The sequence below is a fragment of the Hirundo rustica genome, chromosome 3 (assembly GCF_015227805.2).
Source record: "Hirundo rustica isolate bHirRus1 chromosome 3, bHirRus1.pri.v3, whole genome shotgun sequence".
Taxonomy (NCBI): domain Eukaryota; kingdom Metazoa; phylum Chordata; class Aves; order Passeriformes; family Hirundinidae; genus Hirundo; species Hirundo rustica.
In genome coordinates this window covers 111,234,622-111,293,187 of record NC_053452.1, presented here as the reverse complement: position 1 = coordinate 111,293,187, position 58,566 = coordinate 111,234,622, and the positions used below count along the sequence as shown (strand labels likewise).

The 58,566-nt window shown below is 49.4% G+C and overlaps 1 protein-coding gene across 3 annotated transcripts; it reads right to left on the bottom strand.

The window, feature by feature from the left end:
• Window positions 1–8,695: 8,695 nt before the first annotated feature.
• Window positions 8,696–44,077, bottom strand: TNFRSF21 (TNF receptor superfamily member 21). 3 transcript variants are annotated; one of them, XM_040058446.1, is made up of 7 exons: window positions 43,995–44,077; window positions 37,675–38,329; window positions 35,497–35,994; window positions 20,439–20,704; window positions 13,817–13,873; window positions 11,047–11,260; window positions 8,696–10,149 (listed from the first exon to the last, which is right to left on the bottom strand). In XM_040058446.1, the coding sequence occupies exons 1-7, from the start codon at window positions 44,046–44,048 to the stop codon at window positions 9,920–9,922; spliced, it is 1,974 nt and encodes a 657-aa protein (XP_039914380.1). In that variant the 5' UTR covers window positions 44,049–44,077; the 3' UTR covers window positions 8,696–9,919. The 3 variants fall into 3 exon arrangements, with proteins under 3 accessions (XP_039914380.1, XP_039914379.1, XP_039914381.1); XM_040058445.1 differs by lacking the exon at window positions 43,995–44,077 and adding an exon at window positions 43,411–43,497; XM_040058447.2 differs by lacking the exon at window positions 43,995–44,077 and adding an exon at window positions 42,982–43,277.
• Between the last annotated feature and the right edge of the window lie 14,489 nt (window positions 44,078–58,566).

The following is a 58,566-nucleotide window of genomic DNA, read 5'->3' as shown; positions in this document are numbered from 1 at the left end:
CCAGCCTCCGCCTGACTGCAGAAGCAAGTTAAATATCAAACTCTTCAGGAGAACCCATTAACCAGCTCCATCATTGCCAAGAGCCACTGGGAAGCAGTGGAAAGGGATGTGGTGATGTGGTGATGTGCTGGGCATTGAGCTCCTTTGAAATGCTCAGCAAAACCCTGTGGGGACCCAGGTCTCAAGCTGGAGGAGGCTGGGGAGCCTGCTCACTGCAGCAATGGGGATGGATCTCCTCCAAACGCCGCGTGTCCCATGTGGGGCTTGATGGGACTCCCCCTGCACCATCACCCCAGCTGACAGCGGGTGCAGGTCCTTGGCGTGGAACTTGAGCACTACATCCCCCAAGGAGATCCTGCAAGCCCCACTCAGCACTTTCAGAGATCACAAAATCATAGAATGGTTTGGACTGGAGGGGGCATTTAAAGGTCATCTAGTCCAACTCCCTGAGCAGGACCTTCAACAAGACCAGGTTGCTCAAAGTCCCACCCAATAAGGCCCTGAAGGTTTTCCAGGGATGGGGCACCCACCATCTCTCTGGTCAACCTATTCCAGTGTTTAACCACCCTCATGGTAAAAAGAGAATGGTCTAAATCTACCCTCTTTTAGTTTTAAAACGTTACCCTTTTTTCTATGACAACAGGACCTTCTAAACAGGACCACGTAACCCTCACAGACTCCAGATGGGAGCTGATGCCCAGGCTGGTAGTGTTGGGAGTGTGTTGGGCACATGGCAGTGTTGGGCATGTGTTGGGACATAGGGACTGTCCCTGGCCTTTAATGAGGAATTTCAGGTGCTTTAGTGTCCCTGGCCATGCAGGTTTTCTAGAGCCTGAGGATGGGGAATCTGCAGAGCAACTTTAATGTGGTAACACCAGCTTCTCAGATGCTCCAAAAAACCAAGAAGTGCAGGAAGATAACTGCTCACTCTGGTCAAAATACACATTTCTCTCTATTTTCAGAAAAAACAAGTCTCCTCTGGAAGGACATGCCTGCACATTTAGAGATGGCAGGTGTATGATGCAGTGCTGAAAATAACACCTTCTACTGTTTATCTGGGCCTCAGGAAAAAAAGTGAGTTAATGACACAGAGGATGGGTGCTGCAAACTTTGTCACACTGTCACCCCTTCCCTCCCTCCTGCTAGAGCTGCTCTCAGCTGGGGAGCATCTGGCCTTCCTCCAAAAACCACCTGCAATTTATTGCTCCAGCATTAAAGGCTGGATTGTGAGCCCAAACATCACCCTTGGAGCACCGGGGTGTAAATCCGTGCTCCGACCACGGGATGACCACGGTGGTGGGCATCTCTTGATGGCATCCTGCTGTCACCTCCAGCCTGGAGGAGGTCTGGGAGAGCCCAGCAGTTCTCATGCCTCACCTAAGAGATGTTAATTGTGCTGTGCTTGGTTGAGCCCCAGCTCTATAATTAACAGTGCTGCATCAGCAGGTGCTGACAGTGCAGTGACGATCCTGCAGCTCATTTTCCAGGAGGTGCTGGGACTCCAGACAAATGAGGGGTTATTTCAGGTGACGTGCCTGTCATGGAGTGTCCCTGCGTCTGTCCATCCCCTCTGAGTGCAGTTTTACCATGTAGCATCAGTGGTGGATTTTTTTTATGGCAACTAGTCTGATTGGGAAATGCTCCTAGGGTTTGAAACACGGTCCTGTGGGTTTTATATGGAGACCCCAGTGGGTGACACTTGAGAAGAGAGATGGGACCTGGGGACACAACACCAGGGCAGCACTGAGTACAGAATCACAGAATTGTCCGGGTTGGGATGGCCCACTGAGGATCACCCAGTCCAACCCCCTGCCAAGGCAGGGTCACCTGGAGCAGGTGACACAGGAATGCATCCGGGATTGGAATTTGTGCGTTTGGAATGTCTCCGGAGAGGGAGATGCCATGACCTCCCTGGGCAGTTCTGGGGCAGTGTTAGAGGTGCCAACCCCAAAGGGAGGGTTTGCTGCCTTAGGGGAGATGTTTTTACATCTTCAAACACCCAGAACCCAAACAGGAGGGTTGAGTCCCCTGTGGCTTTTGTACATTGGGACAAGTGTGCCAGAAGAAGTGGAGAGCTCTTTTAGGATGCACGCTAGATGCTGTATCACTTCCACTGATACACATCTATTAATTTAAAATCTGACATGCCATCCTAGTTTGGTTCCTTCAGAAGGGTCTGGAATGGGACAGAACACCCATGGGTCAGGGTATCAGGTTCAGTCCAAGACCCGCATGGCCATCCATGGCAGCAAAGCACTGCTGGCATCATTCACCCATGGGGATTGTGTACAGGAGTGCATCACCCTGGGGGTGGATGCAGGAAAACATCTCCCTCCAGCCCTTCCCACCCCTATCCTTCCACTCTGAGGTCCTCAGGGATGCAGCTGTAGGACACAGAGCAGGGGAAAGCAGAGCAAGACAAAGGGAGTGGGAAATAAACATAATGACTTGAGGGTCTTTCAGTACGTTGTACACAAACCCCAGGTTACTTTTAATTTTCCCATCAAAACAGCTTTTCTTAACCCCAGCAAGGAATTGCTCAGGTGTCCTAAGGACAGACTAAGCTTCTACCACAGCACATGCCCATGCTCATGAGTACAAAGGTTGCTTCTGCCAGGGACCTGCAGAATTTGGTTCTTGCCAGACCAGCTTTTACTTCCCTGCCAGATCCAGAAAATCTCACTGATTCAACTCTTTGGCTCTTGGCATGACCGAGTAGCTGCATTTGCCGAGCAAGTGTCACCCCCAATTTGTGTCACTGCAGGAGGGAGAAGAGCCAGGGCTATTACATGTTTATTATATTAATGTCCCTATTTCTAGGCTAACAGCAAGCCCAAGGGGTATTTTGCAGAAGCCTATGCACTTTATACCAGGCAACAAATCCCAATTCAGCCTGTTACATAAATTATTTATCACAATCAGAGAAAGTTAGAGGAGGGGAAGGCTGGATTAGTCCAGACAGGGCGGTTGATGGAGGCGCAGTGAAAGCAAACCCACAGTGAGGAAGGCTCCTGATTTCTAAAGGGCAAAGCTCACAAACTCAGCATCACCAGAGCCTGGCTGCAAATGCCACCAGTGTGAGGACAATCAGGGCCTTCTCAGCCTGGAGAAGAGAAGGCTCCAGGGAAACCTCACTGTGGCCTTTTATGTTTAAAGGGGCTTTATAATAAAGAGGGAGAGTGACTTTTTACAGCAGCAGATAATGATCTGACAAAGGACCTTGGTTTTAAACTAAATTAGTTTAAACTAGATTAGTTATTAAGAAGAAGTTTTATGCTGTGAGGGTGGTGAGGCCCTGGCACAGGTTGCCCAGAGAAGCTGTGGCTGCCCCATGCCTGGAATAGTTCAAGGCCAGGTTGGATGGGGCTTGAAGCCACCTGGGATAGCAGGAGGTGTCCCTGTCCATGGCAGGGGGTTGGGATGAGATGAGCTTTAATGACCCTTCCAACCCAAACCATTCTGTGATTCTGATTCTGCAAGGTCCAAGGTTACTGCAGAGGGGGATGTTATTTCAGCTCCTATCAGTGGCATGTGCTGATGGCATGTGGCTGTCTCCATGCACTGCATGGACCCAGGAGGACTGAGATACACAGCAGCAGCAGCAAAATGGGAACCTCTTAAGTGCCCAGGGCATGACACAAAACCCTGAGAAAACTGGACCTGAGCACAGAAAAATTAAAAACAAAACCTAGGGAATGGGATCACAGTCTTCAAATACCTCCAGGAAGGAGTCAAGGGGCAGCCAGGAGAGGATAAATATCAGGCAGGGAAAATATTTAGTTTAACTAAAGGACCATATTGACACTTGAGCAAAACAGGATTATCTGTCTACAGATACATTTAATTAGAAGAAATTTCCCATGTATTCAAGCAGAAGAAAGCAGAGGTGAGAGGAAAAAAAGAAAAAGGGGGAAAAAAAACCCCAACAACATTTTCAAGTTTAAATGGCATTTTTTAAAAAGGAAATTTTATAAAATGGAAACAACAGGGGTAGGGAAAAGGGTTGATGTCCCATTCTTGCACCTCCTTAGGGGGTGTGACTAATGTGGATGGGTTAATACATTTTTACTGTCCAGACTGTTGGATTTTTGGGTGGTTCCCAAGCCTGATTTTAGCTCAGAACAACTCACAGGCTGCCAGCCTGCTTGCAGGGCCCATCCAGGGAGCAGAGGGCAAGTGGGTGCTCCCTGCCCACAATTTGGAGTTGCCACCTGTTCTGGAAGTTGGCAGAGCATCGGGGCATCCTCTTCCCATCAGTGCCAATCCCTGCTCCACCATCCTCCTGCCACAGAAATATTGGCCAGGTGCAGGGGAAGGTCTTTGGGAAAGGAAGAGAAGGAGAAAAAACACAAAAGGAGGAAAAAAATTGGTTTTCACCACTTGTGGACAGCTGTGATTTTCAGGTGAGTTCCCTGGCCCCATGGAGTTGCTTTGCTTTATAAAGTCATATTGCTCCATGCCCCAATTTTGTCTTTCTTCCATCAGTGTTAAGCCATGTCCTTTGCACAGGGCAGAGAGAAGGAGCACCCCCGCTCTGGGGAGATAGGATAGGCTGGGGGAAAAGGCAGAAGTGAGAGGTTTTCTTTGGGAGAGACAGGGGCCAAGATAGAGGACTGTTGTCTCAGCTCTGGAGCTGGACCTTCCTCCCAGCTGCACTTGCTGAAATGAGGCAGAAGGAAGGCAGAAGATCTAACCACAGAGCCAGCATGGCCATAGATTTATTCCCAGCTCAAAAATCTCATTTAAAGGGCAAATTAATTAATGGAAAGCATGGTTTGGGAACATTGCCTCCATCTTTCCCCTTCTGCTGGGGCTCATTACGCCCCAAATCTCACCCATACATTCCTCGAGTCAGGATGGTATGGGAGCTGTTGGGGCCAGACTTTTCTCTGAATTTCACCCTGAATTTTTTTCTGATTAGCTTGCTTGTGGGGAGTTTGATCTCTGTCCTTCAAGTTTCCCCACGTGCAAAATGACAGTAACACTGTGAGCCTCCATAGAAGGACACCTGGGGCTCTACTCACCAGAGAGTGGTAAGACAGCTTGTTATTCTTAAAATAAATTATCAGTAAGAGAAGAAGCCACAAAACACATCCCTCAGCTATTGAAGGACACTGGAAGATCAATGGTTTAGTTAATATCATTCTTGCCAAGTATTAGCCTGGAAAGATCAGAGCTGCCAGAAACAGTCAGGCAGATTAATGCCCTGCCCCAGTCCCAGTTTCCAGCTGAGCCTGACAGGTCCTGGCAAAAGCTCCTGTGCCCAGAAATGTATTTTGAGACCAGCATGCTTATAGACTATTCCCTTCAAATGAAATCCAGGCAAAATTAACTTCATCCATGGAGGGCAGAGAGCAGACAGGTGAAGCTGGTGCAGCAGTCAAGGGGCTCCCCTGAGGGGATTGGAGCAGGAATTGGGGAGCAGGAGCAGAGACTCCAGTGTGCATTGGCTACAAGGGCTTGGGGCACAGTGCAACAACTCTGAGCTGCCAGAAACACCCACAGCTTCCACAACAGGCAGGTCCTCCATTATCCACCCAGGTGCCTCCACCCCAGAAAGTAAGGAAAATTAAATTAGAGTATCCCCAAAGAAACGATAAAGCTCATGGATGCTCACACAGAGAAGCAACAGCCGCATCTTAAATGGTGTGATAAACACTTCAGGGGTTGCCATCAGGCAAGTACTTAATGAGTACACAAATCACAGTTCTTCTTATTTCTCCTCCATCTTCCCATTTCCTACCAGTTGCCCTGGAAACTTCCCTCTCGAGGCACTCACAGGGGCAAAGTCCAAGAGGAGAAAAAGCCAGCTGCAAACCCTTTGTGGTGTAAAGCTTGTAGTCAAGCAATGCCAGGGAAGGATTTTGGGGTGAGCTGTGCCTGTACCAACGTGCCTCCCTCCCACACACTGCTCAGCTCAGCCCTGTGGCCCCAGTGATGGGCACAAATATCCCCCACATCCCACAGTACCCCCACACCGAGCCCACAGGACACCCTCAGCATCTCCTCCCACCTCCCCACAAGTTGTTCACACAAAGGCTGTGCAGACCATCCCTCCTACAGACACCGCTGCAATCCACAGGGAACTGGCTGATACACAGGGAGCCAGAGGGGTGAATGACATCCCAGAAGACCCGAGGTGCTTTTCCAACTGGGACGTAAGCAGCCACACCCAGAGGGTTGCAATTAATTCCCCATTAGGATAAAGTCCAATTTGGCTAAGGTAGGAGGAAAGTGAACAAGATGTCTTGTTCTTCTGCAGAGAGCACCTGCAATTCATGGGGGGGGGAGTGGGAGGAAGAAAAAAAAGGAGAATTAAAAAATAAAATTCCAATGGCTCATTTGCACTGGAGGAATTCGAAGACCCTGGATCAGCAGAGCCAGCCCATCCTGAGGATGCCAGGCCATGCTGGAGGCATCTCTGGAGGGCTTTGTCCCAGCAAACACTGTCACCCTAAGGGTAAATGTGATGTCCACACCCGATATCCCAGCCTCAGCAAGCAGGGCTGGGGCAGCAAACCTTTTGTGCAACCCACAACAGAAATTTCAGTCTCTGCTCTGAAGCAAGATGCCCACAGCAGGCAGAGGAGGCTGTGTCCTCATCATGCTTCCTTGTGCCCTCTGATTTCACAGGCTCTACCACCCAGGACTGCCACCCCAGTACCCAAATCCCACCCCTCAAACACCACGGTTGAGCAAGGCCAGGCAAGGGGCAAACCCCACCTATCACCTACAATGCACTCCCAAGTACATTTTCAATGCAGATTTTTTATAAAATGCAGTTTTATGCATATTACATATATTTATAAAGACCTTTATATTCACACGTTTACCTTTTAAGCCAAAGACTTCACCCATTTGAGCTGTACATCCCAGTTTGTGCATTGCCCATGATGCCTCAAGTAAGACAAAGATAAAAACAAGGAAAATCTCTGCTCCCATGGAGTTATGCCTCCAGGTCATGAACCCACTGATCCCACCTGCCTAATCTATTTACTTAAGGCTTAAGAGAGCTGGCTCAGAGGAAGGGTGGGGGCATGGGGCTTGTGGCTCCTCACACCACCCACGCTGCCAGGAAATACCCTGCCTGTACATGGGGATCAGCTGCTCTCAGATATTTTTCCCTTCACACCCCCAGAGACAGAAAATATTTATATACTATATATCTATAAAAATATATAGTAATAATATAGGAAAATATGTAAATATAGAAATAGCACAATATATTAAAGTATGTAGAATATCTAAATATATCATGTATAGATACATAATAAATAAATATATTGTACACATGTATACATATGCATACAACAAAAAGTTGGAAATCTGAAATGACAGAGCCAGGGAAAAAGTCGATGTCCAGGTGCAATCAAAGAAAGGAACCATGCTGGAAGTGTGCACAGCACAGACAGAGCCAAGGATTACCCAGGTCTTGGCCTGTTCCATGACCTGCCACCAAGATGAATTAAATGCTTCCTAACAACCCAGGAACCCAGCTGCCTCCTCAGCAGCTCCAGGCCAAGGCACCTCCACAACATGCCTGCTTTGTGGTGTCTCTTTAGCTGGCTAAATCCTCTTCCCAGGACTGTTTTTCTTTTTGCTTTACCTTCAAAGCCCATCAGAAAATGTGAGTGGCTGTCAGGACAGGAAGTGCAGCTGCAGGGTGGGGTTGGTGGTTCCCTGGGAGGGTGGCATGATGGCTATAGTGCTTCCAACTCACACCTTTCCCTGCGAGAACATGGAGCATGAGAAAAGGACATTTATCTTCCCAGCTGGACTTGTTCCAAGAACCTGCTAAGGATAATTTAAAGCCAACTGTTGATTGAGCCCAGAATTGCACATCTGCCCTCCCCTTACCAATTCTTGCCCAGGTGGATAAACCACGACCGGTCCCGACACCTCTTGCCAATAGGCTGATACTGGGTTCCACTTCAGAACTGCAGGCACCAAGAGCTAAATGTTTTACTGCCACCAAAGGAAAACTCCACCCCAGAGCTCCCAATAAAGGCTCTTGCTATTTGACACTGTATTTCATCTGTGCATTGTTGAAAAGTTTTAATTGTGTACCCATGTATAGTCCTGCACCAGCAATTTCCGGTGCCAGCCAGAAGGAAAACACAACACCCTCGGTAACAGAAATCACTCTGGAGCCAAGTAAACAAAATGACAGTCTTATAAACTAGGAGCATTTGTCCCATTAAGGATGCAATCTGTAGACAGAATAACAAGGGATGAGTTATTTGGAAGTGTAGACTTTAAGGACATGGGTAATGTAACAGCGACAGAAATGCTGTGACTGCAAGACCTTCGCTCAGGAGTGACTCAGCACAGCAGCTGCTTCCTGGAAAATTAATACTTCAGCCTCCCCAAAATGCCTGCAAAGCCTTTGAGAGCTTGCAAAACCCGGCCCTGAGAGCCCCATCAGCCATCTGATCTGTCACTGCTATGGGGATTAGCACATGTCCCCCACCCCAGCACAGAGTGGGGACCCGCAGGGAGCTCTAGCACTGACCACGGGGACTCAAGGCAATGCTGCCAACAGAAAGAAATCACATTTTGGCCTCAAAGCTACCTCCTCATGAGCCCAAAACTCCAAAATCCCCCTCATCACTGTGGGCACCCCAAAGAAGCTCCTGTCCCAACTCAGGTGTGCCCGAGCAGAGGCAGCTGTTAAGGAGGTTAACGCAGAATCGTGTCAAGTAACAAACACCTAGTATTTATTAATAAATTAGTACACCGGAAGGCAATTTTTCAATTCATTCCCCTCTTCCCCCACTCCCACCCCTTCCCACGGGGCAGCTCGGGCCACCCTCATGCCATTATTTCTTCAAATTGAGCGTAGTACAGACTGTTCGTTACGGGAGCATAATAATTGCAAATATAATCAGACAGACTTCTTACGATGCAGCTTTTTGTCCCCCACACCCCCCACCCCCGACCTTGTTTAATAAAAAGTGAAGTGTGATTTGAAGAGACTATTGAGACCACATAAGGTCTTTGTAGAACTTAGCGGCCACGTCTGTATAAAAAACAAGAGACACGAGTGTAAAAGCATAGCTTGGTTTAAGTCTTACAGCACGAGGAGACGGGACCACCGGCAGCTTTCGCCTCCCCACGTCCAGCACCGGCTCCCTTTGGGGCCCCACCATTCCCACACATGGCAAGGCAGGATAACTCCTTACATTCGACTGGAGGCAAAGGATCTTTCCACTGCCTTGAAGGATGGTGGAGCTTGACCCTTCTCCTTGTGGTTTAAGCGCTTGTGCTGTAGCGTATTAGGAGAGCGATGCATTGTCCAGGTGAAAACCATACAATAAATAACCGTGCTAGTAAAATCTCAGCAATGGATATGAGCCAAACAAGAGTACATTAAAAAAATTAAAAAAACGTCAGCTCAGGTGGGAAGCTTAGCTGCGTTAAGAGACAGTAACCAGCAACAACTGGGGTGGGATTTTTGTGTGTTTTTGCCATTTACTGCCCCGAGGAGAAGGGAGGTGGTGGGAGACAGTCACTCTGAGCGACAGCTTTGACAGAGGAAGGGGGTTACAGAGCAATCCCCAATTTGATGTGTTAGATTACACTAGACTCGTGGTCTTTCAGTTCATTAACTGCAGTTTTGGATGTTTTTGTTTGTTTGCCTTTTTTTTTAAAGTGCATCGGCTGTTCTGATTGGAATGAGAACAAGGACAAGAGAGGTTTGGGGAGAGGGCAGAGGGTGCAAAGAGTTGGACTGAGCGATAGAGTTACGGTGGAGGGGTGCAACGCTGGCAAACTGCACCCCCTCCAAAAACCAAGGACACCTCAAAGAAAATACTGGCCGTGTATTCTACAACAAATCCCGCCTGCGTATTGTTGGTCATCTTAACGAGTGCCAAGCTAGCTCTAGCAGATATTCGGAGAGCGTGCGGTGACCCAGTGCCTACAGTAAATCGGGAAGGTGGCTATAGACAGAGTCCAGGAGGGTCTGGCTGGCTTCCTGGCTCTTGACTCCAGCGATCTCAAATAGCCTGTCCAGCTTGTCTTCGGCCTGCGGGATCTCCTCGATCACATGGAGCTCCTCGGGGTTGAGGATGTGCAGCATGTCGTCAAAGATGGGCTGCAGGTCGCACGGGTCCAAGCGCACCTGGCGCAGGACGGTGTCCTTCTTTTCTGTAGGAGGAAAGGGGATTGGTCAAGAAACTCCTCAAGAAACCTCTGCTAAGCAGGGCTTGTTCTCCTCAGTCCATCCCCTGGTGCCACCTCTGGAGAGGGACACGCCACAAGGAGAACCGTGGGAAAAGGTGGAGGGTGACAAGTGATGGGGAGGAGAGAAGGTGAAGCAGGCAGTGCTACTGAGGCACCTCAGTCAGGATCCTGCAAGAGCAAACGCAGCATTTGTAAATGCTGAATGGCCAGTTCGGAAAAGTGAGGGCAGAAGAGGAGCCAAAAAAGCTGAATTCTGCTCTTTCAAGTTGTTTTCGTTGGGTAAGCTTTATTTTCACACCCAAGTATAAATTTGGTAGATTGAATGAACTCAGCATTTCACCTTCATCAGAAGTTAGAAGATGATTAAATGCAGCAAGTTAAATAGAGGAAATTAAAGCCTCTGAAATAAAGGGTACTTTGGTACTTAAACTAGTGGTAGTTTATGTCTGCAGCAAAGAGGAACGAGAGTGAAAAAAAATTTAAAAACCTGAAACAAAAATCAATCTGGAAATTACATTCTCTGGTTTCATCTTATGCAGAAATGCACAGGCCAGTGCAAGAGCCAAAGTCAGGAGAAATACCCCTCAAACACCTAGGGATGCTCCAACTTCCCTGGTTGAACTGCAAAGAGTTAAAAGCCTTTAAAGACGTTTTTCTGTCAGAAATCTGTATCGTCTTTGTTAACAGGATATTCTGATCGGGAATGAGGACGTGATAAACGTATCCTGGAGAGCCAGTTTTCCCAGTTATTTACTTTAATGATACCATGTGTTGGGCAGCTCTACCATGTGTGCTGACCACATGGGACGAGCCATGGTGTCCCCTCTGTCTTCTCCCTCTGCCCTGGGTTGCTTTTGGTACCTTTGGTAATAAAAGAGCCCGTCCGGCTGAGCGCGGAGGAGCCGCTGGAGGTGGAGTCACAGCGCAGGAGAGGCTCAGCTTCGTCGACAAAGAAGCATTTCTTCTCTGAAGGAGAGGGCTCCACGGTGAGCACGGCCGCCTCGGGGGGCTTGGGGCTGGGCGTGGGGCTCACCGGGCTGGGGCTCACCGGCAGCGCCAGCTTGTCACCTTCCAGCTTTGGGGGGAGGAAAGAGAGGGAAAATTACGCAACGGGCAACACCCAAACCCGCCTGCACCCCGGCTTTCAAAACATTCCAGCCCACCCTCAGCAAGGGGGGACCTGTTCTGCTGGCCCACAACAGGCACAGGAAATGACCAGGGCTGGACATCAGCACTGGCATTTGGTACATCAGGCAGGAGAGGGAACACAACCCACACCCTTGGGACACCTGGTAGGAGTGACCACTGTACCACGATGGCACGTGCAACCTCAGCAGAGCATTTTATCCGGGTTTTCCTTCTCAAACTCAGTTTATTAAAGCCTAAAACACAGCCCTTGGGGGCAAGAGGTGATGATGCCCAAAACCTGCTCCTCGCCTGTTGTCTGCTAAAAGCAAAGCACAGCCTGGCTCCACAGCTCCAACCAGTGCCAAGGCAGCAGGGCGAGGGCTGTGAGACCTTTCAGGGATCTCCAGTGCAGCACATGGCTCTGACCAGCTCCTCTGACCAGCTCCACATCAAATTAATGGTTTGTCTGCCCCATCTCACCATTGCTCTTGTGAGCATCCCATTAAAGCCTGATGGAAAAGTTCATCCTACCAGACTCCAAGTTCAGAGCAAGGAAGGACAGGCAAGAGCTGGCACTGACCACAATGTCACCCAAGTGCCTTTGCTTTTTCCTGTCCTGAGAGAAGCCAAAGGCAAACATTCAACTCCACAGTTCCGAAGACATCAGGAGCAGCAAGCACTGCTGGGAAACACTGCACTGGAAAGCAGCACCATTTGACAAGTGATGGGTGACAAGTGACAGGACAAGATGAAATGGCCTCAAGTTGTGCCAGGGGAGGTTTAAATTGAGTGTTAGAAAAAATTTATTCACCGAAAGAGTGGTCAGGAATTGTAATAGGCTGTCCAGGGAAGTGGTGAAATCACCATCCCTGGAGACATTAAACAAAACACATGGATGTGGCAGCTGGGGACATGCTTTAGCAGTGGACTTGGCAGTGTTGGGTTCAGGGTTGGACTCGATGATCTCAAATGTTATTTCCAACCTTAACTATTCTATGATTCTGTGAATTTGGGTGCTAGTGTGAACCTGCTTCCTAATTTGACTGTGCCCTGCATGTTTCTTCTTTGAAACTCCTTCCTATCTCCAAGACAGCAGCCAGCATTATCTATTCTCCTCTGTCTCTCAACATCCCCTCAGGGTGCAAATCTCAAGCAGAGCATTTCTAGTTTGCACTACCTGCAGGGATGAGATGCCTGGGCCAGCATCCTCATATCCCTGGCTGCCAGCTTGGACACTTCTGCAGGTCACCAGGTCCCTCTAAACAGGTTATTTTAAGGGCCATCCACTATTTAACCTTTTCCCCCAACCTTGTGTCCCTGCTTGACCTGCCAGGGAAAAGAATTGCAAGCCCTGTCCCCATGCAATTCCCTTTCCCAACAGCATTTCACAACCCTGTTTTGTCCTACAGAGGGAAGATCAAGCTATTCCAGCTAACAGGCTTTTGCCTACAACCCAGGCATAAAATGCAAAATTGGGATTAAAGGCTGTGGGAAAGGGCGCTGCTGAGCCACCTCCGCGCCGGCATGGATGTGCCTGAACATTCCTCATCCGTGTCGAGGAATTTGCCACCCACAAATCACATGTCTGCTGGGACGCCCATTAGTTCACATTAAATTAACATTGAAGCCTGTTCCTGGTAGAATAAAAGGGGTTTTTTTCTCCCCTCATTGAAAATAAACAGGGGAGGATTTGTTCTAGCTCAGCTCATTATGCAATAGGCATGTTAAAAATAAAAGCCAGCTTTAATTTTTAATTAAAAGAATCTGCTTTCTCCTCTGGAACTCCCGTTCCAGTACAGCTCATCATGGAGAATCAGCTATGGCCATTAAGGGGGAATATCAAGGGAAGGACCAGGACAGCAGCTGGCCACTTTCCAAACTCTAACGTGCTCTGATACCCCCTTTAAAAATAACACGTGCCTTGGGGGTTAGTTTTTCCTTATGCAGCTCATCTATCTAATATCCAACCACAAACCTACCTACCAATTCCCAAAAAAGAGCCCAGTGACTGAGCAACAATTGGCCAAGGGAGGGCAGGGAACAGACAGCTGCCCCAGCTCTGTCTTCCCAGAACCAACTCATTTGGAATTTAATTAAACAGCTGCTAAAACACGCCAGGAAAGACAAAATCACCCGAGGTTATTTGACTATAGCCCTTCTGAGTGCTCAAAGCTTTCCAAATAGCTGAAGGTTGCAAGTTTGAGGCAAAGCAAACAGGATGCTTGGATGTGTGTTAATGTTTAAACCACAGAAAGAAAGCAACTGGGAATGAGGGCTTTGAAAGACCAGGGAATGCAAAAGGCTGCTGCGAGGTGAAGCCTGTGGAATAGGTGTAAAAACACACTATTCATAGCCTGTGACTCACTGCATTGAAACCATCCTGGCCATTCCTATTTTTATGAACGGCAGTGATTGAGTGAAACCAAGCTCTGGCTGGGAAAAAAAACCCACAAAAAACCCTCTTGCAACCTTTTTGCCTTTCCAGAGCCATGGAATTTCTCACCTTTACGTCCTCGTTGACGGGCTCCTGCGCCTGCCACTGGGGCTGCTGCATCTGCACCTGCAAAAAGAGACACTGTTAGATGCACAGTCCAACAAGGAAACCAAAAGCACTGCAGTGGCTTTGTCACGTCAGCAGCCTCTTACAACCCATCAGAGGTGCTCTGCCAGGTATCTTTTTTAGTTTTTTTTTTTTAATTTTTTTGAGCACAGCACAAAGAGATTTTCAATGTCAAAAAATATTAATAAACAAAATCCTAAAAGCTCCGGTGTACTTGTAGCCCTTTAGACTGCAGTTCAAGCACCAGCATCCTCTTGGATCCCAGTGCAGCTGGCAGGGTGCTCTAAGCAGCTCAGGGTGTCTGAGGGCCCTTCCTAAAAGGAAGAAAAGAGGACAGAAGGAGATAGGGGCAGGAGAAGACATAGACTTGGCTTTGTTTTCTTTCACAGCTGCTCTCACCAGCTCTGTTTGAACGGGCTGGTCCCATTTGCTGCCTCCGTTTTACAGTACTGCAATAAAAGCTTAGCTCAGACAAACAGAAACTGCAGCTGCTGTGCTAATATTAGGAAGGAGCAGCAGCAGGCACTAAAAAACACCCTTCCCTCAGGCGACGCTTCCCAGCAATTCCTCCTGCCGCAACCAGGCGGGAACAAAAGCGGGTGGCAGGCTGGCTGCTGCTGAGGGTGGCTGTGCACCCTCCAGGATGTGGGGGGATAAATTTAGCACCGCTTCCCAGATTCCCTGCCAGAAGATGACACCCGACTGACACCAGCCCTTATTCCCAGGTCTGTTATGCCTCCGTAGGGAATGCGGCAGGAAAAACCCCGGCACGTGGGGCGGTGTGGGCTGGGCAGCAGCCCGGCACGGGTGATGCCGCAGGCACAGAGTGGTGCTGGAGGGGAATGCTCTTGCTGTGGCCCCCACAGGGATAGGGAGGATCCCTCTGGATCGGCAGCTTCAGGGTGCACAGGGTGTTTGGGGATCCACCCCGGGTCAGGCAGACCCTGGCAGGTTAAACACCACTGGCAGGGCCACGAGGTCTCACCGAGGTGTCAGAGAAGGGCAGTGATGGTGTGTGGTGCCGCAGAGCAGGAGCCATGTCCTCTGCCAGGATGGGAAGACTGTGATGGTGCTGGGGTAGGAAAGCCCAAATTTCCTCTCTGTGCCCTTCACCTCAGCCGTGTGGTTTCAGCAGAACGCTCGACCCATCGCTGGTGGAGCGGCTTCCCTCAACACAAGGCAGCCCCGGGGAAGAGCTGCCCAAGTCAAACCTCACACGACTCGGGATGGGCAATGCTGGGTCTGGGGAGGGTTTAAATGCCACAACCAAAACTGCAGCCACCCACGGAGGAAACAGCTCTTCCCCGTCAGCCCTGCCCTGGCTGTCTGTGGGCCAAGTGCTTCTCAAGCAGATGATGTCTCCAGGAGAGCTCCTGGTGACTTCTCCTTTCTGTGGATTTGCCCACTCACTTTTTCAACTCAAACTGTAATGAAGAGGTGATGAAGCCCTGATGAAGAGGTTCCCAACCCAATTAAGCGGAGTTAGCCAATACTGAGTTTGGCTAACAGAAGAAATCATCTTCTAATTTCTTCTTATGTTCCCAAACCCCTTACACTGCCAACACAGAGGCCCCAGGAGATGTGGCCACCACAGCAGGGAAACCTCAATATCACTGCATATATAAAGTTTATATTTTTGTGTTTATTCTGTTCTCTTTGCATTACCTTATGAATTATTACATTTTGTTTATTGCACATTCTCCAGCATAGTTCAAACCCAACCTCAGTTTGTTGAAAATCAAGTCATGGCTTGGAGCAAACCTGGAGCAATGCCCACTCCAGCAAAACCCAGACAGCCCTGTGTCTTCCCCAGGGCTCTGGCCACTTCACCTTACAGCTTTGTGCCTCAAATAAAACACGGTGCAAGCCCAGAAAGCAATTTTGTTCTTTTCCTGGCTGCCTGGGCACTTCCCAGCCCTCAGACCACAGGCCCCTCTGGGTGGGAAATCCATCCAACAGCTTTACCCTCACTCTACTGCTGGCACGTGAAATGCAGCACAAAATTGATTCCTAATTACTGGGCCCTGCCCATTCCTGCATTGCCAGAAGAGGAAGTGAAGGGGATGATGGGTGGGAGCTGACAGGGGCTGGGTTTGAGGAACGCTGCTCCAGGCTCTTGACTTCCCCCTCAGGGTTTTGACCTGTGAAAGGGCAAGAAGCAGAGCCCCAAAGTACTGCCACAGCCACGTGCCTGGACATGAGTTTGCTTTCACATCCTCTTCTCCTCTGAAATACCCCAAAACCCCACAGCTTAACCTTGCACCAGCCCCAGTGGTGACACATCTGCTGACTCATGGGATTATATGCAGCACGAAATTAGCCACAAAACTAAAGCTTGCTGGGCTTGGGGCTGTAGCCTTCCCCTCTCCACTTTCAACATCTCCCTTATTCATGGTGTGGGTTTGTTTTTCAGCTTTGCTGAGGCTGTGCTGCTGAACGCCCTGCGTGAGGCTGTTTGTTTCCCTTCCATCCAGCCTCCGAAATATTTCAGCCGAGGCCAGCAGAGCCATAAATAAAACGATAAGAGCTTAAAGCACTGCTCAGAGCAGGCCACTCAGAGGAGCCAATACGGCCGAGCTGTGCCAGCTCCACCCCAGGCCAGCCCAGGTGAGCGCAGAGCCCCTTGATAGCTGCAACATGCTGTTATGCACCACAATAAAAAAATCTCATTACCCAGTGGATACTGGTAAAAATCAGTTTTTCCGATTTTAACCCCAAAAATGGAGAATTGCTGTTTGCTGGGATGGCAGGGAGAAACCCCTCCCTTCTTCCCCCGCCCTTTTCCCCTATTTCTGTTGTCAGCACCACTAATTTGGGATGCGCCTGTGCTTGCTAAGCAGTGCCCAGGCTTGCCGCTGTCTGGCAAACCTGCCTGCAAGGGGACAAATTTTGCAAACCTTGAGTTCAACAAACATTCGTGGCCAGGGCCAGGCTTTAACAGGAGCCCTGTGAGTTAAATGCACCCCTAAAAACCTTCCCACAGCTTCTGCACTCACTGTATTTTCTGGCTCAGCTGCAAAAAACCCCGAGCAAAATGATTCAGAGGGCTAATCTTGGTTTAACCTAAATTCATCCAGTGCCATGCAAAACCAGCATAATCCCCCACAGCTAAAAAAGCAGGCAAGTCTGCAGTGGAGCTCTTCCTCACCTGAAGGAAAATGTTCCTTCTTCATGCTGTAACACTCCAGAGATTCCCATTAATTCCTCTATTCCTATCAGGGGTGGTAAATATTTGGATTTCAGAGCACAAAAGGCTGCCGAGGGAACAGGGCGCTACAGGAGAGAGCAGCTTTGCCTCTACAGGTTTTACAAGTTGAAGACAGACACCAGATAAAGTATTTAAGAGAAGGATGCAATAGTGGGTGAGATGAAATGTATTTAGGGTGCTGATCTGCCATCTGAGAACTACATCATTCAATAACAATTTTTACCCATGACTTGGGGGTGTCAGTGCTCTCTTACGACACAGGGATCTTGCGGTGAGATGGGGAAACTCCGTTTTGCACCCAGGGATGCTGGGCAAAACCAAACACATCCCAGACAGCACAGCCATCCATGCATCCATCCCTCCTGGGCTCATGTAGGACACAGCAGCACATGCTGGGGATTTGCTGCTGGCTCAGGTCACCCTAAGGGCACTGTGCTGTTACTTGGATTCACAAAATGGTTTGGGTTGGAAGGGATCCTAAAGTTCACCTTGCTCCAACATCCTGCCAGGGGCAGGGACACCTTCCTCTAGACCAGGTTGCTCCAAGCCCTATCCAACCTGGCCTTGAACACTTTCAGGGATGGGATATCTACAACCTCTCTCAGGTTGTAACCTAACCTCTCAACCTCAACTTAGCCACAGGGAGGATGCATGCATTTGCATTGCTTATGAGAGTCCTCACTTCCCCTGCAGCACCAAAAACTCTTTTTACAGTTTTTTGCTGTTTTGGGGTTGTTTTCTTTTTTTTTGTGAGACTCCTTCTGCAGGGCTGGAGAGCACAGGACCCACTCTTGTCACCAACAGGGTGTCACAAACATTCCTCTGGATCAAACCACTTTGGTGCAGAGAAAAACTGCCTCGATTTATCTGTGTTTGGATAGTCAAATCACCCAGAGTCAAACCTCAATTAGCTCTAATTAAAGGCTTTCCAACCAGCAGATTGAAAACAAACCCAAAGATCAACCTCCACGCCTGCTCCTGGCACCGAGCTCTTGGCTTCCTGGACTGCGGTGATGATGATGAGCTACCAGCACAATTCTCCAGGGATTTGGTCTCCCATGCATAAACTGCTTCCCACATTCCCTGCAGGGCCATTGTATCACCACCCACATCGACAGCAGGGGAGCCAGCTCAGGGAGAGGAGGCAGGCAGGTTCCAGCAGGTAGCACCTCACAGAAACACAGTGTGCTGCCGTGCTGATCTGTACCCTGGGGTGCTGCCAGGCTGTGACATCCCACACACAGCTCCAGCATCTCCAGGGCAGGACAGTGGCCAACTCCTAAGGTTGATCATGAGGGATGCTCATCTGAAAAAGCCCAATCAGATGAATAGGAAAAGAGGATGTGACAGCCTGGGTGAATTTGTTAAACAACTTCTTTGCTGAAATATCCCAAACTTCTCATGTGGACTCGAGCCACCTGCTTCAAAGATCAACAACCCGATTTTACTCATTTCTAGAAAAACAAGTGAAACTGATGGGGAACCACCCCATGGTCCAGGTGTGCTGGACACTGGAAAAGACAACACACTGTTTCAAAATACAAAGAGACACAGGAGAGCTGTTCGGGAAGTCCAGGAGACTTGAACCCAGTTATCCTTGAGATTTGGGGTTGCTCATTCTCTGGAACATCTGCTTGCTGTATTTTCAGAGTTATGGACACAGCTTGTGGTTACTCCATCATTGGGAGTCCTCCACCCTGACAGGTCACCCCACAAACCCCTCTCCTGGAGCCATCACCTGCATCCTGTAACTGTTTGATAGACACAGCCTGATGGTCTTGGCCAAAAGAGCCAGGGGCATTCAGCACCGCACAGCCCAAATCTGTTAATTACATGCTGTGCTGAGGAACAAGTCCCGTGTTTCATCCTATGTCCTTGCCCAGAGCTTTGTCACAGTATTCAAAGTCAAAGCAGTAACTACAAGGACACACATTACTACCTGCTCCAGGAGAGCAAGAGGACAACATGTCCTTCTGGGACACTGCACACGCTGGAAACTTTAATTCATATGTGCAATTTTCTCTGCCTCTCTTCTCTTCCTAAACATAGCTTTGTCTTGGGTTTTTAAATTCTATTTTTTCCACCAGTGAGAAGGCCACACACTGCTTAATTACTGGGAGCTGAAAGAAAAAAAACCCAGCAACTGAGCAGGAGCAGGAGAGATTGGGCAGCTGGCAAAGCCAACCTATCCAAGCTCTGGGCAGGATGTTCAGCACACACCTGACTCAGGGTCTCTCCAAAACACAAGCCCAGGGCTCCTGCCAACACATCTCAACTTCTGATTTCACACAGTGGTCACAAGGGAACAAGGTGCTTCATACACTAAACAAAATAATTTATGTTATACAGTGAAGAGATCAAGTGAAATAATTTAAGATCTGCAACACAGTGAAGGGATCACAGTCCCTCATATAAGAGGAAGTTTGTGATGATCACAGCAGAATTTGGGAATCCCTTGCACTGACAAACGCTTTGCTTCAGAAGCTCTATTGTGAGTAAAGGTCCACCTTGCCAAGGCCCCACCAAGAGCACAGAGAGGTCTGCAAGCATCCACCTGCTCCCCTTTGAATGTGGGTCACTGCTAAGGCAATTAGAAATGTTTCACCAGCCAGTATAAGGGGAAGAGCCAAGCCTCAATCACCCCCATCTCCATCAATGTTGTCCCATTGGCGTCTGTGTTGAGAAAAAGACCCACTCATCACTTTTACAAACATTTCTGGCAGACCGCCGAGTTATCAGAGCCTAAAAAGTGAAACAAGTAAGGCAGCAGTGGCCAAAACAAATCTGCAAAGGTCACCGAAGCACCTCCTGATGACTTACACCCAGTCGACAACCTACTGCAGGATTTTCTGCAGCAATTTATTTATTCTCCCAAAACATGGGACTGTTTAAGGCCAACGCTGCCAAAGAAGAGCAACAACACTGGAGGACTGCATGCATGGCCTCCCCCATGCCACCAGTCACCACCTCGGAGCAAGCAACACTTAGTGCTCAAGAGTACTTGCCTCTTCTCACAAACGCACAGCATTTGAGAGCAAGTTTAAATGGGGATGCTTTTCCTCCACGTCCCTGGCATGAGGCTCAGGTACCTCCTGGTGGATCATCAAAGGTGATCAAAGATCATCTATCCTTCAAAAATATAAGCAAAGCACATGGGACTCTAGAGCCCATCGAAACTTGGACTGGGATTTGAGCAAACGCTGGCAAAAGCAATGCACAGCTTCAACACAAGCCCCCAATGAGCTCCATGAAGCGAGGGAGCTACTTGGCCACGAGCTAAGCTCCAGGCCACAGCCGTGTCCCATGCCACCTCATCCCACAAGGTGTGACCCGCACCAAAGCCCAGCCCGGCGTTACCGGCGTGGTGTCCTCCATGAGGCCGCGGATCTTCTCCACCACGTCGTTGCGGCGGTGCTGGCGGAGCGCGCTGATGAGCTGGGCCAGGCTGGCCTCGGGCCCGCGGATGGTCCAGTGCTGCAGGGCGGCGTAGGCGCGCTCGTGGTCGGCCGCGTAGCCGTTGGAGAAAGCCGCCACCTCCCGCTCGCTGGCGTTGCACAGGAACTGGTAGATGTCCTTCCACTGGCTCCCCACCTGGGCCGCCACCAGCTTGAGGATGTCGATGCCTGCGGGGCAGAGAAGCCACAGTAAGGCAGGGGGGTCTGCAAACATCAGACCTAGCAAAGCTTCTCTCATCTCCAAACGGCCACGCTTTGCTTTTCATGGGTTGGTCTTTGAGATTTTGTTGTAATTATTATTGTTATCGTTTTAACACCTTTTATGAGTTCAGGCTGCAGAGAGGCAGCACCCAGAACATGCTCAACAGCTGTTATGCGTATAAAGGGTGACAGACCCATCAGTTAATCCAACACACTCTAAAATCAACAATTTAACTGTAAAATCTCCTGCACTCTTCAGCACAGGAAGACCCTGGGTACTTGGCCACCACACAACTAAGGAACAGGGCAGAAGAGCACGTGCTCACCCACACGCCTGCACTGCAGCCACTGCCTTGAGAGAGAGCTGGATTAAGAGGTGAGTCACCACAGCACCTCTATAAAGATAAGTATTTCCATAACAAGCACATCCAGCAGCTAGGATTGCATTCAGAGCCATTTCCAGTGCAGACAGGTGGGATGACTCAGTCATGGGGTGGGAGATGCTGTGCCAGGTGAGCACTGGGTGAATGGAAGATCTGGTAAGAAAGCAGAGACCAAAAAGGCAGAGTTTCCCGCAGAAAAACACTTGAGACATCCTGGCTCAAGACAGTGAAGGTTTTCTCCGTGTAGGTCAGGGAGCAATGCAAACAGCACACTTATCCCTGAGTCTACTACAGGTCAGGAGTTAAAAGATTCAAATAAAGCCTTATCTCCTCCAAAATAACTAATTAACCCTGTTCTATCAAGCCGAGCAACACCTTGTTTCAAACAGCAACATGAAGAGTCAGAATCTGTGAGCTGCAAAGAGAAACTCACTTTTTCCAGAGAGATAACCACACCTCGAGTTTCCTCCCGAGCCAGTGTGGCCCCATGCCTCCACAAAGCACTTATCTTTCCCTCTGCAGGCACAACAGCAAAAAAAGCTGCTTACAGAAGAATCTCATAGATGTGGCTTTTCCAGCAGGCCTAAAATTCAACACATTCTAATGCAGTATAGATCAAACCTCCCAACTGCACCTTCAGTTCACAGCTCTGATATAGCCAAATATATACATACATACAAAGAAAAATCTATAGAATCTATACAGACTGACATAGGTATCCTTTTTTATACACATGCATGTGTATATACACACATGAATATATGGTACACATTTTGTATCTCTCCATATATTACATACATATTTTATAAAGATGTGTGTACATATATATATATATATATATATATATATATGGCCTGGACACCAGGTGCTCACCAAAGCTGTTCTATACCTGCACTGCTCAGCTGGCAGGGGACAGAAGATATAACAAGATATAACAAAAGGCTCGTTGGTTGGGATACAAGCAGGGAGAGATCCCACACCAGTGACTGTCACTGGCAAAGCACACTCAGCTTGGGGAAATTAGTTTGACTTTTTGCTAGTTAAAGCAGAATAGGATAATGGGAGATAAAAACTAAATCACTTCCCACTCACCTCTCCTTTTTTCCCAGGTTTAACTTCACTCCTGAATTCTCTTCCTCCTCCCTTCAGCAGTGCAGGAGGACAGAGAATGGGATCTGTGGTCAGTCCATCACACGTCTCTGCTGCTCCTTGCTCCTCAGGGGGATGAATCCTCACACTCCTCCCTTGCTCCAACATGGGTCCCTTCCACAGGTCCTTCCAGCAAACCTGTTCCAGCAGGGCTTCCTCTCTCCCCCTCCTTTTTCACTGACCCTGGTGTCTGCAGAGCTGTTGCTTTCACATGTTCTCACTTCTCTCTTTACTGGCTGAAGTTACCACCTTTTTTTTTTGCCCCTCTTTTTAAATCTGTTGTCCCAGAGGCACTCCCACCATCCCTGACGGGCTCTGCCTTGGATAGTTCTGGGTCCATCCTAGAGCTGGCTGACATTGGCCCCCCTGGACATGGGTGAAGATTCTGGCAGCTTCTTGCAGGACCCACCCCTATAGCCCCCTGCTACCAAAACCTGACCATCCAAAACAAGTACAATATACACACACATCTCTAAAGCATCTATTCAGCCTAATATATTTTTATATGTATTTGTGTATATCCATGTATATATTATACATACTTCTGTATATCTCTATATATAGCATAGGTATTTCACATATATATGCACATATTCCTATATAAAAAGAAGTATATAAAAAACTATAAAACTTCATGAAGATATTTTTTACCAAACCTCTTCTCATGTAAGGAAAACTTATCAAACCTGCTATATATAGCCTTTAGTTTTCACTTCCAAACTAGATAACACAGCCATGAGCCCACAGTTCTTGGAGCGTCCACAGACAGTGCTAAACCCGCTCTAAATCAGGAACACTGAAGTGCAAACCACATTTGGTACTTCCCCGCCCTCCTCCCACCACAAGCACTACACCTCCCTCCCCAGCTGTTTACAGACACATGCTTGTACCATCTCACATGGAGTTGTGAGAGCTGGGGCTTCTCCTACAAGAAAAGCCTGGCCCCCAGCTCAGCATGAGGGATAGAGCCCACCCAAAAAACCCAAGCCAATCACAGGGCTTTGTTCTAACTATGGAGAAAAGACTGTGAACTTGCTATTGGGATTTATTCTGGGGCTACTGATGTGATTCAGCTCATTAGATACTGGTGCACATCACATCACAACAGAGTGGCAGGAATTAAGCCTGGTTTTGTTAATGCTTCCCATTACTCACATGAGGACCCAGTGGCCCTCAGTTCAAGGGAGTGTGTGTTTCCAGGCAAATCCCAAATTCTTCTCCCTCCATGTCTTTGCACCCAGGCTGGCTGTGCAGAAGCACAGGCAGCCCAGACCACTATGGCAGCCAAGCCCTTGTGCCTTCTGATATCACATACCAGGGCTGGTAAGAAGCCCAGAAGAAAACTCAGGTTTGGAGTCAGGTCTTTAAAGAAGTAAACCCAACTGCTTTTTGCATAAAAGCAGCAAAATGCCTGATTTATGCAGCACTGTTTGATTTTATGACTCAATCCAGGGGATTAAAAAAAAAGTAAAAATCCGTGAATACAAGGTTAGAAAAAGCTCTGCAAGGCTTCTGCACCAAGGTAATGACAGCAATGCAAAGAGGGATGAGCATGTGTGGTACTGCCTATTATATATCCATATATAGATAGATATAGATAGCAACTTAAGCACTGAGATATAGATATATGTACATATGGTATATATTAAGAGACTATTTAAGTCATTATTTCACTGTATAAATCTTGCAGAACTTCTTTACTCTCATATTCAGCAATTATTTTTTGCTAGGTTGTTATATATATACATATATATCTATATATACACAGAGACAGAGAGAGAGATAATGCTGCCCATTTTTTAATGCACACATCAAGTTAGCAGCATCGGGTCTCCCTGCCAGTGCTGCCCTGCAGTGAGACAATGAGTTATGGCAGGGTGGGAGCTTTGCCCACACCCACTCCCATGCACATCAAACAGAAGCATTAGAACATAATTTGCTGGTTTATGACCCCCATGTGGCACATCTAGTCAGCCCAGAAAAGGAAAAACCCATATACTACCTGCTCCCATGTACATATTTAATGCTGACAAATCCCAGTGTTTACAACTGCTGTACTGGTGAGAGAAGTTTTCAGCTGCTCCCAACTTGATTTGCACCGGTTTTATGCGGCAGCACGACATTTATGTCCAAATGTTCTCGCTCAGGATTTATGACAAAGCGCTCATGCTTCTACTGACATTTTCAAGTTTAGTATATTTAATCTCACCGTTCAATAAATTGGGCCCGTAAACATGTTTATATCCCTTGGCAGTAACATCCCTGGGCACGAGAACACACCAGGCAGCAGAGGACTTAATGGCGCGTAATAATCTTTGGAGAACAAATGTTCCATTAAAAATGAATTTGGAAATGTCTACCTTAATACTTTAAGAACCTTAAACTCATTTTCTTGCAACTATTAAATGAATTTAAGGCCCATATGTTCACTACATCCACTACAATATTGTGCAAACAAAACCCAGAGAGATATGAAGAGACGCAGACGAGTGCAGATTTGGCTCCAGTCAGTAAGAAAAACATTGCTCCCTTTCTCCTTAAAAAATAAGATTAAAACCATTACATGACAAGCTGTGGCTGCACGCCGCCAAGTATTACTGCTCACACTAAAATAAAATGGTAATGCTTATAACAAGCTTATCATCCTACTACTTCCATATTTCCAGGAGTCCTACAAGTTATTCTGCAGAGCACTCAGAGTGCTGGAACATCCTGTTTGGATGGGAATGTGCACACCACAGTGCATGCAGCAAAAACCCCAGCTCCACCACAGATTTTGGATCTTCTCCCTCTCCCTGAACCATGTGGACCTTCTCCCACCATGCTCATCTGCACATTAGGGCTTAGAGATGGTGCTCAAAGACTTCAAGACCACAGCAATCCCAAGTAAAATGAACAAGCTCAGCAGAGATGGTGCTTTAACTCACACATTTCATGCTTCCCATGTGAGGCTGGTCACAGCCACGCTGGTGCTATGCTAAAGCTGCTCCAAGCTTGCAGCAGCATGAGTCGTCCTCCTTTTTTACCACAGACCACAGGAACAGCCCGGGAGAGCTGTCACCATCCTGCAGCTAAAGTGGGAGACAGCTCTACTCCTCTCCATCATCACATCAGGCACCATCACCACTGATCACCCAGCTTTGCTCATGCCTCAGACAATGGAATTAAATAGGAGCACCCATGGCTACATCCAGCTGACTTGTGTTTCCCAGGCCCAGCCCAGAACAGGCAAGGACAGATCTGAAGGATCCAGGACATCCATACATGTCTTAGGTACCTGAGCAGGTGGCATTTCAATTGCCATTATTTTAACACTGCAAATCTCTAAATGCTGTGCTGGGCTACACCATGTATCCCCCTAATATTTTAAGGTGGTGATAACCACACCTTCAAGCCAGGACAAGGCCAAGATGTTGTGTACAGGCCAGTGAGAAGCCCAAGGCAGCATGTACACGCACGGGAACGCAGGCACAACCAGGCACATCGACAGCCAGGGCAAACTGGGACAAATGGAGACAAGCCTGGAAACGGACAAATGCCTCCAGAGTGGCAAAAGCAAACACAAGTCCTTCCTCTCCAAAGACGTCCTACCTTCAGCTCAGCATGTTTTGTAGATGAGCTAAAGGGAGGACTTTCCTGGAGATACAGGGTCTCCACTTCTCTATAGCCTCCTGTCAGGTAGCTGTAGAGAGTAAAAAGGTCCCCCCTGCGCCTCCTTTGCTCCAGGCTAAACACCCCCATCTCCTTCAGCTGCTCATCCTCAGACTTGTGCTCCAGCCCCTTCACACCTGCCCCACTGCCTTTCTCAGGACATTGCTCACCTCTGTCTCATCTTCCCCACAAACATGATTTCAGTTTATTCAGTGACTTCCACTTGCTTGTTTTGAATCGGGTTCAAGATTTTTCCCGTCCACTTCCTGCTCCTTCAGATGTGCCCCGCCTCACTGCGGTACAGTTTGATGTAGACAAAGCCATCAGTCCTTCCACGTCACCAAGGTGGTCATCAAACACGCACTTGGGACTTGGCTGAGCTTTAGTGCCTTGTTCTGGACAAGCCTCACTGGTCTCCCAAGCCGTGCTATTTGCAGGTTGGACACGGACCCAGCTCTTCGGCACCATTTGGCCTCAAGCAGGGCAAGGAGCCAGCGTGGTGCAGGGCTGTGACCAGCAGTGCAGGCACGCTCACCTACAGCACCTGCAAGGCACCATTTCTCTTCTCTGCCGTTGTTTTTTCACATCTTCAAGCAAACTCGAGACCAGAGGAAGTGCTGCCCCACCAAGGTGACCCCCAAGCACCCAGAAGCAGATACAGTGAAGTCAAACCACAGCCACAGAGGTAATGAGGCTCCTTCCTCTCCCCACCCTTTCACAATGTCATTGTTTTCATTCTCAGAACTCAAGCCAAACAATGTTTTTCACAAGAGTGCTCCTCAAGAAAATGCCAGCTTTAATGGGAAGCCTCCAAGTTATGTGTCCTTTCACACCCCTAGTAATGAAGGGACACAGCACATAGAAAAGGATTAACGCAACATCAGTTCAAGTTTTATAGGTGCCTTATACAGCTGGGAAGGCAAGTTTAGGAGAACTCTCAGGATTTATGGCATACACAGTCCCAGGGAGTGAGCAGCTCAGCAGCCCAGAGTTCCAGAGACAGCTTCATGAAAGGCTGGATTTCAGGAAACTCCATGCTCCAGCCCTTCATCACCAGGGACGAGGTCCCACCAGTTCAGCCATGACACTTGGGGGAAGTGATCCCCACCATCCCAGTACCAATCTGAGCTGGAGCACCTGGAGCTTCTACCACCTACATACAGAGGTATTCCAGAGATGGCCAATATTATTCTGTGCACCACATGCTGTGACAAATCCTGACCGTGACAGGCAGGCTGGATGAAGCATCACAGACAGAGAGCATAGCCCAAGGGCACATAGAAGGCAGACAGAAAAACCACACTGATGCAGCCCAACCCTCCCCTACACCCAGATAAAAGCTCCAGAACACTGCAAAGCCAGCTCTACTCCTGAGCTCAGCCCACCTCCCATCTCCAAATATCCTCCTGACTCATGTGAAACACAGCCACAGCAGCCTATTTTTATGTCTGGGCGCACACTGAGAGCCTGTACAAGAGAGCCAGGATGCGACACATCCATACAGCAGCTGACAAGATACCACAGCTCAACCAGACCAGGACTTAGAAATCCCAAGCGTGCAACACAAGTACCTTTCCAAAATGCAAAAATTCCACCAACCGCTGCCAAAAAGGGGAAGTTATTGAAAACTCAATTCCTCCCCCTGCCACTCAAAATATACTTCAGGTCCTAAATGAGGAAGTTTGAAGATGTGCCAGGTCCTCCACCTGGGCCAGGATAACCACCAATATTGGCACAGGCTGGAGCATGAAGGGGCTGAAAGCAGCTCTGCCAAGGACTCAGAGGTGCTGGTGTGCTGTGTCCAGCTCTGGGCTAGACAACATAAAAAGAACGTGCACCTGTTAAATCAGGTCCAGAGAAGGCCACAAAAATGGTCAGAGGGCTGAAGCACCTCTTGTAAGACAGTTTGTTCAGTCTAGAGAAGAAAAGGCTCCAGGGTGACCTTACTGCAGCCTGCCAATACCTAAAGGGGCTACAAGAGATCTGGAGAACGACCTTGAACATGGGCATGTAGTGACAGGACAAGGGGGAAAGAAGGAATGGCCTAAAACTGAAAGAGAGCAGGGTTAGGTTGGACATAAAGAAGAAATTCTTCACTGTGAGAATGGTGAAACCCTGGAACAGGCAGCTCAGGGAAGCTGTGGATGCCCCATCCCTGGAAGTGTTCAAGGCCAGGCTGAACAGGTCTGAGCAATCTGGTCTAGTGGGTGGCATCCCTGCCACAGCAGGGGGGTAGAAACTAGATGATCTCTAGTTTTTTTGTCAGACCATTGGAAAGGACACACTCATGAAGATTTGTTAGTGACAGAGCAGTTTTCCCAGCCATCACAACAGTGTTGCTATCAGACCCTCCCAGGACCCAGTGATTCATATCCTTAGCAAGAGCTGTTTAGGCAACAAACCACAAAATGACATGTTTGGAGTTGGCTGGATTTTTTTAAAGACAAAACTGAAAATCTTGCAAGGCAGAAAGGGATTTCTAACAATCACTTCCCACAAGTTTTCTGGAAAATAACCAAACCAGACAGTGGAGAGAGGTCTGTGATCAGCCACATGCAGTTAGGAACATGTTTCCAACCCAGGAAGTTGAGAATGATCATGAGACAAGACCTCTTTTTCCAATACATTATGTGGAAGTCACCTCTGTAACAGCACCTTGGTCCAACCCTCCTGGGACCCATCTGAACTCCTGCCCACCACCACAGGAAGCTACACCAGAGACCCACAGAGTGGACTTGCTCTTGCTTTGTTTTGCATGAGAATGGCCAGCATAAGTATTTTATGTAATTATTAAATTTTAAACGGCTTTTGATGAGTTAATCTTCATTATAACCCTCTGGGACAGCTGGTAACCCTGAGCACACACACTGCCACCACCATGGCCATATAAATATCCAGACACCCACAGATGCCAACCCGAGGATTAAGTTCACCTCCTGCATTTTTTTTTTTTCTCCCAGTCTTGGAGAGCGAGGAAAAAACAAAACAAAACAAACAAACAAAAACCTCACAAAAACAAAAAACAAAACAAAAACAAACAAACAAAAAACCACAAACCAAACCAAACCAAACCAACCAACCCAACCCCAACCTTATTATTTGAGGAGTGATGTGTGAGAGCCTCACTGATGTGAGAAATCACAGGCCCCCCTGATGCTGAAACCAGTGTCGTGTTTTTGGCAAAAACACCCTGGACTCAGAGTGGTTTCCTACAAGGACAATCCCCCTCTCCTGCAGAGCTGCCCTGCCTCCCACACCTTAATGGGCAGGCATAAATCCCAATCCCTCATTAAATTAATACAGGGGCCACCCAAGAATTTTGACCCTGGGATAATTTGGTTTTTTTTTTTTTCTGAAGCAGATTTGGGAGCAAATGTTCCAGCTTTCAAGGGGAGCTCCCCACAGCTCTGTGTAAGCTGCAGAGAGATGGCTCATGTAGCAACACACACTAAAAATGATCAAGCACCAGTCTTTGGTGCTAATGCAATAAGACTGAGGAACAGGAGATAATAAAACCTGCATATGATTAGGTTTCTTCCTCTCTGAGCAGAACAGCAGTCTCCCACATTTGCACTTTCCAAGGCACCCTTTCATCATGAAGCCCTGGTCAGCTCTTGCACACGCCTTTTGGAAATCAAATTGCTTCCCAAAAGGACAAAATGATTTTTGGGCTAACCTGTGCAATGTTTTACATGGGGTGGTTTGAGGAAGATGGTGTTGTGAACTTGTCAGATGCCAGCCCAACACTCCCATGGCAGAGGTTTGTGCTGCAGATGAAGAGTTGCTCCATCCCACCCAAAGCAGAGCACTGCGCCCGTGCAAAAGCAAACACAGCACAAAACACAGCAGAACAAGGTCCAGTGAGGGAGCATCCATACTCCTTGTGGTGTCCAGCACATTCCTGCTTCTTCCAATTTAATCAGCTCCCCTCCTGCCTGGGTCTCACCCTGTGGAGGTGGACAGGCTGTCAGCAGAGCACCAGCAGCCATCTGCACATCATCAAGCTGCAGATGCCAGAGGAGAGACTGCTTTGGAAAACAGAAACAAACACAACACCTTCTGCCTCTCCGTTTTGGCAGGTGGACAGACATCAATCCCTCATCTCATGCTCTGCCTGCCAGAGCCGTATTAGGCTTTGCACACAAGCCCAGGGCTGCTCCTCTCCAGGCGTAGCTGCAATTACCAAATTATGTCAGCAGCAATGGGCACACCTGCCCTCCTGAGATGCTCTGGGTATCTCTGCCCCACCTGTGGCCTGAGCACAAAACCTGGAGGTCACCACAGTTTGAGGCTGGTGAAGCTTTAGTGCTTGAAAGGATTGTTTGCTTGCCTGGCTGTTTCCACAGCAGCTCCTCCATCCGTACCCTGCCTCCCAGGGCGATCCTCTTTGCCACCAGCTAGGAGCTGTTCAGGAGCTGATCACAGAGAAAACTACCTCTACCGAACAAAACCACTACACTAAGTGGCTTTCATCTCATTTACTCACACAAGCACTAAGGAGAGGTCCTAAAGTAGCATTCAGCATCACCCGGTAGGCCTGTGAGTGCCAAGCTTGCAGCAGTTTCCTTATTCAGAGTAGCAGTTAAATAGGCCTGAGGAATAACAGGACTGTTTCCATGCACTTGCTTCCCTTCATTAGGTGATGGATCTCTAGAAAAGACTGACTTAAAAAGCCCACACATAACCTTAATGTGCTGTCTCTTGCAAAGAATCATGTAATTTTACTTTGATAAGCATCTTCCAACTAACCGTAAATGAGAACCTGATTCCATTTGAGAACCGGCCTGCAATGACCCTGCCTTCCCCATACCCCCACTGGTTATAATCACGTGGGAATGCTTCAGAGCTGCAGCATCAGGCTCTTCAAGGTACAGGATGTGGTCCCCCTTCAACACCCTCAGTGACTTCCTTGGGAGCAGACCAAGCTCAAGCCTAGCCCTGCTCCCTCAGCAACCAGCACGCAAGCCAAGGACTACTCCCTACACATCCACAACCAAGATCCTGGCCCCCAATGTGCTGACAACTGATCAACCAAGTCCCCCAAACCCCAACACTCCCCATCTCTCCAGCATCACATCTCAACTCTCTACTTAGATTTTGAGCCATTTTAAGCACATGCTCTTCTATATGCTGTCAAGCCCCAGCTGCAAACAGCTTTTGCAGAAGTTAATTTCTCTGATTATTTAACCAGAGGCTTCCTGGCTTTGCTCTCACCACCCACTGCAATAATGTGCAATTACAAGACCTGAAGAAAAACAAAAGGGAAGTGGCAACCCATGCCAAGCCAGCGCTGCCAAGATCTGTTCTTCAGTCTTTCAACTCCACAAAACAATCACCAAACTCTTTTCTTGCCTCCTGGCATATCATTTCAGACAGCTGCTTCTACACACAAGTTTTATCCTAACATTTTGCAGGCTTTGTCTTTCATTCTCTGCTACTAAATGGATGAAACCCAAAGGCAACAGTATCAGCAATTTCTGCAAAAACAATTCAAGCCCATCTTCATGTTTGGCAAATGGCATGTTTGGCACTATGAGAAATCTGGCATTTCCAAGGCATTTGAGAAACAAGCTCCAATTCTCAGTTTTTACTGAAAGGTTTCTGTAAGGCCATTTTCTCACCTCTGGAAATGTCTGAAGAAAGGAAATGGGTATTTGCTAAAATAAAGGCATGAGCCCACTGTATAGGCTCTTCTTGATCTTCTAAAAGAAAGAAGTCATACAAGGTTAAACCACAGAGCCTTATCAGCCCCATACTCATGTCACTCAGGCGCCACGTGGATAATTTCTCAGGAAAAAAACTTTAACAAACTGTCAACTGTTGGATTCCTATCTGCAGGGCTGCAAAGTAAGACCCAGCTGAGGCAGCAAGAGGTCCAGCTTCCCCAGCCACAGCTACACTGTCCTACCTTCTCAATCTCTCTCTGGACAGCCCCTGTTGTGAGGATGGACACAAGGACAGATGTGGAGGTAAGCTGGCTGCTAACTCAGGCAATTAATCATTGCAAGCTCTTCCCAGACCTCTGAACCATTTAATCCATTTGCTGCCTTGGCTGGAACATATCCATGCTGAGGACACGGGTCTAGTTCTAACACCAGACTCCCAAGCTACTTCTATTTTTATATTAAGGCTGTTATTTAAGGCATGTACTATGACCAGAGAGAGGAGAGGGCACAGATGCCAGCTCATGGGGAGATGAGGACAAGTGAACCTTCTCCTGACAACAACTGCTGATCAGGATCACAAACCTACCTCAATCATTTAAACAATTCAGGAATTCAGTCCCTTGAGGAACTGGGTAAGAGTCTGAGCCCCTGCTTCCACCCTAAACCCCTCTTCTTTTGGTAAGGAGCCCAACCACAGTGCCATGTCTTTGTTCCAGCACTGAGCAGTGCTAGTGCCACCCTGACCAACTTCACCCACTACCCACGGCCTTGGAGAAATCAATAATAAAATTCCCCAAACAAGAAAAGCCCTGGATGCCCACCTGGTGCCATGGGAGGCTCAGAGGGTTGCCAGTGTGAGGGCAGGAGCCCAAGGACAGCTCCTCCAAGGACAGACTCCAGTGCCTACGTCAGAGGTGGACTTTCCTTTCAAAGGTTAAAGCTGTTTACTGAAAGGATTAGGAGGAAGGAGATGGTAAACTAGGAACAAATGGGGGCAGACTGTTTGCAAGAGTTACATAAACAGGCAATAAACACACCCCAACCCCTTGCTGGTGTGCCAGCCAGGCTCTGGATGGAGGTCATATAGATGTGGGTGCACTGGCAGCACCCAGCCCAGGGGCTTTACCCCCAGCCACAAAGATAGTCTACAGTCTGACTGACTGCTCTCTACACCCCTTGTGCAACCACAAACCAGGCTGGCACCTGAACCTGGGGAGCAGCTGTGGTCCTCACATCTCAGGAGGCTTTGCTCTGGTTGCCTGCCATGCAGGGATCCACACAGCAGCACAGGAGGGGAAAGGTGTCCCCCCTGCAGCAGCCTGAAGTTTGTTCCTGGCTAAACTCACCCCTGTCTGAAATGCTCCTTCAGGATGAAGCATGATTTGGGAACAAACACTGCTCGAGCAGCAGAAAGCTAAACCATGACGTGGCAGCTCTGCAGAACATCCCAGCTGCACAGCCAGTTATTAAATAAAAGGTCAACTCCTTTATGGCACTACACCTCTCCTTTCAAGTAAACAGTCTTAAGAGCCAGACATTTCAACAGGAAAGGCAGAGAGCGATTTATGCACCACCACAGAGGAGAATAATTTCCATATCTGACATGTCAGAGAAGAACCGCCAAGTAAGAGCTAATGAGCAAGGCCCTTCCAGCTAAGGCAACACGATTTGGTTTGAACTAAAAGCAAGATAATGCATTAATTGGTTTGTGCCCCTTTGCCTGCCTTGATTGCACAAAGTTCATCTGAGGACATTTGGTGGCAGGATGAAGTCACAAAGCCACCCATGCCAAGAGAGAACAAGTGTGACTGTTGCAGGAATGACTGGGAGTAATGGCGCCATTCACCTCCAGACTGGAGAGGTTCAATCACACCAAGCTGGTTTATCACCTAAGTGTGATTTTGCTGTTACACCCAGCTTATTTCCCAAGACAAAGGAAAAACTCAGCAAGGATCTTGCGAAATTTATGCAGCTGTTAATGTGACAGAGAAGGCGGGAACAACTCACCCTGGGAAGCACAGCATGACCCGCAAATGATGCTGTCCCCCAAAGGATGACAGCATCTGAGAGGAGAGGTTTTATCTAAATGGGTTAAAACACGTCGTTGTTCTCTACAGAACCTTCTCTTACCCGCATGGTTTCTTTAACCTGAATCATGATTAGTGACCCAGCACACACAAGTGCCCACAAAAGCAGCTCTAAGATGGCTTCTAGAAGGATCAGCTGCAGCACGGGCACTTCAGCATGGTCTGAAACACCAGGACAGAATCCAGAGCTGCACCCACTCAAGGCAGCGTGGTCTGGTCCCTGCACTTGAGCATTCCCTGTCCGGTACAAACTGCCCTACTCTGAGGCGCTTCAAGAAATAGGAAAGCAACAGAAATTCAAACAATTAAGGTAATTAAGGTCTTGGGGAAAAGGGTTACCGCAAGTTAGGAACAACCACTTGTTTTTGACCTATGAATCATGGCCAAACCCAAGTATTCCTGGTAGTGCCCACAAACAAGGATGTCTTGGAACCCACAATAAGGTTCTGCAACTCCACTGCAGATCACTCATAACTGTCTCACGGACCATGCTTTGGGTGCCAGAGATTTTAGGGACAATGGAGTGCAGGGGTTATAGGAAAAAGTTATCAAAACCAGAAAAAATAGTTTAAGAAACTGCAGCCCAAGAACACAAAAAAGTTAAAAGGAAATTGATAAGCAACACAAACACAAGAGAAGGCAGAAAACCAATTCCAACGAGATCTTACTGGTTGTATACATGAATTAATGAAGGCAAACAAAGTGTAGGTCTATTAATCAGCAGGAAGGTGAAGAGGGTACACGACAGAAGACGCCCTATTCAAAACCTCCTTCGCTTTGTACTTGAGCACTCAAGGATGACTTTCATCAAGGACCGATCTCTCTTAAACCTTCCAATCTTTGCTCAATCCATTCTTTGTTTGCTGCCCCCCCCCCCCTCCCCTTTGTTAAATGTGCTTTTCTAAAGGTTAACTGTGAACGGATGTTTTAAGGTTGAGAAACGTCAACACAAAGTAAGTAAGGACTTGTCAGTCTGCAGAGGATAAGGGAAGGTCAAAATTGCCACGGGAGCTCTGCAGAGGAAGAACTGTGCATCCCACCAGGGAGATCACAGCTGCTTGATGCTCACAGTCACCATTAGTTTAACACTGATTTTTACAAATTTCAACTTGAAGATCACAACATGTCATCTTTAAAGTCTCATCAGAAAGCTGAGAGCAAAACATCCACTAAATGAACAGAAAACAAAAAGAGAGTCCAGGCAGACCTGATGATACCTGTGGAGCTGTACACATCCACAACTCAGCCTTTAAGGATAACCTTTCTGGCTCCAGTGTGGGCAAAGGGCTTGAGACACAAGCCAGCACTTAGGATTTAGGGTTAAGAGCTGAAACTGAGGCAGTGCCAAGAGGTGGGGGATGACTCAGCCTTCCAGAAACAGATGGGGATGAGGGGATAAAGGATGACACGAAAGACAACCAGATCCGTGTCTGAGTCACTGAGAAAATAAGGACCATGTGAAACAGAAGAAAAGCAGGAAGGAAAGAAAATGGGAGAAAAAAAAAAGGTGCCTTCATTCAAAATCATTCTACCAATGGAAGAAGGGTAGAAGCTGGAGAAGCTGGGTGAGAAGATGAAGAGAAGCTGGAGTGAGCAGGTGACACTCCCTCCATTAAGCCTTCCTTCAGGAGGTAGGGACACACCATGAGAACTGGAAGGAGGAGAAGCCAAGGATGAAGAAACATCTGAGGAACCACGATGGGCTTTGTTCAGACTACAAGACCCACCAAATGAGAAAAACCACAGGTCACTGCCTGTGGGAGTGGCCCCTCCACAGCCCTGGGTTGGAGCGGGGAGGACATCACACAGTCACTACTGCTCACCGTGCCCGTTGCAGTAATAGATCCACTTCTCCCTGTTCTGTGTGGGGGTGGTGGACTTTTTCATAATAGCTTTTTCCACAATGGCACTGGGATCTTGCCGGGGTCCCTTCTTCAGAGTCCGTGAGCTCTTTCTGACGCTGCAGACCACGATCACCACCAGGACCAGCAGCAGGAACAGGACGATCATCCACGGCAAGTGCTCGTTGATGTCGAAGTGCTGGTGGACGTTCTGCGAGCCTCGCCGCGGGGGCCTGTATGGGACGTTGGGCTTCTCGCCCCCCATCGTCTCCAGGGATGGCTGCTTCTCCAGCGCTTGGCTGGTCTGCTTGTGCCGGTAGCTCTGGGCCTGGCTGGTGGTGCCCGAGCCCATGAGGGTCCCGCCGACGCCGCCCGTCTCGTTGGCTGAGGTTTCGTTGTAGTACCGTGCCCGCTCCACCATGCTGCTGGACGCGCGCGGCGCTGGAGAGGGGACAAAATCGGGAACTGAAGAGTTCAGACCTGCGGGAGGAGAGGAGAGTTGAGTGTCACGGCCCCGGAGATGCGATATGGCATCACATCACGGGCTAAGACCTGCCTGAGCGTTGGCTTGGCCAGCAGACAGAAACCCAACGCCAGGCAGCGAGAAAGAGTAGAGGTGAAGTTGAGGTTTGCCTCTGGGAACAGATGGGTACGGTTACAGAGGGAGCTTCAAGGTAAAACTGAACCTTGCTGGTTAAGGCTAGAGGCAGTTTATTACAAAAAATGAGTTACTAAAGGCATGTTGTCAGTCTGTTTGTCCCACGTTCAGCATTTCTCAGAAAACCAACAACTTTGAGTGAGTTTGGTTTTCTTTTTAGGTTTATGAACATAAATTTTAAGTCATTTGTGGAATTTCGTATCTGGATAAAAGTACAAAAATATATGACTATTTGTATGCTTAGTGTCTCTCCATTGGGTTTGTTAAGGAAGTGAAATCTGTTTTTTATCAGCCCTGCAAGCAGCTGCAGATGAATCAACTACAAAATAAGTCTCTGAAGCAACCAAACTTCCCCCTAAGAGCTACCTTCCATCTTTATTGAGTCTCCTTATCAACCAACACCTTTCAGGTCCCAGACAGATGCGAAATGTGAGCCAAAGCCTGGCAAGAAGAGGAAGAAGGGCTGTTGTGTCAAAAACTACAGATTATTTTGGAAAGGCATCTTTTGCAGATTGTGTCTCATCACAGCTGAGACAGAGAGTGGGTGGGTTCGTCTGTACCTGGTTTTGCCCCAGCTTGGTTACCCAAAACACCCTTATCAGGACACTGAAATAGGGAAAGTGCTTCAACTTTTACGTAATTGTCGACAGTTGATTTCAAAGTTCAGGAAACACCCTCCTGAACACTCCCAATAATACACCAACGTCAGGGCAGGCTTTGAGACCTAACAAAGGTGAAGCACTGGAAGCCTACCACTCTCAACACTTCCCTGCTATTATATTTATTAACTCAGCTGTTGAGGTCATCAAAAGTTGCATTTTTTAATTAAAATGCCTCATCTGAGACACTGTAAGGAAGCTGCTTTCCAGGGAGTGCAGAATACCACTTTAAGTGGAGCCCTACAGCACCCCTGAAACCAGCCACAGCTAAGGCTGTGGAGATGAGCCACTTCCAATCAAGCTACAGAAAGAGGAATTCCACATAATAATCTTAAGAGATTGTAGGGAAAAAAGTTACAGGTCAGCCCAGGCTCCTGCAGGGGTGTTTCAATGGTGCCCATTCAACCAATACTGTGACACAGTACAGCGTGAAATGCAGCAAGGAAAGCACAGACACAAAAGCAGTGAAACCATCAGAGGAGGAATCTCCTTTGCTGCAGGGAGACTGCAGGGGTTTTCCTGCTGCATCCCGACCCAGGTTCATGACGACTGCACAAAGACCTGTGCCAGCACATCACAGAGACAGGAAAAGAGGGTGTGGAAAGTCACGTCCTTTCAGCCCAAACAGCAGGACAGCCAGACGTGCGATCAGGACTGCAGTCTCAGTGAAAATGTTATTAAATGCGGCTTAATACAAGTGAGGGCAAACCGATGCCATGAAGCAGAAGCACCACCCAGGCTTTAGACCAGGTGTTTTTTTAACAGCCTAACACCAACCCTGACCAAGGCAGGAACACAATCCTTCAGTCAAAACTACACCTGCGTTTCAGGGGTGGACATTACCTTTGGGAAGATCAGTGGTTGGTGGAACCTCATAGGGCTGCTCACCCTCTTCGGTGCTCGATGAAATCAAAGCTGTGTTCGGAAGGGACGCCGGAGTACCACAGACGTTGTCACTCTCCTTCGTCCCCGGCTTGATGACCACCATGTTTTTCCCAAAGCAGTCAGTGTAGGGTTTGCACTTCATCACACTAGAAGGCACATCAGAAAAGGTACCACGAGGGCACGGCTTGCACCTGACGTCTTCGGTCTCGGTTCCTTTCTTGCGGACGCCCCAGCCGACCGGGCACACCATGTAAGGGACGCAGGTATCGTTTGTCTGAAACGTACCAGACAGGCAAGTGCACTCGCGGTCAGTCAAGGCAGTACAATGAGTTTTCTCAATCATTGGCAGTTCACAGGGTTTCCTACAAGGGTGGCACCGCTCTATGCCGTTCTCATGCTTGGTAAAGGTCCCGTCAGGACAAGGGCTGCACTCTCTTAAGGTACTCTTCGTACAGTGCTTAGACACGTAAGTTCCTGCAGGACATTTGTCACAGGTCAGCTCTTCGTTGGTGGCATGGTCGAGGTGGCGGTACTTGCCAGGGGAGAGGCTGATGGCATTCTGCTCAGAGGTCAGCTTCGACTGACCATCAGCGGTGCCAAGGAGCATGAGCAGCTGGAAAACAGACAGGAGGTATCAGCCAACAACAGCGTGCAAACGGTCTGTCAAAGACCCACTGTAGGATCACAAGGGATGTCCCAGAGCTGCGGGACTGTGGACAAGTTACTACACCCACAGGAGGGACCTCAGCGAGCTTGGAGTGGAATGGAACCGGTGCAGGTGGCATCATGCTCTCCAGACACATCCCCAGCTACGATTATAATTGCTTAAATTTGACACCACACTTCTCGGTGAAACTAAGCATCATTTACACTGCAACCCTGCCAGGGTGGTAAATACTGCTAATTGTGTTTCAGCAGTACTGCTACCTGGCCACCCCAGGAGAATTCAGACCAGCTTTGCATTTCAAAGCTGAGAGGCTCCAGCATGAGGCAGACACTCACTGACAAGACAAAAAACACATGCAGATGGCAGCTCTGACCTGTAAAACTTTCCTTCTCTATTTGTTAATCTGCACTTGTTCAAATAGTTACCTTTCTGAGTAACACAAACCAGGATGAAATCCAGGCTAGCAGCTGTTTCTGGGCTATTTCTCAGCTCCTCTGCCTTTCCACAAATTTTTATGACCCAGTGGAAGTGTTAGGTTTGGCGAGACCGCAAGGGATGTTCTGCTTTGAGCCTCCAACCACATCTGAACCCTCTCTAAACCAGCTGCATTAGCAACAGGAGAAAAAACCTGGTGCTATTTTTACACTCTTCAAGGAACTCTGCTGTAACTCAGCTCCTCATTGCATCAGACACAGGTAAAAGGACAGCAGTTTTTAGACACTGAACTGGAAACAACTGGGCTTTGCTATAAATCCATCTATCTCTACTTCTAATCCCAAAGCTTTATTCCCTTAATTCCTTCGCAATGATGCTTCTCCATCCCCAAGAGAAGCTCCATCTACCAAGAAGTATCTCTGCTTCCTCCAGAAGACCCCTAGTCCATGGATTTAATGTCAGTTATGGCAGCAGAGATAAGTCATCAAGAACAAAAGGCACATCAAAAGAAAGGCAGACGCAACCTCATACAACGTGCAAAGCAATAAGAAACATGTTTCCCAACAGCCACAGGCTAAGTTCGGAGGGGGAGAGAGAGAACAACTCAGTGTTACCTTGAATTTTCAAACGTTTTCTACACTGAAGGTAAAAAGACCAGAGACCCTAACACTGCTCAGCTGCAGAGGCAAGCACATAAATCACTTGGCTGTGTTATACAATCCCTTGCCTCTTGCTCTGCTACCTATTCTGGGCTATCAGCCAACAAGAATATATTCAGAAAAAAAAAAAAGAAAAAAAAAAAAGCTCCCACCAACATGACTCTGCAGAAGTCACATCGCGGCAGAGCCGCAAGCTGCGCCGCATCATTTCTGGTGCAGTCTCTTGCTTCCCGGAAACACACAGCACATTTCTGTTTCACCTGCTAAATAATTTACAGCCTGGGATTTGTACAAAACACTTCACATTTTTATGTCTTTTTTTTAGTTAGTTTTCTCCCCCTGAAGCAGCAATTACAGCACAGGCAGAAGCAGGCAAGCCCGCAGGAGCTGACGAGGATCCTGCAGCGGCTAGACTAATTACGGCACATCAAATTAAAAAGCGGGGCTGCCCTGGCAGGCAGCAAAGGCTTACAGGATGCATTTTACTTTTTCCCTCCCCTAAGACATGATTTAACAAAGCGCTTAGCTGGCTCTAAGGAAATCTGCCACCCTCCCCTGTAATCTCCATGACGCATCCCTGAATTAGCAAACTGGCCTCTTAATGTGGCAGGAGGGGTCACCTGTGTTACTCACCCTGCTCCCGTGCCAGCGCCGAGCAGGACAGGGTGACGGGAGAGGCAGGACAGGCAGTGGCTCTCCTGCCTCACCAGGAGCGAGCTGTGTGCTGCTGTCTCAGATCCTGATTTCTCGCTCTGCATCAAGCTAGACCTTGGGAAACCCATGGACAGCCCTGCTACAAGCATGTGCCATGGGTTCCCTCCTGTTCTTCCCATTCCCCACCCGGGTAACCAAAGCCTGTAATAGCACTACGTTTGAGTTGGCTTTTCTTAAGTTTTTTTTAAACCCTGTCTCAAGAAAAGCGGTGCTGGTATTTTTGAACATCTCAAGATCTTCAGCTGCACATGCACTTCCAAGGGAGAACAGCAAGTTCCAGTGGGGGATGGCTAGGCAACTTTGAGCATCTGCTATTTATTCATACTGGCATTTCTGCTCCCTAAAATAATCCAGCTACTCAGGTTTTGCAGCACTCAGATCTCTGAAAGCGAAGGCCAGGAGCAGGAGGACATCTTCAGCAAAAAGGAGTGCCTGCTGTGGTTTTGTCTCTCATGCTCAGGGCTGTCCAGCAGCATACAGACCTTTCTGGCTGACACTCCCAGTTCCAGTGGAAAAAGCAACCAAGTAATGAAGTGAGCTCTGCTGAGCCACTGCACTTCATTTCATTACTCTGGTACCAAAGGAAGTGTACAGGGTAACAGAAAAGCACAGAAAAAACCAGAATGGGTGCAAGAAAGCACTAAAGAGTAAACTTCATTTCAGCAGTTTCAGCGATGCTCTTCATGCCCAATGCAGGAACAAAGAAGGGTTTTTAATGGAACGGGTCCCTTTCCAGAAGGGTCGAGCAGGACAGGGTGGCCACAAGCCCAAAGAGCATCCCCAACTCAGCACCAACACCCTGCACCACATGGACAAAGGCACCTCCCAGCCACCTTCACCTATTTCAGTACATGAAGGCTTCATGGTGTGTGGAAATCAGATCAGGCTGGGGGATTCCATCATTCCTCCCCATACCAGGAAACACTCAGACAAGGGGACCTTCACATTCAGCTGCAAACAAACCCTCGATGCAGCAGCACCCCACAGCTGGTGCGGGCACGATCCACCTCAGTACCACCCAGCCCACTGACTCCATCTCAGAGAATGCCTCTGTGCTGTGCTCCCATCACCCTTTGTCAATAACTGTGCTGCAGGAGACCCAACAGGCAATCTACACAGGAAACAGTTCTTAGGGAGCCACAAGCTGCCTTGGCATGTGCACAGAGAATGCAGCTGCAAACACCTGGGAAACCTGGTCCAGTGGCTGGCATGCCTGCCCATGGCAGGGGTGTTGAACTAGATGATCTTTAAGGTCTCTTCCAACCCAAAGTCATTCCATGATCCTACAAATACAGTGTCTCATTAAGGGACCCAAACCTGCACAGTGAGTCAAAACACCAGCAGAAAAGTTGGTGAATCAATTTTCTGTCCTGAAATTTGTGTCCTAAAATGCTGCAACACCAAGATTGTCATAATCTCAGGCTGTGTACAGTGCTGCCCTGCTGCCAGACTTGTGGGGATGCAGAAATAAACCTAAAGTAATTTTTTTTTAATTAAAATTTAAAAAACCCCAAAACATGAACAGCAGCTAAACACAGGGCACTTGATCCTGGTAGAGAAGAGCAGAAGCAGAAACCTGCAAGTAAGCAGGGACCAACAGTGCTAAACTGATATCCTGGGAACGGTTTCCAAGCAAAACCAGCAGAATTTGGTAGAAATGGCAGCTGGCTCTGTGGCAATGCTTTGGCACAGGTTGGGGATGAGCAGCACTGCCTGCCGCCCTTCCCAGAGGTCAGCTGCACCCTTCACTGACACTACTGGGAAAGTGCTTGCAACACTGAAGTAAAAGAAATAAACACATAAAAACACCAGAAAGACAAATAAACTGGTCTGGAAGTTTTACGGTAACTTGGCAGACAGGAGGAGCAAACGTCCTGCCCCGATCACTGTAAAAACGATCAAATTACTCAGACCAAAAAAAGTTGCCTGTGAGGAGAGTACTGAAGAGCAAGGCAAGTTTCTGCTTCTTGCAACACGACCAGCTATTTCAGCTGGTTTGGGGTTTGTGAAATGAGAGTCCAGGACTCACTGCTCAGCAGTTCCTTTAGTCCATCTCAAGAGCAAAACAGTGAGTGGAGCGAGCCAGAACAGCAGCAGCACAACATCTGGTCCCCATGAAGGAAAACCCAGCAGCCAACCCTGCAGCCAGAGCGTACCAGAGCTCGGAAGCACCCCCACCAGCCACGGTTTTCCACGTTTTCTCCAAACAGATGAAATCCCCCAGCATTCCAAAAGCCCAAAGCTCAAGTAAGGTGATGTTGTGCTGGTTCCGGGCAAGGGCAGTGGGGGAGATGGTGGAAACTACCTGGCAGCAGTCAGTGGGGTCCCAAAAAATCCACCAAGCAAATGAAATCACAGTCAACACCAGCCCCACAGAACTGCTGCCAAGCTGCTACTGCTCCAAAAGACAGCAGCCAGGCAGATTTGGGTTTGCTGTACTAGTAAAAGACCCACCAGCTACCGATTTGAACATACTTCCCTTGAACATACTTCCCTCGGGCTGGAAAGACATGAACCCCTTGCGTGACCAAAGGGAGATGCCCAAAATGTTGAAGGTATCAGATGAAAACCCAGGGAGGATCCTGCCAGCTCACAAGCAAATGGGAATTTTTCCTTGCTTGCTAGTATGATCACACACAGAGGTGTGAGAACACACATGCACAACTACCATACATGTGTATTTGCTCAGAGTCTTGCTTCATGCCCCAAAACTGCTGTTGTATTTCCCCACACCTTTCTATCATTCTTTTTTTCCACCTCTTCCCTCTATACCCACCATTCCCAACTGACCTCCAGGATCCCAGCTGGAGCTGCATATCTCAAACTCCCCATCAGCATCTCATCTTCCAGACGTGCAGCAGCACTGGCTTCTCCCGGCTGGCTTCTCCCAGCGGGAATCCAGCACTCGGGAGCGCCCAGCCAGCACCGAGCACGGACCCCGTCTGCTTCGCCACTGCGCCAAGCTCCTCTTCGCCTCCAGAGCAACGAGGCTGTTTCCCGGCTAATGCCCGTCCAGCTTTAGATTATTTGTTGTTTACTCGGATTCCTGTCGAGCCAGCGCCAGCTTGCTCAGATCCACCTTGAGTTCAAGAGCAAGTGCTCTCCTCGGTTACACAACTCAGCCGCAGCAGCTGCAGCGTCTGCCTGACACACCGAATTACTGTCTCTCCCCAAACAGGCGGGATGTAGCTCTAAAGTGCTGATTGGGAAGTGCCCTACCTGGGAACGTAAATGGGGAGATAACGCTGCCGGAAAACGTTTCCGCGATAAGTCAGGGCAGCTGCCTGCCATCCGCAGCGGGGAGCTTTACTGCCCGTCCAAAGGGTGGCAAGAAAATCAGCTGCGGGGGCGATGGATGGATGGATGGATGGATGGATGGACGGACGGATGGGTCCCTGTCCAGTGCCGAGCTCCCGGAGCAGCGCAGAGAGCAAAGCAAGGATCCGCTCAGCTCCGGCTCTGCGGCACAGCCACGGCCGGAGGATGCCGCCGCCTGCGCTAACACAGGGATGCGGAGGATGGATATCGCAGGGAATATCGCACCAGCCGGCGTCCCCTACCGGGACCCGCGGCTGGCAGCACCCCCCGGGGAGGGCTCAGCGGAGCCCCGCACGGCCCCCGACACGCGGAGCGGGGTCAGCGGGACACCCAAACACCCTCCCCCGTGCCAAGCCGCCCCAGGCGGGGCAGGAGGCGCGGGCGGGCAGCCCCGCACTGCAGCGCATCCCCACCCACGCCGCGGACACGCGGACGCCGCGCGGGCGGCGCGGGCACGGACCGATCCCGCACACGCGCGCACTCACCGCGAGGATGCCGGCGAACCCGGCGGAGCTCCGGCTCGCCGCGGCGGCCCCCATGGTGGCGGGGCCGGGGCTGCGGGCGAGGCGCTGCCGTGCGGCCGCGCTGCCTCAGGCGGCGGGGCGCGGGGCCGGCGGCGGCCGGGCGCCCATGGCGGGGGCCGGGCCGGGCCGCGCCGGGCCGAGCCGGGGCCGGGGCCGGGCCGGGCGGGGCGGGGGCCCTGCCGCGCTCCCCACCTGCCCTGCCCTGCCCTGCTGCGGGCCGCGCGCGCTCTGCCGCGGGGCGGATGCGCGCGTGGGGGCGGTGCGCGGGGCTGGGGCGGGGCCCTGCCGCGGCGTCACCCGCCCGCGCTCCAGGGCGCCCTCCCGCGGCGCGGGGACGGCGCGGGGACGGCGCGGGGACGGCGCGGGGACGGCGCGGGGACGGCGCGGGGACGGCGCGGGGACGGCGCGGGGACGGCGCGGGGACGGCGCGGGGACGCGTGTCCCCCATCGCCCGCCCGGCCCTGGAGCCCCTCCGGTTCTCCTCGTGGTTTGGGTTGGGTGGGGCTCAGGCGTCCCAGGGTAGCTCAAGTCCGCGGGGAAGATTTTTGTTTGGTTTATTTATCGTGTTCTCCAATGTCAGACGTACAGGGAAGGATTTTTTTTCATGGAAGGGGTGGTGAGGCACTGGCACAGGTTGTCCAGGGAAGCTGTGGCAGCGCCATCCCTGCCTCAGCCCTCATCCCAGGGCCAGCTTGGACAGGTCTCTGAGCAGCCTGGTCTAGTGGGTGGCATCCCTGCCATTGGAATGGGGGTTGAAACTAGACAGCCTTTAAATGTCCATTCCAACCCAAACCATTCTATGACTCTGTGAACATGTAGCACATTCCCTGTGGTGCAGGAATTCATCAGGGGCAGACACAACCCTCCATGGAGGAGGATTAGGTGGATGCTGAGGGTGGGCACAGCATAGATAGTGCCGTCACTGTGCATCTTGCAGCGTCTGGGCAGGGTGGGCAGAGCAGTGTGACTGTCACAGTGTCCACTGATAGCTGTGGCAAGGGATGGAAACAGGTCCAGGTCTGCCCAGGGAGTCAGGGGAAACAGGAGATGGGGCCAGAGTCAGGACTGGAAAGCATGCAACATGCATCCAAGGTCCTTACAGGAAATGGGAATGGAGGTGGGACTTCAGCATTGTTCCAAAGTCTGACCAGGAGACAAGGGCACACCCAGGTATGGCTGATCAGGTCCTTCAAGGTTTATGGGTGCAGCAAATCAAGGCTATTTATGACTCTACATTGCTGGTTGTCTATTAAGAAAAACACTGAAACACCTGATTTCCAGAGCCTGCGGGAATCCTGGTGAACAGCAGTCACCTTCTGGAAATGCCCTTAAGTCAGATGAATCAAGGGAGGGTTCCAGTGCCATGCCAAAGGAAACAGCACAGAACTTATAAAATCCCATCTAAAAAAAGAGGAGGGGTGGGGGGAAATGTGCTCTTGCTCTAAAGAAGTGTGGATTTCATCCAAGCCCTTCTGAAGCTCCAAGAAGCCTCATTCAGATTCCAAGGAATTTTGAGTCCAGCTAGAAGGCTCCTTTCCCAGGCAGAGTGGAATTGTTCTCCCTATACTTTCTCCATCTCTAATGCTGGAAGGGAGCTGGAGAGGAATAATGACCCTTGGGAGCCTGGGAATGAGTCTGGAGAGCTTCCCTCCCAGAGCTGGGGTGGCAGTGGCAGGACTTATTATCCCAAGGGGAAAGAAGGTCACATGTGCAGGGAGAAGATGTTCCTCCACAGCTGGCTGTGCTCCTGTGCCCGTGCTGCAGAGCCCTGGTTTGGGCTTTGCCTTCCCTTGGGACCCCCAAATCCAAGAACAACATGCTCTTCCCAGGAGGTCAACAGAGGGGAGCCTCATCCCAAAGAGAGATCAACACGCAAACCAAGACATAGAAAGGTTGTTCAAAAGAAATGAGATGCCCATCACTGCTTTTAATTTAAAATAAATTGGGCAAATAATAGGCAATAACAAAACTGGGTTAACACCAGGCTGGTGGATGGTGGAATGAATTTGAAGTTTAAAAACACGTAGCTCTCTGATGAAATATAGGGCAGATATTGGTGCAGAACTAAGTGGCCTGGTTGTGTCTGGGCTAGAAGAGGGCTTGAAATGCCCCAACAGCACCAACCCACGCTGAGCACATCAGCACTGTGAAGGGCAGTGTTCCGATTGTATTAGGGAAAAGCAGAAAAATAACCATCTGGAGGCCGGAGTGACTCAGGGGATTGGCAATAAGATGGATCATGTTACTGCTTTGCAATGGATTCCAATTAGTTACATCCGCTTTTAATTATTATTATTTATACAGAACCTAAAGGCAGTCCACAGATTATCCAAAAATGCACGGGCTGATCTGTAAATCCCCCGTCCCTCCCCCCTCACAGCCCTTGCAATGACAAACCCCAGTCACACTGCCTGGACTGCTTCATACTGGTTGAGACATAAATTGCTTATTAGTGACCAACTTGCTGCTTCTCCACTTTTGTCACTCTTCGAAAGGAAAACAGGGAATGGGTGACTGAGGTCGGAGTTTCGTGTTAAGTGTTTTTGTTGGAAGCAACAGCAGCTCAAGAAGTTCCTCCTTGCCTCCCTGCATTCGGTTCCTTTTTCCCCCCTGTGCCACCCCGTGAGTCATGCAAATCCACCCAGGTCAGTGAACTGGCAACTTTGTAAAACAAGGAGGGTTTTTTCAATCAGAGTAGGGCAAACTCACTGCTCATGTTTACCAAAGACTGCTAGATTTTTGCTAAGCTGGTGATAGGAGTCCGAGTAGGCATCCACTGACCTCATTTGCCACCAGAAATTATCATCACTCCAGTGGCGAGATCTCTTGTCTTGTGAGGAAAGCCAGTGCTCCTGCTTAGTCACCTGAGGCTTATTCAATCCTATTCATGAAAGGGGAGGAATTGTTTCCCCAAAAGAAGCTATTTGGGAACTTTTGAACAATGCCCCACAGAATCATGGAATCACAGAACGGTTTGGGTTGGAAAGGACATTAAAAATCACCTCATTCCAAACCCCTGCCGTGGTCAGGAACAGCTTCCACTAGACCAGATTGCTCAGGACCCTATCCAGACAGGCCTGGAACACTTCCAGGGATGGGGCACTTGTTTCACCCTGTAGAAACCAGAAACATTCCAGGAAATGATTTCTCATCCCTGTCTTGCACTAAAAGACGCCAGGCTAATGGGGCAGACATCATTTCCTTTCAGACTCTATCATTCTCTGTACAAGGACCATTGCTTCCACATCTCCCATAGAAACAGAACATTTCTGTGTTGGTGGTGTTGTTATGGGAAAGTAGCTGCTGCATGGGAAAATTTGTGACTCCAGTTCATATAGAAACCACAATTATAACTTGCATTAACATGAATTGGGAAGTTAAATCAACAAAGACCATAGCCTTCCCTGGGCGAGGGAAAGGAGAGTTTGGGTGGGCGTTCTTCACCCATCTGACCCTCCCTATGATCTCCAGGAAACTGGGAAAGGAAATGTCTACCAAGAGCAGATGTTCCCAGCAGGAATATATAGACATACACACACACATAGGCACAGTCATTTCAAGCCAGGTGTGTTAGCACTGATGGATTTCCCACCTCAAGAGCCCCATGGCATTTCAGAGCCAGGAGCCAGGGGTGGCAGATGGGAAGCTGAGTGTGGCACTGTTGGATGGAGGCTTGGTTACCATCACACCTGAGCTGATCTCTCTTCTGGAAATGGTGGATGTGCAGATGGAGAGCCTGTTTTCCCACAGGACTTTGAGAAAGGAGAAGGAGCATCTGATGGCCAGGCTAATTGCATGAACACCACCTTAGTCCTGTGCCCAGGGCTGTGAGATAACCAGCAGGTGGGATGGGGAGGTGAGGCTGCAGGTGAAGCACAGGTGGCCCTGGATCTTCACCCCTAGTGAGATCAGGGAGCAAGGCTCATGAGGCTAGTATCTCACACCCTTCCCAGGTCAGTGACTCGCTGTGAAGAAGTTTCCTTCCTGTCCCCTGACTCATGCAAGTGCTGTCAAGCAGGACAACTTTTTGTCTGACTGAAAGCCACAGCTGCCTGCATGCCTGGTTTGGTACATGTGGAACAAACCCAGCAGTCACATCTGCGCCTCTCCAAGTTGAAATAATGGATGTATTAAAAGCTTCTTGTTTTGGGGTTTTATCCCTTTGGAGTCTTGTTTTGCAGGAGGTCCTTTGGCTCAGCTGCAGAGTGAGGTCTGGATACAGAAGCCTGAATGCTCATCTTAGCATCAGCAAAAGCACTGGGACTCTGGGCACCTCATCCAGTGCCCTCATTCACCTCCCTCCTCCCTTCCTCCTCCCTTTCCTTCTCCTCGGTGCAAGTGCTCTGCAGCTGAGGCTTGAACAGTGCCTAACAAGGCTGAGCCTTGCCCTTAGCTGGGGTATCTTGATGGTCATGAAGCTGAAATGAACAATGATGAAGCTGGAAATGAAAAATGAAGATGAGTATTTTTATGGGTGAACCTGAAAGCCTTGCAATGTCCCTGGGTTTACACTGGAGGAAGCGAGGCAGCGGATTAAGTGCTGTAGCCATGGGCAGAGCGTTGGCAGCAGAGCTCAGAGCTTCGTGCTAAGCAGAGGATCACGTGTTGTCTTGCTCCTCTGTGGCCAGCATGACCTCCTTGGGACTGGGAGGTGACAAGGTGACGGGATGGTTTGCAGAGCTTTCAGAGAGCACTGCAAAGCTCAGTATGAGTTTCCCAAAGCCAGTTGCTTTTCCAGGAAGGACTCTGCACTCTTGCAGGTTCAACATCAAACACAGATACCAAACAAACCCCACTGCAAATCTGTTATTCATGTCAGCTGTGGATGCAAGATCCCTTCTGTGTCAGATTACCCAGCACACGTGATCCTGCCAGCTTTGTGTCACCTGCAGGACCACTGGAGTGGCACAGGCAGCCACTGCCTAATCCAGCCTACCTCCTCCTGGTACAGAGGGGAACCAGCAAATAACTCTCACCACCTCTAACCCAACAGGCTTCATTCCACTCAGCAAAGCACACTGCTTTTTTTGCTCAAGCAGGAGCTCAAGGCCAGCTATGCAGCCTTGGGGTTTCATTTGGAGCCCCAGGAGAATGTCACTTCCCAAGCGACCATGCTCAGCCCCCCAGCAGGGCAGATCTCATTGCTGAGTGGTCACAGATAATCCTAGTCACAGTTTAACATCTTTTCCTACTTCCCTGATATCAGGGACACCCCACAGCTCTGCTGCCCCAGAGCTGAGGGCACACAGGGCCAGAGGGGTCACAGCCATCAGGTAGTGGTGTTTATTGGGGGAGGATGGTCAGGGTGAGCTCACATGGAGCTCTACTGTCCCTGCACATCATATTTGATGTATATTGGATACAGAGTTATTCAAGGCAGTTAAGGGTGACAGCAAAGAGATGCAATGCGCCTAAAGTAGTGCCTGACCGGGCGGTTAAAGCACACGTAAAACACCAGTGTCCTTGAAAAGGGACAAGGGCTGCCTCCGTGTGGGTTAGCGCCTCCCAAAACCGAGACCCAGAGCCTTTCAGAGGCTCCCACGGGTCTCAGGTCACAGCACGGCGATGGGCAAGGAAGGCAAAGCTTCCCCTGCACCCGTGAGGGTGATGAGGGGGATGGAGGAGATCCTGGATGGGGATAGCTCAGGAGGCAATTAGCAGGGAGAAGTATGAGGCTGAAGTCCCAGAGAAAGCCATCGGGGAAATTCGTAGCGTATCAGCCTCAGCGTAGGAAGGTGACGGAGCCTGGGAACATGCCGGCTCTCTGAATCACCGGGGTTTGTGCAACCTCGGTCCTGGCAGCGCTGGGTGTTCCCCGCCACATCGGCCGGGTGTGGGCGGGCAGCGGTGGAAAATGCGCACGGAGCAGCCCGCTGTGACTGCAGGCAGCTGCCGGGGTCCGGGCAGCGCCTGGGCGTCCTCGGCTCCGCGGGGAGCGGGGCAAAGTGACCTGCAAGGTAGCGAGGTGTTCTCATCTCCCCTGGGCTCCTGCACAACTCTTTAAAAGCCTCGCCCAAGCTTGGCTGATTTAAATCGTTTCAGGCTATTTAATCATTACGTGAGCAGACCGAGCTTAAGGACTAATTTATAGATTTTACACTGGTTGGAGTAGCCCAGTGGGTTGTATAAGGAGCTGGTTATGCCGTATTAAGCTTTCAGTGGAGATGGAGACCCAGGGAGCAAAACTTGCAGCAGGAGAGCTCCAGCCTTGCATTACACACCAGTTTAGGAGGCAAGAGGAGTCTGTAGGAAGCTCCCTGCAGTCTGGCACTCTCCTGCCTTCGCACATTTTAACTGCCTGCAAATCCTCCTCCAGGAAACTGAGAATTAGCCCCGGTGCTAAATGACTTTGGAAGAGAGGATCCTTAGTGCATACTCTTGCTGGAAAGAATAACACGGCTGGATGTGTAAAGCAGTGAAGAGGTCACAGGGCAGCTCCTGGGAAGGACACATCTGTCTCACCAGCCTCCAGGTCCTTCCTATAAACTGGGCAGTTTTTCTGTTCCCTTGGCGGCTTTGCAGACGCCCTCCGTAGTTGTTTCTGCTCTGTTTGCTACCAGTTATACTCTAGCTGGATGTGAGGGAGGAAGAAGGATAAGTCCCAGGATAACCCTGAGCTCAAATCACTTTCAGCCACGATTTAAACACATCAGCTTGAAGAGCTTGCCGGCACACAGGTCTCATTCCTGTCCGGTCTCCTGCAGCTCCAGGCTACCAACCCATCCTCCCCTTTATCTTAGATCTTGTGCTGGGTAACTCGGCCCTGACTTAGCAGAAACCTCTTCCCTTTTTTTCACTCAGTTATTTTTGTGCCAGATTAGTAGTTTGGGTGTGTGGAGGCTGTGCAACACCGAAGCTGATGCAAGGGAGAGAGATAGGGTGGGGGTGAGGGATGGTTCCAGGCAGCCTGTGGGTGAAAGACACTCAGTGTGGATACAGAAGCCGCAGCAGAGCTGATTACAAGGTCACATGGGGTCAGAGGAGAAGCAGAGATGTCATTTGGGGTTACAATGACAACTGGGCTTAAAGGGAACTGAGACTGAGGGAACTGGGCAAGGCTGCTGAGAAGTTCCTGGGACAACCCCAATGGCAGTTTGGGAATGACTAGTGTCATGTGGTGATGGCTGGGAAGTGCCTTGGGAGCACTGTGGTTGCACCAGGCCTTGCTTGCAGCTCATTTCACCCTGAGCCCTGCCCCATCACCATGGGGCATTTTCTGGCTGAGTGGCAGTGGGATGTTGGGATCCCAGTGTCATGGTTATGGGATAAGCCTAGTTAGAGGTAGCAGAGGGCTGGACATGGAGCTGCCACATTCCTTCTCTTAGCACAGTTTTTCCCACTTCACCTTGGAAACCTTCTCTTCAAGTCCTGAAGTGTCTATGGAGCAAATTGTCCTTGAAAATGAGCCAGGACACAGCCCTAAAAGTTCTGGATGCTGCAACCAAGGTAATTCTGCAATAAATATAACCTTTCTGGTAGCACAAGAGAGCAATTAAGAAACCCTTAATTTTTAAGGGTCCTCAAAAACATGTAGCTAATTTCTAGCCAGAAACATGGGAAAATTCAGTCAAACCAGTCTGCATACTCAAGGGACTCTCCTGCCCTACAAGTCTTCCACATGTGCTTCTGCCCTCCTTCCCTCACACCATGCCTCAGCCGTCCTTCCCCTGCTTCCCTCCCCAGCTATCCTTCTCTACTCATGAACAAAGACACTTAACAAAACTGTGCTCCACTGGAGGGAAGGGAGGCAAGGGAAACAGGAAAGCAGATAATATAACAACAAACAACAACCCCATCCAAAGTACACAGGCGTGTTCATCTTTCCCTTTCTCTTTGCTTTTCCAAGGCCCCTAGGAAAACCGGCTACTGCCTCCATCCTGCAGCCTCTCCCCGTGCCAGTTCACCAGTCTCAAGCTGCAGACTATGCATTTTTCCCAGGCATCAGCTATTCTTCCATCCATCCATCCATCCATCCATCCATCCATCCATCCATCCATCCATCCATCCATCCATTCCCACTAGCCATTACCCATCACTGATGCCCTTAGCAGGAACCCTATATTGTCCTCTTTCAGAATAAGACTCACTAAATAGAATCAAAATCCAAGGGCAGCAATTTTTTGTGCACAGTTTCTGATACTGGTTGTGCTGAGCCCAGGTCTCAAGGTAACAGAATGAGAGTAGTTTGACCAAGGAACTTGTAGACCTTCAGTTTCCATCACCAGCCTCATCTTGTGCTCAAGCAGGAGTGGAAGAGGAGTGGCTCAGACTCACAGAATCAGTTGAGTTGGAAAAGACCTCTGAGATCAAGTCCAACCCATGACCAATCACTGCCTTGTCAACCAGACCATGGCATTCAGTGCCATGTCCCGTCTTTCCTTAAACCCTTCCAAGGACAGTGACTCCACCACCTTCCTGGGCAACCCATTCCAGTATTTAACAACCCTTTCCATGAAGAATTTCCTCCTGATGTCCAAGCTTGAGGCTAATCCTCTTGTTAGCTACCTGGGAGAGGAGGCTGACCCCACCTTGCCATTTTCTTTGCAGGTGGCTGCAGAGAGCACGGATGAGGATCAGGAGCATGGGGAGGTGCACTCTGCCTGCATGGCTGGGGAGTGATGTGCTCAGCGAGGACAAGCTGTTCCCTGGCTCATTATTGTTACCAGATGAGTGGGGGACTTTTACAATCACTGGGTGTGGATAATCAAATTCTGACTGGGACAGAGGGAGGAGAGCTGCCCTCCTCTTCCCTCCTGCACCCCACGCCAGGCACTCAGCTCCCTGCCCTCCCGCAAGGCTTTGTTCCTGGGGGGGACGTGCAGCAGCCCGGACGTGACTGTGGATCCCACACCCCCACGACGCCCTGCTCTGTCTGGGGTTATTGTGTGATGCCCAGAACAATGTGCTGTGGTTAAGGATGCCTGGGAGAGCGCCGGGAGGCTCCCTGCTCCCTCTCTCCCTGCTAGTGCTGGGGGAGGCAGCTTTTTGCCATCTGGTAGCTGTGGGTTTGGTGGGGGTCCCCCAGCAGGGGAGGAGATGCAGTCACCAGTGCTGTTCCTAGAGAGGAAAGCCAGTGTTTGGCACTGCTGAGCCACAGAAGCACTGTGTGTCTTGGGCATGGGATGGCCTTGGGCACTGTAGGATGACAGGATTGCTCATGTGGGAAGGGACTGCAGGAGGTCTCCAGCCCAACCTCTTCATCCTGCCAGCTCTGGGGTCAGACCAGGTTGCTCGGGTCTTTAGTGAGTTGGGTCTAGGAAGCCTCCAAGGCTGGAGGGAGAACAGCCTATCTGGGCATCCTGTATCAGTGCTGAACCACCCTCCTTATAGGTGGCAGCATTGTTTCTCATATCCAGTCTGAACCTCCCTGGCTTCGGCTTATGTCCAGTATCTGTTGCGTTCCCCTTGTGCACCTCTGTGTACAGCTTGTCCATATTCTCCTTGCAGGTACACCGGAGCTTCTCTTCTTCAGCCCTGCATGCTCAGCCTCCCAGCCCGGGCTGTGTGATCCCACGGGGCTGTGTGAGCTCCGACTGTCTTGATGGCCTTTCTCTGGACTCTTTCCCATGTGTCTCCATCTCTCTTGTACTGGAGGCTGTTGCAATATCCAGTCGTGGTGTCAGCAGGGCTGAGCAGGGGGAGGAATTACCTTCCTCGACCTGCTGGCAATGCTCTGCCTAATGCAGCCTGAGGGCCTGTTTGCCTTCTTTGCTGTGATGATGCATTGCTGACTCAATGCCCTTTCTGCACAGCTGCTCCTCAACCAGTCACCCCCAGCCTCTGTTGTAGCCTGGGGCTTATTCCTTCCCAGATACTGGACTTGGCATTTGCCCTGGATGAAGTTCATAAATATCCTTGAAACATCAAGTTGAAAGTGTCTTGTGGACTTGCCCGAATCACAGGGACTTTCACTTTGTAATGGTTTGGATAGTCCCATCTAGGGGACCATACCCACTCCTTAGCAGGGAGAATCTGCTTATTTGGGATGCTGTGATGGCTGGAAGGTCAGGCAGGAGTATGGGTCAGTGATATAACCAGGAACAGCAGAACTGGTCTCACAAGAAAACCTCCTGCACCACCCAGTGCCAAGGCAGGGACTTGGGGAACTCTGGGGGACACAGGGCTTTTCACAGCAGAATGTCATTGCAAAACCCTCAGGAGCTGGGGGCTTCTGTATCCTCCAGTGGCCATGGTAGTGAGAGGAGGGAAGGGAAATGTGTCCTTTCTGGCTTTGGGAGTCCCTTTGGCTGCCTAGGTGAGATGTCCCTCAACACACATTCTGTTTACACAGCTGTTCTGAGTCGGGGCATTTGTGCATTGCAGGCAGCTGAGCTTTGTGTCATTTGGACTTCTTCTTGCTGGACATTTCCCCTTGTGCCCATGTCCCCCTGGAGCCAGCTCTCAGAGACAGTTTGGTGTGGGGCGTGTTTGGTCCAGATCTGTTAATCACCTTTCTTTGCTGTGGGTGTCCTTTGGCTCACAGCTGTGTCAGGAGATGGGCATTGCCTTTGGTGGAGACAAGACAGAATAATGATCTTCCCTGATGAATATCTGGAGAGAACAGGATCCTTACAGGCCCTTGTGAGACCCCATCTGGAGTTCTGTGTCCAGATCTGGGCTCCTCAAAACAAGGAAGACATGGACTTGTTGGAGCAGGTCCAGAGGAGACCACAAAGAAGCTCAAAGGGCTGGAGCCCCTCTCCTTTGCAGACAGACTGAGAGAGTTGGGGTGGATCAGTCTGGAGAAGAGAAGGCTCTGGGAAGAGCTTAGAGAGACTCCTAGTATTTGAAGAGAGCTTATAAAAAAGAGGGAGAGCAACTTCTTACCTGGGTAGATACTGATAAGACAAGGGGGAATGTTTTTAAACAAAGAGACAAGAGTTTTAGTCTAGATGTTAGGAAGAAATAGTTCACTCAGAGGGTGGTGAGGTACTGGCACAGACTGTCCAGAGAAGCTGTGGATCCCTGGAAGTGTCAAGGCCAAGTTGGATAGGGCTTGGAACAACCCGGACCAGTGGGTGGCATCCCTGCCCATGGCAGAGGGGTTGGAATGAGGTGATCTTTAGAGTTTCTTCCAACCCAAACCATTCCACGATTCATGTGAAGTGAGGCATGTAGGACACATGTCATTGCTTTCCTGGGGATGAAGACAAAGACCCCCTTGGCTCCCATTCTTCTCCAGCTTACCACAGCAGCAGTGCAGGGTCTCACCCTCACCATAGAAAGGTCCCTTCCCCAGACCAGAGTATTCCCAGGACTTCCCCACCCCAGGGCTGCTCATTCATCTCTCGCAGACAGAATGGAGCCTGTCACAAGAGCAGATGCAGAGCAGGCAGAGCTCCCCATGAGACCCTTCACCACCAGAGATGATAAACAGATGGGGAAATCTGCTGGGAAATGCATTGACGTAAGGAGGTGAGAGGCTGGAGCAGGGGTCCCCAAGGAGGTGGAAACAGGCTGAGAAAGCTGGATGCAGAGCCCGGTGCACAATGGTTCTTTGATTCCCCCAGACGCTGCTAATGGGCCGTTTCCTCTCCCAGCCCTCCCCGTGGATCAGAGATATCTCGCTGGATGCTTTGCCTCCCGCTATCTGTCCTCCCTGACTTCTCTCTGGGATTTCCTCTGATCAGGCTCCTGGGTCATCCCAGGCTAGTGTCCCTCGAAGGATCCCTCTGTCCCCAGAGCTGCTGTGGCCAGGAGCATTTCTATTTTAGAGGATAACTGCAGCATATGTGTACGGAGCATGGAGAAGCCTCAGCGTTCCACTCCAGAGGGAGAATTGGGCTCAGGTACTTCAGGACCTCTGTCTGACTCAATAGCCATCCTTGGGGGGAGGGGGGTTTACACCAGGACTGCACCCTGCTGCACCAATCCTTCTTGGAAGGATGGGGCCATCCATGCAATTGCCATCCATGTAATTTGTATAATCTATGTGATATACCTCTCCCTTTCCCTCCAAAAATTATGTGGGAGCCCCTGGCAGCCCACTCTCCCAGCCAGGCATTCAGCAATGCCAAGAGAGCAATGCTGGGACCACCACACTGGGCACAGGAGGGACAGGCACATGCCTGAGAAGATCATCCCCACAGCTTTGAGGTGCTGAGCAGGTCTTTATTATCAAATTTTAATTACCGTGGCTGAATTTTAATGGAGAAACTGTGCAATTCCACTTTACATCCTACCCCCCAGGCCAGGTTGCTTGAGTCACACTCCCTGATGTTGCAGCTATGAGATTTTTTGGCTAATGCAGCAAAAATTCTTATTGGATTTGGAAATACAAGAAATTAGTTGCCCTGGGGGAAGGGGAGGCAGAGGGCTGCCTGGCATGCAGAGCTGCCAGGAGGCTCTGACAGCCAGACATATATTGCTGTTTATAATACTTAATAGCGAGCAGCTCTACAAAGTCCTTTCTTTATTCATTTCTCTCCCTAGCACTTCACAGCATGCAATAACTTGGATTTATAAATTAAACATGTTCCTCGTTTTAATACATCATCTACTTCTTATTCCGTAGTCCGTAATGGGATTTTTAATTGCCTGTCATAGAATTGTGCATTCTCCTGGCAGCCCGGGAGTGCGAGTGTAGCCACGGGTTCATGGGCCCATGTTGGTACTAAATGGTGCATTTAAATCTTCACATTAACAAAAGCGAGGAACACGAGCGGGAATGGGGAACAGTCATCATTAAGAAGAATTGTTTTCTGTGGCAGAAAATGAGGAAAACCAGGCCAAAAAAACAAACAGATTTCCCTCCCCCCCGCCGTCCCCAAAGGGAAAAGCGCTGCACAGTGTTTTAATTATTGCTGGGTTTATTTTCAACTGATGCGTATCCAACAGCTTGAGCCCAGATTAGAGTCCAAAGGACTGAGGCAGGGGCTGGAAGACCCACTCCAAGAGTGGCCACACACACACACTACCTGGTGCCTAATTTGGACATTCCAGCCCCAGACCCCTGTCCTGCTGCTTTTGCTGCACAGCCATGGCTGCTTTTTGCCTGCTTCTGTGCTCAGCAGTGATCAAATCTGCGTGGCTGGGTGAGGCAGTCCAGAGCCCAGGAACGCTGAGCAGGAGGGGGCACAGGGGAAGGAGATGGAGAATGGGACACCAGGTACCTGCTGCTGCTGTGTTCAGCCTCTGTGCAGCTGGTGAGCCCCAGCTCAGGTCCCTGCACCCAAAGAGGCTGTGCTGGGGACAAGGGACAGAAGAAGGCAGATAAAAGGTTAACAGGATGGAGCTCCTGCCCTGATGCAATTTAATGTGATTTCCTCTTGCAAAACTTGAATATCTGTTCTTTGTAAGGTTTGGCTCTATCCAAGAGCTTTTTTATCACAGCTTCCCCTTCCTGGCAAAACAAAATTAAATCCTCCAGCCCTTCTACTTTTTCGTATCTTAATCTTTTTTAATTAATTAACATCTTTGCCAAAGTGTGCCCTAAATAGGAGACTTGGTCCAGCAGAGACCTTATCAGCATGGAGGCAAGCTGAGCAATTACCTCCTCTGGCTTAAACACAGCAGTCCAGTATTGCATCCAGGAAGGAGATTTGATTCTGCTGGTGTTTTCCCAACTGCAGATTTCTCGTCCCCATCCTTTGTGAATTGCCATTCCCCTTCCATTTCTGCTGTACTGTTACTGGGTAAGAGCTCCCTGGTGAGTACTGTGCGTTTGATATGCTCCTGCCAGAGCCACAGTTTGTGTTGTTATTTACTGGATTTCAACTCATTCAAGTCATGCTTTTTCTCCAATTTTTTCCAGCTAATTTTGAATTCTTATGCAGTCCTCCCAGGTGCTTGACATCCAGCACAACCTGCATATTTTAGAAAAACATTCCCTGGGCCTTTGCTTGAGTCAGTAAACGAAAATGCTGTATATGATCACCTTTTTGCCTGATCCAGGAAGACCCTGCTCAAAATCTCATTGTTGTGTGACTGAAAACTATATGCAGTGACTCCAGCAGAATCTTATTGAATTGTCCCTAAATTCACTTTCTCATATTTCCTAATTTAAGAGATTTGGTAAAATGTCAGATGGGACTATTTCAAAAGTTTGGCCTAAACCATGGCACATTTCAGCTGCCCAAGAGGGAACCTAAGTTGAACATTACTCTGGTTAGGGTAATTTATTTTTGACAAATTCATTTTCTCTTCTTATTCCCATATTCTCCTCAGGCTTTGTATCAACTATTTGTTTACAATTTGTTCTGGGACTTTTCCAAGAGTCAGAGTTAGGCTCCTGGTGCACAGATCCTGCTTTTTAAAGGAAGATATTGTGCCTGCTGATTTCTGCTCCACAGTGTATTTCCCAGTCCAAGGTGTCTGGGAACAACATCCCAACTCCTTCCTCTGCTCATCTCCCACAGATCATACTCTGGTTGTGCTGTCTCCATCTCCTCTGTCCCACCTAAACCATCTCTGGATGGTTTCTTTCTCCTCAAGGCACAAGGGGTGCCTTGATTTGATTAACTGATAATTACAGTCAGTCAGCTGATAACGAGGAGCCTTTTTTTTGTGAATGCAGCATTGGCCTTTCCCAAGT

Coding starts and splice junctions, on each gene's coding strand:
- TNFRSF21 (XM_040058445.1), bottom strand. CDS start 43,482: ATGGCAGGCAGCTGCCCTGACTTATCGCGGAAACGTTTTCCGGCAGCG. Junction 38,330..43,410: donor CTCCCCATTTACGTTCCCAG/GTAGGGCACTTC, acceptor TCTGTTTTCCAG/CTGCTCATGCTCCTTGGCAC. Junction 35,995..37,674: donor AACCACTGATCTTCCCAAAG/GTAATGTCCACC, acceptor CTCCTCCCGCAG/GTCTGAACTCTTCAGTTCCC.